At 40.4% G+C, this 72,089-nt stretch overlaps 1 protein-coding gene and 1 long non-coding RNA gene across 2 annotated transcripts; both read left to right on the top strand.

Annotated features, from left to right (window-relative positions):
- Nucleotides 1-36,673: 36,673 nt before the first annotated feature.
- Nucleotides 36,674-44,342, top strand: LOC141642726 (bifunctional bis(5'-adenosyl)-triphosphatase/adenylylsulfatase FHIT). The gene is made up of 6 exons (XM_074451620.1): nt 36,674-36,795; nt 38,539-38,703; nt 38,831-38,941; nt 42,620-42,766; nt 43,784-43,882; nt 43,963-44,342. The coding sequence occupies exons 2-6, from the start codon at nt 38,539-38,541 to the stop codon at nt 44,077-44,079; spliced, it is 639 nt and encodes a 212-aa protein (XP_074307721.1). The 5' UTR covers nt 36,674-36,795; the 3' UTR covers nt 44,080-44,342.
- Nucleotides 44,343-51,569: 7,227 nt separating this feature from the next.
- On the top strand, nt 51,570-60,913 carry LOC141642725 (uncharacterized). Its single transcript, XR_012543397.1, has 2 exons — nt 51,570-57,954; nt 60,729-60,913. It is a non-coding gene; the product is annotated as an uncharacterized LOC141642725 (long non-coding RNA).
- The last annotated feature ends 11,176 nt before the right edge of the window (nt 60,914-72,089 follow it).

Here is a 72,089-nt window from a genome sequence, read left to right as displayed (position 1 = left end):
GTCATTATGAACACTTTGGAGATCCGCTTGAAGGAATGGACCAATGAATTCTCGAACATTGAGAAGCACGACATGGGTGCTCATAACCTTGGGTCTCTATTGAGTTTGAAACTCATTAAGGTTGTAAAACCGTTCTTGGATGCTTGCCTTGACTATTGGGACCCAAATTATCATGTTTTCGCGTTCCCAGGTGGTGATATTTGTCCTTTTCCGGAAGAAATTGCTGCTATTGGTGGGTGGGATCCCGAGCACTTACCCGCTATCCCTTCCACTTCACAAGGGTACAAGAGCAAATTCAGAGACTTGCTTGGATTGACTAGACTCGAGGTGGATCGCTTGGTTACCCGAAAGGCGTGAGAATGCTGGACTTTGTAGACCGATTCATCAACAGAGCTGACCCCACAGTCTCTTATGTTGCTAGGAGGAGAGCCTTTGGCTTCTGTTTGCTGCATGTGTATGTCTTTCATGGACACGTTGACGAAGATTTGCGAGGTGATCCCCGTCTTTTGGGTCTTATCGAGCAAATGGAGCTGCGCAGGAGCCCAGCTTGCTTGTGCTTAGGGGAGATCATCTTGGGTTTGGATAATAGGAAATCCAACCGCGATCTGCCATTTCTGGGGAGTCCCGTCATCCTACAGGTAAAAGACACCCCTTTTTTTTTTTTTTTTTTTTTTCGTTTTTTCTTTTTTTCTTTTTTTTTTTCGAAAATTTCTTTCTTTTTTTTTTTTTTTTCGGTTTTGGGTGTCTAATACCTGCTTTTGGTAGGTTTGGCTTATGGAACGGCTCCGACTGCTCGAGCCCCCAGTTCATGCACTTTCCTATCACTCCCGTATGATTGCGATGAGGACGCGGTTATACATGGTGGACTTCACTCGGGTCTGTGACTATTGGAAGAACAAGCTGAAGAATGATGATGGCCCGTTGATTAGGTGGGTCGTACCGTGGTGGCACCTCAAGTCTGTCACTGGAGTGTCTTCTTTGGATCCTACTAGGTCCGTGCGTATTCCGGGATTGGAGTTCATGGTATGCATCTTTCCGGAAAGATTGATGAGGCAAGTCGGGTGAAGGCGGACCATCCCGAGGCTTGATACCGTTCGCAGATCGCTTTGTAGCGCTTACCACCGAGAGCCGAAGAGAGTGGGCTATCAAATGGGCCCAAAGGAACATGTGGTTCTTGAGCTTCTCCGCCAATGCTTTGTGGGTGTCGGATTCCTATCTGAGGTGGAGAAAGGCTGCAACTTCGGAAGAACGCGAGAGACTGAGGAAACGCGAGCCTGTTGACTACAAGGTGCGCGAGGGAGAGAAAGAGAAGGAGAAGCATCTGACAGAAGGAGAAGAAGAAGCTGGATTTCAGGTCATTCATCCTTCGAAGAAATCAAAGACTACTCCTGTTGCGGAAATGGTGGTCGGCAAGAATGGAAGAGTCAGGCCTCGAGAAAGACCGTTGGTGATTAGGTCTGAAGTAGTGCAAGAGCGCCCGGCCCGAGGTCGTGACAAGAAGTATGACAAGAATGACAAGGGCAAAGGGAAGATGGAAGAATAGCCCGAGTCTTTATTTGTTATTTGAGTATTATTATTATTGTTGTAATAAAAAAAGGAGGGATTTTTAGAATCCTAGCCTATTCTTATTTTTATTATGTATCGTATTATTATTATTAGAAAATGAATGGAATAAAAAAGGTTAAATGGTTATGAAACCGTTGTGATTTTCTTTTATTATTCTTGTCGAATTTCAAATGCAATGCAAATGTCCTTCTATTTACATTTTAGGTATAATGGGTTGAATCCCGTGAAGGATTGCCTACGTATTCACTTAAAAAAGCGAAATCAAACCCTTGCGCGTAGTTCGAGTAAATGTAAAAGAATAATTGTTCGAAGCAAGAGCTTGTAATGAACATAGAAAATAAGCATGAGCTTTTGCTTGTTCTCAAGGTGCGAATTTAGTTTATCTGACGATATGAGGATGACAATCTTGTCAAAATGCAAGAGCATAGTGACACTTAGCTTATTTCAGCTTGGCCAGGGGCCGTTTATTTAGTGCCACAAGAGCGACACATGGGTTTACGCGAGGCGCGTTTTTGTCCTATTCTAGGCATAATATCGTTTCAGTTGGTCAAGGTTTGTGGGGTTTGAGAACTCATTCCCGTCTAGGTCTGTGACTCTAACCGCACCCCCTGGGAGTATGGATTTGACTAGATATGGTCCGGCCCAATTAGGTTTGAATTTTCCCCTTGGGTCGACAGGTAAAAGAGCTCTAACCGATTTGAGTACTAAGTCTCCTTCTTTGATGTTTCTTGGCCTAACTCTTTTGTTGAAAGCTCGTTTGATACGTGCTTGATATGTTTGGACATTGTGTAAGGCGCGTAGCCTACGTTCATCCAGGAGGATGAGTTCTTCATATCTATCCCTCTTCCAATCGGCTTCAGGGATTTGGCTTTCGAGTAGAATACGCAAGGATGGTATTTCTAGCTCGACCGGTTGTACGGCCTCCATGCCGTAGGTCAAATAGAAAGGAGTAGCCCCAGTGGGCGTCCTAACTGATGTACGATATCCCCATAAAGCAAAGGGTATCTTGCTTGGCCAATCTCTATAGTTGTCAGTCATTTTCTTGAGAATTGTGACAACGTTCTTGTTTGCCGCCTCTACCGCGCCGTTAGTCTGTGGTCTGTAGGGCGAAGAGTGGTGATGCTTAATCTTATATTTGGCTAGCAATTGCTCGGTTTCGGCTTGGAAGTGTGACCCGTTATCACTGATGATCTCATGTGGGCAACCATATCGACAAATGATGTTGTTTTGTATGAATTTTGCCACATTTTTAGCCGTAAGAGCAGTGTAGGAAGCCGCTTCTACCCATTTGGTGAAATAGTCAATCGCTACTAGAATGAAACAGTGACCTCCTGTTCCAGTAGGGGTTATCTTCCGATTATGTCAATTCCCCATGCGGAAAATGGCCAAGGAGATGTCATCGTGTATAGCAACGAAGGAGGGACGTGTTGTACATTCCGAAGATTTGGCAGTTGTGGCAATGTCTCACGTATTTGATGCAATCAGATTCCATTGTGGTCCAATAATACCCTAAACGTGTGATTTTCTTTGCCATCATGGGCCCGCTCATGTGAGGACCGCATTCTCCGTCGTGGACTTCTTCCATCACCTTTCGTGCCTGTGAATGATCAAGGCAACGTAGGACTACACCAAGAGGTGTTCTTTTGTATAACTCTCCTTGCATGAGGATGTATTGGGAAGCTAATAGGCGTATAGCACGTTGTCCCCTTTTGTCCATATCTGGTGGATAGGTACCATTGAGCTTGAAATTCAGGATCGCTTGGAACCAGGGTTCCTGCGCGATTTCCTCTTCATTAGTGATTTGGTGGACATAAGCCGGTTCCGATCGTCGTTCGATGCACAAAGGCATTTCCACCATGTGATCTGGTATACTTATCAAAGATGCAAGTTTCGCAAGAGCGTCTGCAAATTGATTTTCCTCTCGAGGCAGGTGTAAGTAGGTTACGTGATCGAAGAATTGAGCCACTTGGTCTATCCTAGCTTGATAGGGTGCGAGGCTTTCGCTTCGGATTTTCCAGGATCCTGTAACTTGATTGATGATCAGTGATGAATCCCCATGTACTCGGAGGTTTTTGATGCCTAAGCTTACTGCCGCTTGAAGTCCAATGAGACAAGCTTCATACTCTGCAGCGTTGTTTGTCACCTCGAAGTCGAGTTTGACAGCAATCGGTGTATGCTCACCTTCAGGAGAAATGAGCAACACTCCTATTCCGAATCCTCTTAAATTTGATGCTCCATCAAAGTATAGATCCCAAGATTCCACGTCTGTTTGAAGTATGTCTTCGTCGGGAAATGACCAAGTATCTATGGTTTGTGCGTCGTTGATAGGATTCTCTGCGAAGAATTCGGCGACGGCGCGACCTTTTATGACTTTCAGTGGGACATATTTGAGGTCGAATTCTGAGAGCATCAGAGTCCATCTTGCTAGACGTCCGTTGAGGACGGGTTTCTCGAAGAGGTATTTGACTGGATCCATTTTGGAATATATCTTGATGGAGTAGCTAAGCATGTAGTGACGTAGCTTCTTCGTCGCCCACACAAGAGCGAGGCATGTCTTTTCGAGTTGCGAGTATTTGCACTCATATTCCAAGAACTTCTTACTTAGATAGTAAATAGCTCTTTCTTCACTTCCTACAGTTTGAGCCAGCATAGCGCCCATGGCAGTTTCAGTTACTGTGAGATATAAACCAAGAGGTTGATCTCGTTGTGGCGGCATGAGCACTGGTGGTTTAGCCAATATTTCTTTGATTCGGTCAAACGCCTTTTGACAATCATCATCCCACATGGTGTGGTATGTTTTCTTGAGTTTCTTGAAGATAGGCTCGCAAATCATGGTAAGTTTCGATATGAATCGACTTATATATTGTACCTTTCCCGGGAATCCTCGACTTCTTTTTTGTTTGAGGTTGTGGCATTTCGATCGAGCTTTGATTTTCGAGGGATCTATTTCTATACCGCGTTGGCTGACGACATATCCCAGGAGTTTTCCGGATGTTACCCCAAATGTGCATTTCTGAGGATTGAGTCTCATGTTGTACTTTCGTAGCCTTGCGAAGAACTTGCGAAGGTTTGCAATATGTCCTTCTCTTTCTTTGGATTTGACGATCATGTCATCTACATATACCTCAACTTCTTTGTGCATCATGTCATGTAGGAGTGTAGTTGCGGTGCGTTGGTATGTAGCTCCAGCGTTGATCAATCCGAATGGCATTACTGTTGATACGTGCATTTTATATAGTCTTTTTAGCCTATTTTATGCACGTATTTCTATGCTTTTATCGTGGTTTACGCTACGAAATGCCCCGAATATGCTACTTTGGGTTATTTTGTCTTATTTGCAGGAATGAACCAGAAAGTAGTGAAATCAAGTCATTTACCGTCCATTTTGCATGCATTTGGAGAAAGAGTAGATTTGGAGCAGGAAATATTGCTGTCTTGGGATGCGTGAAGGTGTTTCGGGCACTAAAAGGACAAGTCAAAGTCAAACTAGCGTGGATACAAGCTGCTGAAGTCAAGTTTCACTTGATCGAGTGATTTATTACTCGATCGAGTGGTTTTAGGTTGTATAATAAGTCGATCGAGGGGTTAGATTACTCGATCGACCAGTTCTTTTTGTGCATTTACTCGATCGAGGACACTATTAGTCGATCGAGCAGGTTTTGGAGTTAACTTCACTCGATCGAGTGATTCATGTGGTCGATCGAGTGGACTATGCCACGGGTTGGGCTTTTTAGTCTAAATTCCGTCATTAGGTTTAACCTTTACTCCTAATTTCTTATAAATAGGAGTAAGGGTTGTCTTTTGGAATCATCCAATAATCCGGGGATCACATTGCTTTTCTCCCTTTTCTCTATACACTGTTACTCTTATTCTTCTTCATTTCCGGATCCTTTAATTTCAGTAATTCTTCTTCCCTTATTCACTTTTAATGTTTATTTCTTCTTTTATTATTGTTCTTGTTTATTTTATTATGCATAGCTAAATCCCCTAGTATGTTAGGATTAGGGAAGCCGTGGTAGCAATGCTTTAACTGTATTAAATAGATTAGCCTTGCGATAGGAATTGTATTAGGCAATTTAATTGTTATCCGGTCAAATGAATGCATGCAGGAGACCATAATTCTAGTTAACCCCGACCTAGATCGAAAGATTGGAAGGGAAGGCTTGCTTAATTACAATAGGGTATTGCAGTGAGGGCGAAAGTTAAGCTGTTTACGCTCTAGGGCGGTTTAAGGACCGAAAGGTGACGACCATAGCTCTTCTTATCAATAGTCTAATCGCCTTAGTATTCTCGATAATATAAGATCTGATAGCTGCCACGGTGGACCGACTCTTAGCATACTACCCTTCTTCTTCTGTTAATTTCTCTTTTTTATTTCTCTTGCTTTAGTCGTTAGTTTAGTCAACACAATCAATTCAAAACCCCTAGCATTGTGACATTAGACAGATAGATAGACAAATAGATAGTACACCGCCTCCCTGTGGAGATCGACCCTACTTGCCGCTGACTTCTGTTAGCAGTAATCTAGGTATTTTATTTTTGGTGTAGAAACGACAGTATCAAATTTTGGCGCCGTTGCCGGGGAGGCAATCTATTATTTATTTGTTTAATTTTATCTGTTTTTAGCCTCAGGGGATTTTTCCTTGAGGCCGTTTTTAATCTTTTGTTTAGTCTTTGTTTTGATAGGCCTTACAGGTACTACCTAGACAGTTCTAGGCGAAAGACAGTCAAAGGGAAGGCTTGAGTACCTTTGACCCATCACCGATGTCCCATTATATGGAACAATAGGTGATCCGCTACGGGAGATGTGGTTCTCACGAGCACAATGCACTGTAGTTGTGCCGCCACATCCGCCCTATCAATGGCCACCGCAACAAGATTCCCCGGATATACAAGAAGAAGACATTGCGGAGCTGAAATCCTTGATGGAGGCACTTGCATTCCAAGTGCAAGAATATGTCTCGCGATTTGATGAGCTCGAGTCTCCAGTTGCTCAATTAGCGGTGAGATGGAGAGAGAAGAGATCGCGGAGTCGACATATTTAATGAGAATGCTTGTGTCACAAATGCAAGAGAGTGATAGGGATATGGATACTCGAATCCTTGCGCTGAAGTCACAAATAGCTCAGTTAACAGCTGAGATGCAAGAAGAAGAGGTTTATCTTGCTGAGAGCGGTTTTTCTCCTAAGGAAACCGTGTTGCCCAATGATGAGGATGACTTCTATGACTCGGACGACGAGTTCCTATCATATTTCACTACCCCACGCGAAGATTTCACACATCGGGAGGAATCACTCGATCGAGTGACAATTATTGGTCGATCGAGTGATTTTCCAGAAGACAGTCCTCGATCGAGTAATATCCCTTCTCGATCGAGTGACATGCAGGAGGATAGTTCTCGATCGAGTGATGTTTGTACTCGATCGAGTGAAATGCGGGAAGAAATTGGTCGATCGAGTAATAATTGATCGATCGATCGATTTGGCCATTGGGAGCTGTAATTCGTCATTTGGGCTTGATTTAGATGACGACTTTGACGATGATAACGGTTATGGTGAATCCCCCTTATTCAAAGCCGAGTTAGATGCACTTGAGGCTGAGATTTACGGGACGAATTCCACTGAGGATGACAAGGAGGTAGCTGAGTCGGTAGTCACTCCTAGCACGGAAGAGGTAATGAATTCTTTTATCTATGATTCCGTCATTGAGAGTGATCAACTTGAGGTATTGAACGATAATTTATTTATTGTTTGTTTTAATAGTAAATTGCCTCAGTTGACTTTTGCTGCGCATCCCAATGCTTTACCCCTTCCCAGTAGGTCGTACAATTTAACGATTTTTCACCGTCCTTATCATTGTAAATTCGTTAATCTGAAATGGAGCCCTACTTATTTGACAATTTTTCCCTCGCTCCTATATTTTGTGGATAAATTTAGGAGCGCCCATAGGAAATTTGTTAGACTTAAATGTTTACATATCTTTATTTCCTACTTTGCTATTCCACTATGGTGCTACTTATCTTTGTTGTGTAGCACATGCGACTATTTGACAAATTTTTGCGCGCGTTGAGCTGTTTTGATCGTGATTAATTATAGAGGCTCGAAGAAAAAGAAGGTCGAGCTGGGACCTGACTGAAGCTAGCGCTACCCGGGAGGCAACCCGGAGATTTTTTTTTTTTTTTTATTCAATTTCAGTTGTAATAAATGGTTTTATACCATAGACTATCTCAGTAAGCTTGTTTTTGTTAGTTTGCGGGCTGTTTTTCATTGCATTTTGCAGGAATACGCTGAGGATCACTCGATCGAGTACTTGTTGTACTCGATCGAGCACTTTAGCTGAGAGATCTTCTCGATCGAGCAGACCATCCTCTCGATCGACCACCTGCAGAAACAAAACCACTCGATCGACCACATCACCATTCGATCGAGGAGTTTTTGAATGCCCATTTCACTCGATCGACCACTGTTGGACGTATATCGAGTGTATTTGACTTGGATTAGCTTCCTGAGACGGTTTTCCGGGCCCTTAGCAACCTCCCATTTCATGGTCGGTTTGGGGAGGTCCCCTTATTCGCACTATCTTGTAAGTTTTCCGCATTTACTCTTTTCCTCCTTTAGTTTGCATTTCCTTTCCATGTTTGGGTACAATGGGGGCATTGTACGGTTTGGTTTGGGGAGGTTATGCATCCATATCCGTGTCTGCATTTTGTTTTTATTTGCATTTCAGTTATCACGTTTAATTTTCTGTTTGCATTGTTTTTATTTCAAAAAATTCAAATTCCATAAAAAATTAAAAAAATTGTTAAAATTCAAAAAATATCACGTCTATTTCAGCATATAGGTTGAGTCGGAACGGTAGATTTCAATGATGAAATTGCCCTATAATTGTCTTTTTGCTTAAGCCTTGCATTAAACTGTTATCTTTTAGCTTTGTCTTTTGCATAATCTACGAGTTAATGTTAAAATTTAGCTGAACATATAGACTTGACCTGAAATTTTGGCAACCTACTTACATATTCTAAGGATTAGAGCCTTATAAACTGGTGTCATTTGTGACCAGTTTCATGTAGGATTGTGAGTAGTTACTCCTTGCATAACATGTTCATCAATTTGCACGTATATGAAATTCAATTGCTTTTTGCCTGCATACATTCGGGTTAGTGGTTGGTGTCACATGCAGGGAGGTGCTTACATTTCCCTTTCTTTCATTTTTACCCATAAACTCCACATTAGCCAAATTTGCCAGTTGACCCTTAGCTACATCCAAATTTAGCCTGCCTTGGCAAGCTAGTTTAGATTGTTTTGCGGTATATTTTCTATTGTATCAAATATTGGCGCATAATCTATTGATTCGGAGTTGGTATTTTATGAAGAGAAGGAGTTGATGAAAAAAAACGTGAAAAAGAAAAGAAAAAAAAGAATTGAAAATGAAAAAAAAAAAGGAATTCAGAAAAGAAGAGAAGAAACCGAAAGAAGAAAAATAGAGAAAGAAAGGAAAAATTTGAAAATAGAAAAAGAAAAAAAAAAAGATGCTGTTTGGTTGACGGTTTCTGCTCCTATGTTCTATCTTACATTATTTGAGGAGTGAGTTCAGTCTGGTTTGGTGAGTTTTATGCCAAATGAAGGGCATGTGCTTATTCCATAATTGAGTTGAGAATTGGATGCTGTCATATGGTTCTGTTTAGGTACTAGCTTGGCCGCCTATACCTCCACATTCCCATAAATGTTTTGCCTTTTCTTACCCATTGCCTCACTTTACCATATTTCTGTAAGCACTCGGCTGTGACAGGACCTTGTTGGTTGGAATGTATGCACGGTAGTTAGAATTGTCTATCATATTAGTTGCATGCATGTTTATGTGGGTCGTAGTTTAGGTGAGCGACTATTTTTCTTTCTCTCTTATACATATATATGCTTACCCTTTGCTTCATGAGAGAAGAGTGACCCGTGAGAGTCCGATTTTAAAGGTCTTGCAAGGTCGACGGTTCAGCTTTATTTATAAACATCTTATAACTCGTTTGCATTTGACTGTTAGCTATAAGTGTCAGTTTGCTTGTATTAAATTGGCTTAAGTGGGCATTTGTAGCTGGCTCTGAGTTATTTTTCCGTTCCATTAGCGTATAGTTTTGAGTTTACTCGGGGACGAGTAAAGGTTTGGTTTGGGGAGATTTGATACGTGCATTTTATATAGTCTTTTTAGCCTATTTTATGCACGTATTTCTATGCTTTTATCGTGGTTTACGCTACGAAATGCCCCGAATATGCTACTTTGGGTTATTTTGTCTTATTTGCAGGAATGAACCAGAAAGTAGTGAAATCAAGTCATTTACCGTCCATTTTGCATGCATTTGGAGAAAGAGTAGATTTGGAGCAGGAAATATTGCTGTCTTGGGATGCGTGAAGGTGTTTCGGGCACTAAAAGGACAAGTCAAAGTCAAACTAGCGTGGATACAAGTCTTTGAAGTCAAGTTTCACTTGATCGAGTGATTTATTACTCGATCGAGTGGTTTTAGGTTGTATAATAAGTCGATCGAGGGGTTAGATTACTCGATCGACCAGTTCTTTTTGTGCATTTACTCGATCGAGGACACTATTAGTCGATCGAGCAGGTTTTGGAGTTAACTTCACTCGATCGAGTGATTCATGTGGTCGATCGAGTGGACTATGCCACGGGTTGGGCTTTTTAGTCTAAATTCCGTCATTAGGTTTAACCTTTACTCCTAATTTCTTATAAATAGGAGTAAGGGTTGTCTTTTGGAATCATCCAATAATCCGGGGATCACATTGCTTTTCTCCCTTTTCTCTATACACTGTTACTCTTATTCTTCTTCATTTCCGGATCCTTTAATTTCAGTAATTCTTCTTCCCTTATTCACTTTTAATGTTTATTTCTTCTTTTATTATTGTTCTTGTTTATTTTATTATGCATAGCTAAATCCCCTAGTATGTTAGGATTAGGGAAGCCGTGGTAGCAATGCTTTAACTGTATTAAATAGATTAGCCTTGCGATAGGAATTGTATTAGGCAATTTAATTGTTATCCGGTCAAATGAATGCATGCAGGAGACCATAATTCTAGTTAACCCCGACCTAGATCGAAAGATTGGAAGGGAAGGCTTGCTTAATTACAATAGGGTATTGCAGTGAGGGCGAAAGTTAAGCTGTTTACGCTCTAGGGCGGTTTAAGGACCGAAAGGTGACGACCATAGCTCTTCTTATCAATAGTCTAATCGCCTTAGTATTCTCGATAATATAAGATCTGATAGCTGCCACGGTGGACCGACTCTTAGCATACTACCCTTCTTCTTCTGTTAATTTCTCTTTTTTATTTCTCTTGCTTTAGTCGTTAGTTTAGTCAACACAATCAATTCAAAACCCCTAGCATTGTGACATTAGACAGATAGATAGACAAATAGATAGTACACCGCCTCCCTGTGGAGATCGACCCTACTTGCCGCTGACTTCTGTTAGCAGTAATCTAGGTATTTTATTTTTGGTGTAGAAACGACCGCATCAACTGTATAGCAATATGTTCCCCATTGGGTGACGAAAGCGATCTTGTGCATATCTTCCATGGCCATCTTGATTTGGTTATAACCCGCATATCCATCCATGAAGGATAGTAATGCGTGGTGCGCAAAGATTGTCCACCAATATGTCAATGTGAGGTAGAGGGAAGTCATCTTTTGGACTTGCTTTGTTTAGGTCCCTGAAGTCAACACAAACACGGATTCTCCCATCCTTTTTGGGCACAGGTACTATGTTGGCTACCCAGTCAGAGTACTCGGAAACTTTAATGAACCCGGCTTTGAATTGCTTATCAACTTCTTCCTTAATCTTTAGAGCCCATTCTGTCCTCATTCGTCGAAGCTTCTGTTTCACAGGTTTGAAACCCGGTTTAATAGGAATCCTATGTTCGGCGATATCCCTGTCGATCCCTGGCATGTCTTTGTAGGACCAAGCGAAAACGTCTTTGAATTCATTTAGGAGGTCTATGAAATCGGCCCTTTCGGTAGAGCTCAAGGTAGTCCATATCCTAAGTTCTTTGGGTTCTAATTCGGTTCCTACGTTGATTGGTTCGGTGTCCTCTATTACTGGTCCCCCTTCCCCTTCCTGTAACATTTCTTTGGCTACGTAGGGAGGTATTTCGGTCAAGTCTGGGTCTTGGTCATCCTCAGTATCATCATAAACAGAATTGCACTCGAAAGAACACAGAGAGTAAGCAAAACCTGATTTATTCATATTAAGATTTGAGTAAAGTTGAAACAAAGAAGCCAACTGATCCGTGGTCAGTGGCGGCAAAGGAACAGTAATTGGGGCATTCCCCGAACTACCATGACTACTCGAGGCTAAGCTAGGAGAAACGAAGGGAGTGGGGATGACAACAGGAGTAGACTCTCTAATGACTTCTCTAGACTCCGACTCTGACTCCGACTCCGACTCCGACTCGAATTCGTCGTCTTCTGGTTCTCCTTTGAACATCTCTCCTTCTCCAGTAGTGAACTTGAAGAGTCTTCCTTGGTTGTTGGTCCATTTGATAGATTTTCTCCATCCTTTCTGCTGCTTTGTGTCGGTTTCTGTGATTAACGCGGTGGGGTTGAAGCGATCGTCTTGAAGTATCATAGTAATGATCTCATCCTGCGCGGCCCTAATGAATCGGTCCTCTCCAAACAAGAGGCTAACAGCTTGTTCGTCAAAGCAAGGTGCTTGACGGGTTTTGACGGTAGGAACCGTTTCGGGAGGAATGAAGTAGCAATCGTGAAAGATCTCGATTCCGGCTAACTTCCTCTCAAGATAATGCCAAGGTTCGGGAAATCCATGGAAGAGTTCTGAACTTCCTTCTTGAACGAAGTACCCATTTAGAGTGGGGAGATATGGTCTCATTTGGACTCCCACGTACTTGCGATTTTGGACTTGAGCGAGCATTCGAGAACTTCTTCAGCTGTGGGTTTGTATCCTAGTCCAAGTGGTATCCTTGTCGAGTTGCCTTTCTTGTATGGTGCGAAGGTGTTCTTCCGGATTGGGTTCAAAGGCATTCCAGGGAAGTATCCCTGGGACTTGAGTATGTGGTTGACCACCAAGTTGGAGTAGGGATTATAGTATAAGGGTGCCAACTCACTTTCTATGACGCTCACACTTTGGAAGCCCCCAAGTTCGTATATGGGATCTGCAAGGACTTGGTTGTTTGATTGCTTCTCAATTATCGCCTTGATGGGTGACGAAGTGATCGTCACAACTTTGCCATTTAGTGGGATCTTGATCTTTTGATGGAGGGTGGATGTTACCGCTTTGGAAGCGTGAATCCAAGGCCTTCCCAAAAGTATATTGAATGAAGCTTCGATATCCACTATTTGGAAGTTAACTTTTCGCTCGATTGGTCCCGTAGCTATGGTTAGGCTAGCAAGTCCAACCACTTTTCGCCGTGTACCGTCATATGCACGTACACCTTGATTGGTGGGAGTCCAATCCGACTCCTTCATGCCTAGTTTGTATGCCGTTTTGAGGGGTATGACGTTGACCGCGGAGCCATCATCTACCAAAGTCATTGGCACGTTCTTCTTTAGACAGATGACAGTGATGTATAGAGCAAGGTTGTGACTAGCGCCAAAAGGCGGCAAGTCTTCGTCTGAGAAAGTAATAGGATTACTTAGCCTCGATGGTTCTTGGAAGACCAAGTTGACTACATCTTCAGGAGTGGAGTTATGTGCTACATTCAATTTGGCCAAAGCTTGCAGTAAAGCTTGGCGATGCGGAAATGAGCTTGCCACTAGTTGCCAGACTGAAAGATCAGCCTTGGTTTTCTGTAATTGCTTGAGCAAATGATCAGTGGGGTCGTCTTCGTTATCATTTGGTGTGATGACGTTGGTTGGACTGTTTTGAGTAGTGCTTTGATATGGACGACCCGAACGAGTTAGGTGATCCACATCTTGGTCTTCGCCATTTTGGACTATTTCCTTGACTAAGGAGTTTTCAATGAGGTATTCGTCTTCATCGTCATCGGCCCAAACCCCATTGACTGTAGCTAGTTCTTTCATTCTCATGATATCACTTTCTAGTTGTATGATTTGATCGACTAGTCCATCGACCACGGCGACTACTTCTTGCATAGTGGCATTTTGAGAGAAGATCAATGGTACACGTTCTTTAGGTGTTGCATTGGGATCGCGTAAGGTCGTTACCATGCTTTCTAATTCCCACACTTGTCTATCTACACTCCTTGCCCATGCGATGAAGTCGGAAAGGGTAGGGGAGATGGTAGAGTAGAGCCTTTCTTTCTCAATTGCATGAATTTCATTTTCGGTGGGAGAAATGAGATGTGAACAATCTAAGGTAGATTCGTCACTTGTAATCACTAGAACTCCAAGAGGATTCTGAGTGTTGTTGGGCTTACCTCCTGGTGGAATTGGAAGTCGACCATCTTCGATCATATCTTGAAGCACGTGTTTTAACTTGTAGCATTTTTCTGTGTCGTGCCCTTTGCCCCTGTGGTATTCACAGTAGGAGTTTTCATCCCAGAATTTGGACTTCTTTTCGGGTTCGGGAGTAGGTCCAATGGGTTGGAGTTTACCTTGCTTCATTAGCCTTTTTAGAGCGTTGGAGTATGTATCCCCAAGGTTTGTGAACTTCCTTGGTGGGCTAGTTTTCTTGGATGGCTCGAGAAGGTTAACTTCGTCGGTCTTGCTAGTAGAGCCGTAGGAACGACTTGTGGACCCTTGATATGCTCGACCTACCGTTTTGGACAAGAGCCCTTTGCGGATGTCATCTTCAATTCGTGTCCCTAGTACGGTTAAGTCCTTGAAAGTCTTGATGTTTTGATATCTCAAATGGTTGGCATATATGGGCTTGAGATTATCCACGAACTTTTCCACAAGAGTGGCCTCATCCGGGCGTTCAACTAGTTGAGTACTAGTCTTCCTCCACCTACTTAGGAAGTCGGTGAATCCTTCTTTGTCATTTTGGGTAAGAACCTCTAGGGTACGCATGTTGACTTGGATCTCGGCATTATCCGCGTATTGTTTCGAGAATTCGATCGCGGCGTCTTCCCAAGTAGCGACCTTTTTGTGATCCAAAGTGTAGAACCATTGCTTCGGAATGGTGTCAAGAGATGAAGGAAAGATCCTTAAGAACATCTCGGGTTTGATGCCTTTGATAGACATGTAGTCCTTGAAGGCGCGGATGTGGTTCAAAGGGTTCTCATGTCCTTTAAACTTAGGGATATCCGTCATGCTAAAGTTAGTAGGCAATTTGGAGTTGACGGCTTTATACTTGCGATTGTTTTCCCTATAGATGTCATCCCCCTTAAGGTACATCAATTGTTCCTCTAGGTATTGGAGCCTTTTCTCAGCTGCGGTTGTCCCTAGGACGGGATTCTCATCTTTAGACTCGTCATCAGAAAATTGTAGTACTTCACCTTTAAGGGGAGGCAACCTTCCCTCTACATCAAAGATACGGCCTTCGATAAGCTCAAGGCGGTCATAGGTTTGTTCTTGAGTGATTTGCATTTGGGCTATCGCGGCTAGGATTCGATCACTACTTTCTTGAATTTGCTGGAGGTTTGTTTCATCACTTGACCCAGGCATCTTGGAAACTGGATAAGAGATTGGCGACGAATCAAAACACGATCGACCATTCTATCACACTTGCTAAAAGAAGAAAAGTTTTGACTTGTGAAGTGGGTGTGTGCCACTTGTGTTGAGTGAGTTTTGAAGAAAGACAAGGTCTTTGAAAATGTGTGTCCTAGCCAACTGTAGTGTAGTTGCAGGAGTGGACTCGAAGTGAGGTTTTGAAATGGGCTTGTGGCCTGAATTTTGACTTTGACAGAGTTTTGACCGGATTTTGCGCTAATTGAAGGCCTACTTTTTTTTTTCGAAAATTTTGTTTGAAGATGAGTTTTGATTTTTTTTTTTTTTTGAAAATTCGTCATGGTTTTGTTTAGAAGTGGTGATCACGTAAGGTATACACATTTATACAAGCATTATAACGGGATGCTGAGTGCATTTAAAAGGGTTTTGGTTTAAAGGGTGGGTTGCCATACCGAACCATCAAACCCGAAGTCTGTGGAGAGGCTCGTGCCAAACAAGAGTAAGGCCGATTCCTAGTCCATTTCCTCAAGTAGTGAAGGCCCTTGATACAAACAAGAGTAAGCATCATGGTATGGATGACGTCAATCGCTATCCATCCTTAGGCCCAAATAAGAATTAGGACCGTTTAGATGGGACGATTGGTCGAATGGGTTGGGTTGGGCCTAGGAAGGCCGAATTAAACGGTCTAGGAAGACCGAGTTATGAAAACCGACAATTGTCTTGTACAAACTTATCCCTAACCTTGTTCAAGTTTCACCCTAGCTACACGTAAGTGTATTATCCCCAGCGGAGTCGCCAAACTGTGGACAGCGGGCCGCCCACGGGGGCGCTTGGTGAGAAACGAGGGACAAGCGTTTGCATTTTGTATGGAGTCGCCACCAATTTTTATGGGAAATTGGAACCGTTCGAATACCTCGTGTCATGTCAAGACACAAAGTAGTGACATGAACACTAAGCAATCGTTACCCTTAGCATTCTATGTCTAGAATGACTCTCGTGGATGCCAATGAACACGGGTGCTCACGGAGATCTGGAGTAAGGGGTGAGGGTACGTATTAGGAAGCTCTTTTGATCGAACACCTAATCCCGCCCGCCTCGATAGCGGCCTCTACTAATGATTAGGGAAGTTATTCGTACTTGATATATCGTCGGCTATATGCATGCAATGCAACATCCATAGATTAATCCTAGCATGTGAGAATTAAACTAAGTCGGTGAACAATTAGTTAGGCATACAATTGGGTCGAAGTTGGATTTAATGTTGATTTACATGTGAAAGCATACAAACAATAAAAGAAATACAATAACGAAAATTACAATAATGGAAATTACAATAATTACAACGGATTAGATGATTTATGTCGAAAACACCTTTAAAACGGATAATTTGAGAAAAGAAAGAAAAGAAAGAAATACGAACAGAAATCAGGGTGATAATACGAATATTAGTTAATTAATTACGTAGGTTAATTAAACTAGGTCAAGGCAGAAAGGAGTTCAGAGACAGAACTCAACCTGGAACAGGCGCAGCAGGACTGCGCCCTCTGGAAGAGGCGCAGCAGATGCTGCGTCTGTTCCAAGGGTGAGTTCTGGCTGTGAAGCCGGAACTGCAAATCGTTAATGTCGATTGGTGATTTTAATGGTTGATTAAGATATTTGACTCGGATGGAAGTGGTTTAATGGATTATTTACATATGAATGGGTCATAAAAACAGTAAAATACGGATGAGACGGAATCAAACGGATTAATTACATGAAGGGACGATGTTAATGAATGATTAATTAGTGACATCGGTGAATAGAACAAACTAAACATGATGAATTAATGACGAATTAACAATGAATATGGATGCAAAATATATCAAAGATAAATTCCAGAAACTCAATATGAATGAATTGAATCTCCAAAAACTCGGATTGAATATTAATGACGAAAACCCGCAAATATTGATTACTTGAGATTTAAGCCGGATTTATGATAATTAAAACATGTGAATTAATGATGATGAATATAATACATGTGAATTATTATGCTATCATGCGAACGAATTATTAAAGACGAAATACATACAGAAACAAACAGACAAACACGAATTACAGAGGACGGAGGAAGAAGAAAAGAAGCAGGAACTGCGGCAGCCTCACGAAGAGGCGCAGCAGGAACTGCGCTCCTTCGAAGAGGCGCAGCGATTCTTTGCGTCTTTTCTCGACGTCTCTCTTCATCGGAAATCCGCAAAAACAGGTTTTTCAAGACGGTTTTAGAAATCGATTTTAAAAGATGTTTTCGACATAAACCTTACAACGATGAATAAATAAAATACAATAAATAAAGAGAATTATACACCCTCAGACTTACATGTTGACGGAACGAGATGAACTAAGTATCGACTAGTGAATGCTCGACGCGAATGCAATGAAAGAGTGCCCTCGTAAGAGGAAAACGATTGATTAATTTAGATTGATTGAGTGTAGTTGGTCAAATTGGTCGGTCATGCAACGGAGAGGCTGGTACCCGGAAAGATCCGAGCTTACGTGGTCGGAAGTCCAAGCACGTAGGCGCCAATTAGTAAGAACGAAGTCTAGAATGCAAAGGGAGAAGAGAAGGGCGGACACTCGCGTGAGAAATATGAGGAACGAAGGCTCCTATTTATACTAATCACACGGAGGAATAGGGTTTCGGAGACTCTTTGGAAGTGAATCTCGGAAAGATATAAAAAAGATACGTAAATCATGCAAAGAAGGGCCTGGGAAGAGGCGCAGCAGCCACTGCGTCCCTTGGAAGAGGCGCAGCACCTGCTGCGTCTATTCCCAGGAGGTTTCCTCCTGCTGAAGAAAGATTTCCGCGTTTGAGTTATGGTAGGACGGAAATAATCCGATTATCTTTTGAATATTACGGGATATTATTTGCCAAAAGATAAAATTTGTGAAATATGGAATAGAAATATCCGGAACATTCCAGAACATTCTGACTCGGGATTTAACAATTATCAGAAAATGGAGACGATTTTCGACCCGGACTCCGAATGTACTCTAATTACTGCCAAAACGACCGTATCCGGACGTAGATGACAACTAAGAGGTTGAAATTAATGTTTGAGCAAACACTTGACGATAAACTTACGAACTGTCACAAATCGTTCCGCGAATCAAACATGCGGCCCAATCATCACCGGGTGGTTTGCGAGGGGTGCAGAAACGAGTTGTCTACAATATGAGACTTATTTAATATTTATAAATGGTAGCTCAAATTTTTTTAATCTGATGTGAATATTATTGGTGATTTAATCATACACATTTGATACGGCATAGTAAATCAAAGTTAAAACTATTTCATGCCATCGTTGAAGTTGTTTATTTCTACTATTGTCATTGTAGAAATTTTTCTCTGCCAAATGTTAAGTAAATGTTAATCTTTACTTCTTTTTCCTTTTATGACATGTTACTTTTTCCTGAAATATTTTTTTTAAAAATAAAAATAAGTTTTGTCCTAAGGTTTTTGTAAGACAATTACGGGTTTGGTTATAATTAACAACTCATGTAAATCTTTTAAATATTCTGTTCCGGGTGTAATTCCAGAGCAAGTATTGTTACCACCCGTGGCTTGTAGAATGATGTCTCGAGTTGGATTCCTCACGTCTCTATCGTTCCTCTCGGCCTCTCCTGCAACAATGAACGAACTGAGGGCTTGGCTTTGTGCCAAGCGTACTCACTCCGACGCTCAAGTCAGTGAACTTAACAAGATAAGTTGTTAGTACTCGGCTAAGGATATATTATAGAGAGATAAGGAAGATATTACCAGATGAATAGTGATTCTTAGGTTAATTTGTGGATCCTTTCCTCAATGAGGGTTGAGGAGTATTTATAGACTTTCACCTTTTGTCACGTAGTGGCCAAGTGGCCAAGTGGCTAGCAGATGGAAAGACCGTTCTACCCTCGACCGCTGGACCCATGGCAGGCCGGCCGAGGGTCTTGGATATGAGTACGCGGATATGTGTCCCGGCTGATCAGTTGCCAGGCCGAGACCCAGGTGACAGGCCGATGGGTTGCATCGGCTAAGCTGTCTGAGTCGTTGACTTGCTGTGGATATCCTTGACCTTGCTCAATATGTTGACTTGGTCAGCGGTGCAGAATATGCCCCATCAATTTGCCCCCAGCGTAGTCTATGCCGTGGTATGGGCTCCGATGTATGCTGAGCGTATATTCTGCGAGTAATTTTTGAAACTTTTCTGTATCGGCTTCTTCTATCTCGGCCTGGTTCTTATCAGGCCGTACCATATATATCCCCCCTCCGCATGGATGTGTAAAGGGCATCCGATGTGGAAAAAGAAGTGACGCTGGCCGAGACCAGGGTTGGGAGTGTCGGTGGGAATATGTTAAGGTGCCGGATGACTACCCGCTGCCCCGCTTCTTTCAGCACCAAGTTAATTTGCGGTGTGAAACTAAAGCGGAGCACGACAGATGGGTCACCCGGAAGAAGCTCAAGATGGATGCCGGCAAGGTCCTTCTTAAGGAGGATGAGAAGCTGGCGATGAGGCTCTTCGAGGCGGACAAGAGTGGGGTGCCGAAAAGATGGATTCCCCCAACGCAGATCATCCTCCAGGATGAGCCGCTCTGTCACGTCGGCCTCATACCGGCCCTAGCACAGGGTGAGTGGGGTCGGTGCAAGGCCTATCGCCGCTCTCAATGTTCCTGTTTCTCGAGTTTCGGTTTATTTCTTCTATTTAATTCTTGCTTTGTTTCCTTCGCAGACCACTTCGGACCGGACCTGTCTGAGAATATTCTCCGGAGAATGGGGCTGCACAAAGATAAAACCGTTGCTAACTTGCACCCCAAGGCTCTTGCCCATGATCGCAGGACGTCGCCGAATGATCTCATGGATCAGCGGCTGAGGAGCTTGAATGTGGTGGAGGCCCAGGCGAAGGTTGTTAGTAACATGCCGCGCCATACGCGAAAAACAAAGTCTTCGGCGGCGATGGCGTCGACATCAGTTCCACCTCCTACTCCCCCTGTTCAGAAGGCAACGGTGGAGATCGTTGATATCACCAATGGGGAGGACTCTGACGAGGAGGGGCCTCCCCTTGTCCGTAAGAGGAAGGGGACAGCCTCTACCGCTGTCGCTGCTTCTGCCGCTGGCGAGGAAATGCGTCCTTCGGCCAAGAAGGCCAAGCATGGTACTGATCTACTCTGTGGCTCAGATTTGGCCGGCTCATTAGCGCTGCGATGACGGGTTTTTCGGCATGTCCGTATGTTGATCGATGCTTTTGTTAAATTTTGAGATCAGCCGCTGTCGGCCGTCGCTCTTAATGAGCAGCAAGTGGGGGAGAGACCCGCGCAGGCTGGTGATCGTAACGTCACCGTTGACTCTTCATCCCAGAAGGCTTCCCCCTCCCGACTGCAGGCTGGTGATCGAAACGTCACCGCCGACTCTTCATCCCAGAAGGTTTCCCCTTCCCGGCTGCAGGCTGGTGATCGAAACGTCACCACTGACCCTTCATCCCAGAAGGCTTCCCCCTCCCGACTGCTTGCAGCGGAAGGCGCGAGGTTGGTCGAGGAGCTGGCGAGATGGAGCGAGCTGGCCGGTGCTCGTATTATAGAGCAGGAGAAGGCCGTGGCTCAGTCCGCTTTTGAGCTCGATGCCACTAGGAAGGTGGCCACGAAGGCGGCCGGATCTCCTCAATGAGCAGAGGCTTAGGGTAGATCTTTGCCGAGAAAGCGCTCTTGGGCCGAGAGGAAGCTCGGGGAGGACGCCGAAAAGGAGGTCTTTCTTTGAGAGAGCCAAGGCCGAGGCCGCTGCGGCCGAAGTTGCAAAGTTGCTGGATAAGTGCGACCTTGTTCAGAGGCATGCCGACCTTTATCTCCAGCAGATGAATGAATTCAGGGGCAGATTTCAGATCCAGGGGAAGGTGATTCGGAGCAAGGAGGCCATTATTAGACAAAAAGAGGACGACATCGAGATGCTCCAAACCGAAATGCTCCCTAACATGTGCACCGAGTTCCGGGATCTGGCCGAAGAAGCTGCCAGGGAAGTGATTGAGGAGCTCTTCCCTCTTCCTGGTTCCTTTCCGTGGGCCAAATTTGACGAGCTGTTTGACGATAAGCTCGAAGCCAAGGAGAAGGCCGTGGAGGGGAAGGCCAAGGAGGCGGTGAGGGTGAAGATAGAAAAAGAGGCGGCCGCGGAGAGTGCAGCCCTCGCTGAGAAGACTAAGGCGGCCAAGGAGGAAGTCGTAAGGGCAAGGGCAGCTGATGCAGCCGAGGCTCAGGCTGAGGCTGCTGAAGCTGAGGCTGCTAAGAACGCCGCTGGGCTGCCCATCGAAGAAGATGCTGCTACTGCTGCTGATGGCGAGCAGCAACAGGCATAGGGAGACGGGCGGTCGTCACCGGAGCTCACCGGCGTCTCGACGACTTTTCACTGTTCGGAAGCCAATTATTAAGCCTTCCCTCCCTGCCACTTTTGGCGCTTCATGTGATACCTGTAATCTTTTGTTTTTCTTTTCCTTGTATTTTGTACAACTTTTGTAGGTTGTGTTTTGGCTTGTCCTTATGGGGACGGCCGTCATCCGTATTCTCCTCACTTGTAACTTATCATTTTTAATAAGAGTTCGTTTCTTTTGTCTTTGGCTTGGCCGAGGTCTTTACCTCACTTTGAGTTTCCTTGCACTAATAGTTGAGCATATCAACTGTACTTAGTGTCTTCGTCTGAGTTTCCTTTTTGTTTTCGCCTCGGTCTGGCCGAGGCAGTCTAGAGTGCGCATCCCACTTGTGTTTAAACGCTTTTAAGGCGTTTTGACCGTCTCTGCGAGTATCGACTTCGCTTGCCGTAACTGCCGCGGCATCTGCTTCCTGAGGGTGATTGCCGCTCTTGTCGGTTATGACAGTGTGAGACGGCGTCTGTTTCTTGATAACGTGTTACGTGGCGTCTACCACTTGGAGTGACTGCCGAAGCGTCTACTACTTGGGGTGACTGCGACGGCGCTATATTTCTTGATGGAGACTGCCGCTCTTGTCGGTGTGACAAGTATGAGTGGCGTCTTATTTCTTGATGACGGCCGTGGCGTCTACCACTTGAGTGATCTGCGACGGCGTCCACCTCTTGGGGTGGCGCCGTGGCGTCTACTACTGGGTGATTTGTGTGACGGCTTTTGCTCCTTTGCGAGAGCGCCGCTCTTGTCGGTGTGACAGTATGAGCTGGCATCTATTCCTTGATAACGTGTTACGTGGCGTCTACCACTTGGAGTGACTGCCGAAGCGTCTACTACTTGGGGTGACTGCGACGGCGCTATATTTCTTGATGGAGACTGCCGCTCTTGTCGGTGTGACAGTATGAGCTGGCGTCTTATTTCTTGATAACGTGTTACGTGGCGTCTACCACTTGGAGTGACTGCCGAAGCGTCTACTACTTGGGGTGACTGCGACGGCGCTATATTTCTTGATGGAGACTGCCGCTCTTGTCGGTGTGATGTATGGTGGCATCTATTCCTTGATAACGTGTTACGTGGCGTCTACCACTTGGAGTGACTGCCGAAGCGTCTACTACTTGGGGTGACTGCGACGACGCTATATTTCTTGATGGAGACTGCCGCTCTTGTCGGTGTGACAGTATGAGCTGGCATCTATTTCTTGATAATGACTTATGGGAAAAAATGGACACTTAGATGGAAGACTTGGGACGATTTCTCATTAGGTGTAAACATGCGGTGGGGTGCCCACAGCTATCTTGGACACCTCCGCCGCTATACAAAGTTTTCCCGAGATTACCAACGTCCTAATGGCTCATCAAAGGCACACCTTCCCAGTCAGCCGCTAGTTGCATCCATGAGGTCGCCCTCGTGTTGCAAGGATGGACTTTTTCCTTTCTCTGACTGCCTTGCCACTTTAAGGGACTGCATGTTGCATCCTCTGGCAGCTATCTGGACGTTGACCACCTCGTCCTTTTCGTCTTTGGAGACGAGCTTATGCGCTTCCCCCCGGTCCGAGACGTACATCAGTGTCAGGGCCCGGATGGACATCACTGCGTCGGCCTCGCTCAGAGTGACTCGGCCTATGAGAACGTTTTAGGCGGACGAGCCGTCAATGACCACGAACTCGGCTAGGACATTCTTAGCCGCATTCCCTTCGCCGATCATCATAGGCGATCGATTGACCCAGTGGTACGGCCGGCCCCAGAGAAGCCTGTACGGTGGATTGGTGCGGGGGCTTAGGTCCTTGACTTTCGGGCATCGAGGCCGAGGAAGCACTCCGAACATTATGTTTGTGTAGGCGCTGTGTCAATCGGGCACCTCTTGACCAGTGGTTGGATATGTCCAAATTGACTACAAGCGGGTCGTGTGAGGAGCGATGACTCCTTCGTAGTCCTTCCCGCCAATAGTCATATCGGGGATGTTGGAAGCGGGGGGGATGTTGTGTTGGGCACAAAATTGATGGCCCGATATAGCTCGTTCAGTGCCGTTTGTGCCCATGAGCGGACCCTCCGTTCTCGTTGCCCCGATGACAACATGGATCACTCCTATCCGTTCGAAGACGGATTTCTTATCTGAACTGGCCGGGCGTCGGTCTTATGGCCTTTGGCAACGTATTTGCCGAGGCTCCCCTTCCGGATCAGTTCTTCAATGGCATTCTTCGAGATGCGCGAGTTGTCGATAAGGTGACCGGTGTGGCCGTGGTACTCACAAGATCGCTCGTGTCACCGTCTCCCTTCGGCTTGGGGGCCTTTCCCACTTCCCGGCCCTCGTGCTTGCTCGGGCGAAGACCTCGGCGGCCGATACGACGAGGTGGGTTTTATCATTATACCGCCTCGGCGTACGATCCCGAACTCCACCCGGCGCCCGTCGAGTCCTGTTTCTGGCAGATTTATCGACCGTGACTGTTATTGTCACGGCGTCCTTCACTGCACCGTGACCGATCATTGTCGCGGCGTCCTTCGTCCGGGTTGTCCTCCCGGCGGCTCTTCTTTTCTGAGGGCTTGGGCTCGCTAGGGCCTACCCAGGTTTTGTGGTAGTCTTCCACTTTAATGGCTTGATCAGCCAATTGTCTGGCGGCGTCAAAGGTCGGCCGCCACATTTGATGAGCTCGTTTTTAGGTCCCCCTTGGGAGGCCTTTCATCGCGAAGGTCGCAGTTCATTGTTCGGCTCACGAACTTGCGAACCTTGGCGTCGAACCTCTTCACATAACTCCGGAGAGACTCGCCTCCCTCTGTCGATAGTCGGGAGGTCCGATGTCTCCACAGCCCTCCTCTTGTTGCAGGAATACTGGGCTAGGAATGCGTCCTTTAGGTCGGCGTAACAGTATACCGACCCGTCGGGTAGCCCCTTGTACCAACTCTGTGCCATCCCTGTTGGAATATGTGTCCTCCGACAATAATGCGATCACAACTGTTGATCATGATGATCACATGGTTAAGTCTCATTAAAAATGAATACAATTGGGAAGTAATTTTTTTTATTCTTGTCAATCGGTCAACATATATCGGTAATGATTGGCTTACTAGAGTTTGACATTCTTCGTCGTGTGACGGTGGTGATCAGTTGACCCCCTAGGTCATACCTAAAGGGCGACACTCTTAATTGATTATTTAATTAATCGTATAATGTTACGAGTTAATTAAATTACTTGAAAATTGACGGACGATTTTGGAAGTATAATTTACGTATCAAATTGAAATGTGATTAAATGAGATACGGTCTGAGTAATCAAATTGTATAATTACTCGGATGAAATAAATTGTTTAATGTAACAATTAAATTTGAATGAATTATTATAAATACAATCCGTTGTGATTTATAAATGGAGAAATGTTTTTGGTACAAGTAATTATGAGATTACTAAGTCGATTTTGTATGTGACGTATTTTTATTAATACGTTGATTTTTAATATGTTAAAAATACATAACAATTTATGTCACATATGACATGTGACATATTGACAATTGACAAAAATAATATGGATTCCATATTATCATTTGTACCGAAATTATGGGGGTTATTAGGTTAATATTGTGTTGATTAATTTATTGAGAAAACACAATGATTACCTATATCCTAGCCATGCAACTCTAATTTTCTTGTGAAGATAAAAATGTTCATGCATTGGCTCCCCTAAAAAGTCCCCCTTCCACCCGGTTTTTTATGTGAAAAACCATCATTGGTTTTTCATATAATTTTACCTATTATTACACTAAATTAGTTTAGTGATATTCATTCTTATTCCATCATCAAATAAGAGATTTTTAGTGAGATAAAAAGCTCTCTTCTCCTCCCTCTCTAAACCGAAAATATTCAAAGTGTTAACAATATTTTTGGTTCAATTTTCTCATAGATTAATATTATACTAGTATTGTAATATTAATTAGATTAAGTGAAAGCCTTGGGTATTAAGCTTAGGGAGAGATCTTGCTCTTAGATCTTTGTTCTTCCATTGGAATAAGCTCAAGAACAAAAGAGAAAGGTGATCTCTTTTGTGCCCAAATATCCGAAATTAATTATGTAAGGACATGATTTCTCCTCTATTCTTTTTATTGTTTGCATGCATAAGATCCGTTTTAATTTATGACAAATTTATTAGACATATATGAGTATGTTAACATGTATAAAGATCTACATTTCCTTCAATCGGTATCATGAGCCACGGTTGTTTGCATGCAAATTGGTTAAAAGTTTTTCCGAGTTATATGAATAACAAAATAAAACTTGTAAAATTTGTGTTATTATGATATATCACGAAATAATTACATGCATGTTAATATTTCTGGTCCTAAAGTGTTTTAGGATTTTTTGGTTAATTTTTCGGATTTTTATTGTTCATATTTAATAATAATGACATTTAAATGTGATTTTATGAGTAAAAATGTCATTTTTGGTCGAAAATTAGCTATACTTCGAATTTTAAGTTGGTTTTTGGATATGTTGTTACATATATTATTTTGAGATAACCTGTAAATTTTCATAATTTTTGCACTTGTTATGCTCGAAAAATGAATTTTTCATTATTAAATTCGGATTTAAGAGTAAAATAGGTTAATATGAGTTAAATTTCGAATCTGGTCATAGAAAATTTATATGTTGTCACATGCAATTTTACAAGATGTGTGTAAAATAATTGGCTATAAAGAAGTCTTTTAGCATGATTTATGAATTTTTGAAGAAAAATGACATAAATAGTGACTTTATTAGTGAAAATTAATAAAATATAATCTATGACTTAGGAAAAACGTCTAATGTTGCATTTTATTATATTTTTCAGATCTAAAATTGAAAAGTTAATGAAAATAATTTTTCCATGTTTTTATGATTATTTTATTAAATATCGATAAACCGCAACATTGTTTTTCCGGAAAATTTTCGAAATTTTTAACCTAAGATTTTGAACATTATGAGTGTCATGGATTTTTCCAGAATGTTCATGAATTTTAAATTTCAAATTTTGAATTTATTTGAAATTTTGTGATTTATTTGAAGTTAAATAGCTTATTTTTGTAATTTTGGTCCATTTATGAACAAATTTGTAAATAAAAGTTAATTATGGTCAAATTATTAGTGAAAACTATATTTTGAGTCCTAAGTGGTTAGGGTAATTAACTAGTGCATAAATATGAGTTTATGCATATTTGTGATTATAAAATGTTGAAATCACGCAAATCCGTAAAAACCGAGTAATATACGATATTGGCAATTTAAAGGCGATTTAGCATAAAATTGAGCATGTTCATACATATTATAATGCTGCATTTTTCTTTATGATTGTCATAATTTTAATTTATGTAATTTTGAATTATGTAATTTTACTTAGTATGGCCTTAGATTTTAATTGGTATTTCCCGAAATGTATGGGAATATCGATTCGGTTGTAATTTTTATTGTGATCTCGTATCACCGTTTTGTAATTTAATAGATTTATTTTATTTTAGTTACAAATGTATAATAGGAAATTATGTAATTTATTATGTAATTTTATTCATTCCGGAGTTTCCAAAAGACGGATTTCTTCAAGAATGGCGATACATAAAGACGGTGTTACCTCGAGATGTGTGCCACAACCGAAGTTCAAGGGACCAATGGAGTTGGTTTCCGAATATGTAATAGATTAATAGTTTTTCTATTTTAGGAAAGGCCATACTAGGATTTATTTATCTTTATGCTTGCATTTTATTTTATGTTACATGCATCGCTAAATCGCCATAACTAAAACATGCATCTTCTTTTATCGAGTTTATCGACCGTGTCAATTAGAATTATCGTAGTTCACCGCTTTAGTTCACTTAAAACGTGATAGATAATAAATTGACATGACCTCTCGCTAAAACAATTAATTGAGATATAGCCTTACCAAATAGTAGAAACCATGAAAACCTATTTCGCGAGGGAGTGCACTCGGCCCTACCGGGGTACAAACCTTGTTACGTAGGGGAAGTGGGTGATGAATGTTAAATCCACCGAATTCATGTTGATAAGGGATGTATCGGCCCTACCGTGCCCAAGTTGATATGGATTTGGATCATGGACACATTTATTCGAAATTTGGATTGAACTCAACAAAAGTTTTTGATAAGGGATGTATCGGCCCTACCGTGCCCTTGTCGAATGTGTTTTGGGCTAAAGATAAATGTTAATGTAATATTATCGACCAAGAGTTCTAAAAGTAGAATCGATTAAACGTTAATCCACCGAGTTATATTGATAAAGGATGAATCGGCCCTACCGTGCCTAAGTCGATATGAATTTGGGTCTTGGAATCATTTATTCTAGTTGGGTAGAGGTCACTAGAAAAATGCATATAACTTGTTTAAATCATACATTTTTACGAGTATAATTAAAACGACAATTGTTTTACTCCTTATGTTTTGTTTTGTAGACCACTTCTTATTCATAACAAATGGCAACACCAACTCCTAATGCTACACCACTCGCTACTTCATCATGGCTCCGATCCTTTATGGATCGATGTAAACTTGAAAAGAATGGGTCAAATTTCTCCGAGTGGGATGCCCAACTCAAATTAGCCGCCGAAGGTGACGACAAGCTTCGTTACCTTACCGAGGCCTCTCCACCCGAGCCCACCACTAGGTCCACCGCGGCCACTAGGGAAGCCTATGAGGCTTACCAAAAGGAGTCCGCCGCAATGAAAAATGTATTAATATTTGCGATGGAGGCGGAGCTCCAAAGGAGAGCCTTCAAAATGGGCAATGCTAATGAAATTTACTCCAAACTTGTGACCATGTTTTCACAAACTCCGCGGATCGTCCAATATGAGGCGGCCGCGGCATTCTTTGATCTCGACTTCAAAGAGGGCCAAAAGGTTAGCCCTCTGTGCTCAAACTTATGGAGCTTGTCGAGACCTTGAAGATTCAAAAGGTTGAAATCCCCAAAGAACTCATCGTAGATAGGATTCTACACTCCTTATCCAAAGTCAAGGCATATGTGCAATTCCGGGTGAATTTCAACATGCAAGACAAGGATGTGTCTCTTGAGGAGTTGCACAAGTTACTTGTGCAAGCCGAGAGGGACATGGGGTTAAATGTGAACCCTCCCAAGGATGTGCTTAACATAAGCACAAAGAGTAAGGGGAAGTTCAAGAAGAATGGGAGAAAGGGCAAGAAGCAAGCTCCCACATTCACCAAAGCTAAGTCTTGTGAAGCTAGCACCTCCAAAGTCAAGAAGGGTCCTCTTGACAAATGCCATTATTGTAATGGCATGGGACATTGGAAGAGGAATTGTTCCAAATACCTTGGTGATATCAAAGCTGGAAAGATCACTCCAGTAGGTAAATGACTAACCTTCTTTTATGTTTCTAAATTCAACTATGGTATTATGATGCAAAGTTGTGATAATGTATCTTCCCTTTTTATTGTAAATAGGGCCGCCACCAAGCAAAGACAAAGGAAAAGAAAAGCAAGCATAAGAAACCATGAAGAAGCTAAGGATAGCTTTTATGGAGCTTTGTTTTTCGTTGTCTTATTTCAAGTTATGTTTTGAATTTTAGAACTTTAAGTTTCCGTGTTCGACATGGAAAGGTATTTTGGATAATGGTTTGTATTTTGGATGATAGTGACTTGGTTTGCAACCCAAGTCACCCGTTTTATCATTTATCCTTTATGTTCTAAAATTTCATCTTTAAATGCTTGCGTTTTGAAACATAAGATCATTCACTAAAAGTGATCTAATAGACAATTATAATGACGGGTTTCATTATATGTCCACATGCTTAAGGCTTGTGTATGATCATTTATTAAGTGACTTTGAGTCTATGAACTCTCTTAAAAGTATGTCAACCACCAAGTACACATATGAGATCAATAACAATTAGTCAACCTATGAGGTAGTTCTCCTTATACTTCAACATCATTATTTGTGTCTCATATGCTATCTTTGAATGCTTAGTGTATTCATTCTAAAGATAGAGTGGGAGAAAAATGAGGACACAACACACAAGGCAAGATATAATTGTGTACTTGTGTATATAAAGATCTACACAAGAGAGAATGAGTTGAATAAAGGTATATCTACTTACATAGTATACCAAATAGATGAGATCTATAGTCTCAAGTTAGTTTTAAATGACTTGAGAGACCAAGTGGAATAATCATAAGAGTTTATTCTCAAGATAACTACACGAGGAGACCAAAAGAAGTTTTGGAAGAATAATGACTAATGTAAAGTCTTAACAAGCTTTTGACTAAGGTTATGAATCATTTGACCAATAGTTTCAATCATGAGTTTTACTTAAGAGCCTAAATGAATCAAAGTAACATACTAGTTATGATCGAGTTGCAAAGATTGATATTCCGATATCTTCAATAGCCAACGTTTTAACCGCAAATGTCATTGTTTAACCTCCCTATGAAATGGTTAAACCTCCTTCCGAAAGGGTATTCCGAAGGACCTATTCTAAATATTATTTGTATTTGAATAATGACATTGCTACACATCATTATGACATGAGTGTGTTAGAGATTTAAAATCTCTTTCCGTAAGGTTGAGATGAGACCACTTCAAAATAGGCATTTTTGAAAGGATATGATGGGAACATATATGGTTTTATCCTAGTAACTTGGCAAAGCAATTTATATTTACATTCTTGACAAATTTCGATTAAGAAGTCATCTCGAAATATGTCGAATTGAGTGGGAGTTAGGAAATTCTCATGTGAAGACATAGAATTTAGTGGGAGCTATCATCCTTGAATGTATAAAACTCATTACTCATTAAAGAATGACGAGCTAATATCTTCTTTCATAAAGAAGCTTTTGAGTTTTCAATTCTGGATGAAAATGGACAATGATGAATCCAATTACATCATGGGATGTTGGATTAGTATTAAGAGATACACATCACATCAACATACGCGTAGGTTATTCGTATGAATGAAAATGGGATTACCATCAGTAGTCATGGTAGTTCATTGAACCTATGAACGGTTGATCTCATGATTATTAGTAACTAATGTTTCCGCCATTAGAATAATCATGTACATGTCCAATTATGAATCATATGCATAAGAGCATGATGATTGACTTGGTGAGCCATAATGGAAACGTCATGAATTCTCGAGTAGAATCCGATGAGCGATTTGATGATTGACGGATGTTCTATTGTGTGTCAAGAGTTTGCACATATTGTAGAAAATCCGAGCACATATGAGGATTTATGAGAATCCCAAATCTTTCAAGCCCACAAAGAGAAATGAGAAGTTTTGGAAAGATACTTGGTTAAATAAGAGGTTATTCAAAACAATCTTTCCTAATAAAGCTAGCACTTGTGAGAAGTACTAAGCTAATAATCTTGTCAATTGTTACAAGATCCTACAAAACATATACCTAGTGCATTGTGTGTGGATGGAATACTTGATCAAGACAAGTTGTATTATTCATCACAAATTCGTTCATTATGAGATGATCGATAAGAAAGTTCTTTCAAGTTAAAGAACCAAAACCAAGGTCAAGAACCTTAATGTGTACTTGGTAAGATTCATGCTATGAGAACATGAATGTGAAGGAAATTGCAAGTGCAAGAAGTTTGAACACATGGACACATGGGATGTTAAACTTCCATTGCAATCAATAAGTGTTTACACTTATGATAAACATCACAAGGTTGTAATATGATATTGACTACCCAAGTGTGATGTCGACATTTGTCGTATGAGTTATAATTAACTCACTTGGTACATTGTTATATCCAAACGGGTTGTAGAGACAATTGAACCCCGTTAAAGTGAACATGGATTAACATTGTTTTGCCCATAGTTACTTATATGAGGTGACGTCTCGAAGTGACTAGAGTGTGAGGCGATTGATGGCAAGTTCAAGTGCCCATACAGTCATGTGAGATGACTAGTCGATCACATAGGCAGATTGTTAGGAACATTTTGTCGGGCCTTATGACCGCTTATAGAGTTCTGGCAAATTTATATAGCCTGGTCGTGGCAAGAGCTGCTATAGTATTCAAATGAGTCGATTCTTTTGACTAAAGACTATTCGCCTAAGATGGCACGTTTCGCATTAACTTTGATTTGTGTTACTACGACCTTCGTAAATGGGGTCAAATGGGCATATTTTGGGTTATGATGGCTGTGGCTAGTCGAAGGGAATGAGTGCGATAGGAATTGTCCACCCCTAGTCGGGGTTATAACAATATCTCGGGGCCACTCGAGGAGTAATGAATCGAAATGCGTGGCCACGCTCGGAAGGTATCCGGTGTGGATAAATCCGGTCAATCGTTATTCTCCGGATCGAGGAAACCACTCTCGATATGATCACTTGCAAGTACGACCGAAAGACACCTTGCATTGAGTGGGAGATAGTAATAGGACAAGAGAATTGGTGACGCACACTTGTCGAGGACAAGTGGGAGATTGTTGGAATATGTGTCCTCCGACAATAATGCGATCACAAATGTTGATCATGATGATCACATGTTTAAGTCTCATTAAAATGAATACAATTGGGAAGTAATTTTGTTCTTGTCAATGGTCAACATATATCGGTAATGATTGGCTTACTAGAGTTTGACATTCGTCGTGTGTGACGGTGGTGATCAGTTGACCCCTAGGTCATACCTAAAGGGCGACACTCTTAATTGATTATTTAATTAATCGTATAATGTTACGAGTTAATTAAATTACTTGAAAATTGACGGACGATTTTGGAAGTATAATTTACGTATCAAATTGAAATGTGATTAAATGAGATACGGTCTGAGTAATCAAATTGTATAATTACTCGGATGAAATAAATTGTTTAATGTAACAATTAAATTTGAATGAATTATTATAAATACAATCCGTTGTGATTTATAAATGGAGAAATGTTTTTGGTACAAGTAATTATGAGATTACTAAGTCGATTTTGTATGTGACGTATTTTTATTAATACGTTGATTTTTAATATGTTAAAAATACATAACAATTTATGTCACATATGACATGTGACATATTGACAATTGACAAAAATAATATGGATTCCATATTATCATTTGTACCGAAATTATGGGGGTTATTAGGTTAATATTGTGTTGATTAATTTATTGAGAAAACACAATGATTACCTATATCCTAGCCATGCAACTCTAATTTTCTTGTGAAGATAAAAATGTTCATGCATTGGCTCCCCTAAAAAGTCCCCCTTCCACCCGGTTTTTTATGTGAAAAACCATCATTGGTTTTTCATATAATTTTACCTATTATTACACTAAATTAGTTTAGTGATATTCATTCTTATTCCATCATCAAATAAGAGATTTTTAGTGAGATAAAAAGCTCTCTTCTCCTCCCTCTCTAAACCGAAAATATTCAAAGTGTTAACAATATTTTTGGTTCAATTTTCTCATAGATTAATATTATACTAGTATTGTAATATTAATTAGATTAAGTGAAAGCCTTGGGTATTAAGCTTAGGGAGAGATCTTGCTCTTAGATCTTTGTTCTTCCATTGGAATAAGCTCAAGAACAAAAGAGAAAGGTGATCTCTTTTGTGCCCAAATATCCGAAATTAATTATGTAAGGACATGATTTCTCCTCTATTCTTTTTATTGTTTGCATGCATAAGATCCGTTTTAATTTATGACAAATTTATTAGACATATATGAGTATGTTAACATGTATAAAGATCTACATTTCCTTCAATCCCATGTAGTGTCGTTGGGAAGATTCGGCACCAGACCTCATCAGGTTGCTCCCATACCGACATGTGAGACTCGTAAGCCTCGACGTGGTCAGTCGGGTCACCTTCCCCTTTGTATGCTATAGGTGGTAACTTCAGCTTAGTCGGCACCGGAGTATCTAGGACGTAGGCGCTGAGGGGTTGCCTGACCACATGTCGGACGACACGCGGCGATCGGCTCCTCACATTCCTAGTCCGGCTTCTCTCCTCGTAGCGAGAAGGACTTCTCCTCCGACTCTGGCGAGTCGGGCTTCTTCTCCAACTCTGACGAGTTGGGCTTCTCTCGCTCCTCCGGGGTGTGCCTCGTTCGCGCCGCGGCGACGCAGTCTTCTCACGAGTGCGAGAAGGACTTAGGTTCACCACGACCACTTTGGGCTCCCCCGATGTCTTGACAGGGTCAGCTTCTCCTAATGCTCCGTTTAAGTTTCTGGGGGTCATATTTTGGGCCCTGGTCTCCTGGACGGTTTCCGTCGCTCTTGTCGGCGTGACAGTGTGAGAGCGTACTCCCATTAGGTCCAGGAGCATCTTCGTTTTGCTACGTCAACCACATGTCCCATGATGGTGACTGGTCGCGGCGGCGGAGTGTCCGGTATTATTGGCATCCCGTACTCCGGTTGAATCACTTGACCGGCGGAGGGTTGCACAACTCCAGATTTGTGGACGGTATCATCTTGGTAGAATTCGGTTTCGTCGGTCACGAATGCCTCTTGTTTTTTCGACATCTTCTTGGCTTTTGGGGTGGGTTTTTGTGTGTATTTTGTTTGGGAATGAATGTGACTAGCTTCTAGTATCTTTTCCCACAGACGGCGCCAATTGTTCCGGGTGTAATTCCAGAGCAAGTATTGTTACCACCCGTGGCTTGTAGAATGATGTCTCGAGTTGGATTCCTCACGTCTCTATCGTTCCTCTCGGCCTCTCCTGCAACAATGAACGAACTGAGGGCTTGGCTTTGTGCCAAGCGTACTCACTCCGACGCTCAAGTAAGTGAACTTAACAAGATAAGTTGTTAGTACTCGGCTAAGGATATATTATAGAGAGATAAGGAAGATATTACCAGATGAATAGTGATTCTTAGGTTAATTTGTGGATCCTTTCCTCAATGAGGGTTGAGGAGTATTTATAGACTTTCACCTTTTGTCACATAGTGGCCAAGTGGCTAGCAGGTGGAAAGACCGTTCTACCCTCGGCCGCTGGACCCATGGCAGGCCGGCCGAGGGTCTTGGATATGAGTACGCGGATATGTGTCCCGGCTGATCAGTTGCCAGGCCGAGACCCAGGTGACAGGCCGATGGGTTGCATCGGCTAAGCTGTCTGAGTCGTTGACTTGCTGTGGATATCCTTGACCTTGCTCAATATGTTGACTTGGTCAGCGGTGCAGAATATGCCCCATCATATTCAAAAAAGTTTTTAAATAAAATTATCTTTGTTACTACACGAGTTTTTCTAAGTACTTAAAATCGAACAAATTAGATTTTTGACAATATTTTTATTTGTAAGAAATTAGGATCCTTTTTTTTCTCACAAAGATTAATTGTATGTTTATAAAATATACAATTTTAACACTTTTATACGTTTATTATATGAATTTTTTTTTTTCTTTATAAATGTTTCTAAAATAAATATTCTTTATAAAGTTATTTTTCTATTATTATTTTAGTAAAGAATAGTCGATAAATTATTAGATCCACTCCTATTTTATTATTTTTCTCATAAATTATTAGATTTACCTCTATTAGGATTACTTTCTCATAAATTATTAGATCTACTTTGATCTACTTTGATTAGGATAATTTTATCACAAATTATTAATAGGAAAAATCTAGATCTACACTTATTAGGAATTCTAAGAAAGTTGGACTCTCTAATATCGCTCGAAAAGTTCCTGCTTTATATATATGTATTGATGATTTAATTATGGGGGCTGATTTATATCGACGACGTTTTAGTAAATATCGACGACGTTTTTCATAAAAAAGACGATGACTGCCCTTTTGACTTTCTCTCTCTAAAAAAATTTCTCTCAAACTCAACTAAATTAAAAACAAAAAACAACAACAACAACAACAATTAACAATATGTCAGCCTAATTAGTTCATGACATTAATTTTGTAAATAACATATTGTTAATTGTTTGCGTAAATCTGAAATTTATACCCCAAGGTTGAACCATGGACCAAACTTTGAGATCTAACGTTCAGCCATGGACCAAACGTTGGAAATCAACGTTTGCCGTGGTCCAAACGTGGAAAACCAACGTTGGCCGTGGTCCAAACGTTGGAATCCCACGTTTGGCCACGGAGATTTTTTTTTTTTTTTTTTTTTAAAAAAAAAAAAAAAAAATTTTAAAAAAAAAAAAAAAATTCTCCGTGGCCAAACGTGGGATTCCAACGTTTGGACCACGGCCAACGTTGGTTTTCCACGTTTGGACCACGGCCAACGTTAGTTTCCCATGTTTGGACCATGGCAAACGTTGGTTTTCAACATTTGGTCCGTGGTCGATTGTTGAATCTTAACATTTAATCCATGAACTAGTTCATTTTTTTTAAAAAAAAAACCGTGTTTAATACGTTTATTTGGCGATTTTATAAATTTATTTAAGTTTTCTAGTCGATGTGCGTTAATTTCTAACATCTTTTAATTGGTTTAATGCAATGAGAGATCGAAATGTAGTTGATTTTTAGTAGAATTTGAGAGAAAATTGTTTAGAGAGAGAAAATAGTGTAATTATGCAAAGGGCATTATCGTCTTTTGGAATGAAAACGTCGACGATATTTACTAAAACGTCGACGATATTTACAAATCCGGTTAATTATTTAGCAATTATTAATTTATTTTGTTAAAATTATTAGGGTTTATTAATTACTGAAACTAATTATCAATTGATATGAGTGGTGACTAATGGATTATTCTGTATAATTCTTCACATATGAATGTTGACTTGTTTATTAATTGTTTAACAAACCATCTACTGAGCCACTGGAGTCATCGAAATTGATAAAAATGCATACTGACTTGAATATATCATATGGTAATGGTCAAACATCGTTATTCTGAGTTCAAAAAATCAAGGGACTGTCAGCATATAATTGTTGCTACTCGTATTGATACGGCAATTTTGTGTTACGCGGGAGTTGTCGGGGACGGAGGAGCGTGCGGAAGAGGGGATTGCGGGAAGGAGTTGCAAGTGTAAAGGGGAGGAGAAAGGAGACACCGCGTCCGGCAGAGCACGGGTCACCAGAGTATGGTTGGGCGGAGGGAGGTAAAGGGAGTTGCAAAAATTAATTTGAGTATTGAAAAAATAACAAGGGTATAATTGTAAAAGACGTATGTGAAAGAGTAAAATTCGTATGTGAAAAAGCACAAAAAAAAAAAAGGGTGTCCGTGTTTGTATATGTTATTGCCCGGGCATAGAGAAAGAAGATATCAGCGGAAGTGCGAGGTTTAGGGAAATAAGGAAGGAGGCATCAACATTTCAACACCCTACTGTATTCTCTTCAGAGGTGATCTCTCTTTTCTATACCATACTTCTCCTCTCTTTCTTCTCATTTTTATTTAAATTTGATTTCATGTACCACTTGTTCATCTCCGATTCAATATTAATTTTGTGCATTTTTATTGCTTCCAACTTGGTTTGTTTCATGTTAATTTTAAGATTAAATTTCTATGTGGGTGCTTCACAAGACCTAATTTATTCATACAACATTTCCATTTCCATTTTCTTTTTATATGATCAAATTTCCATGTCATGCTTCATTTTCGCCATTTGCATACTATATTCCGGTTTCGTAATCGACCACTGTCATTTTCACGGTAAAACAGGCTGTCTACTAACTAAACTTTATGCATATCAATCTACATTTTTTTTTGAGGTTTTTGGTGTTTCTTAGGTTTTATATCAAATCCGGGAAGACTCATTGGTTAAAGGATTTGTTGGGCTTCTAGCTGTACGTATTTCAGTAAGGACTGAAACTATATGATTTCAGATTGTAAGCCTATGGTTAATCAAGAGAAATATTTTTCAGAATGTTTTGCCTCTCTAAATAAACAATAATCATATCATGGGAAATTAGAACGTGGCGGCGTTAACAGTGAGATGATATGTTCGTAAATGAGTGGAAAGGGAAACATTAAGCTCATCATTATTTCCTATACCCACATTAGCCAATATCTTATGCCTTATGATGGTTAATTGCCGATTTCAGATTCCTGAATTCCCATCCCTGTAATTTGTCCCTGAGTAGACCTTGGCTCGTAATTTTTTTTTTTTTCCCCTTAGGAGGAATCAACTTTTCATTTCGATCTTTGTGACACAGACATATGTCCATGAAATTGTGTCCACTCAGTTGGACATTTGGATATGGAACAATACTCTCTGTTGGGTATGAATTGCTGCTTTGTTGTTACTTCATTATTGTGTCCTTTATTGGCATGCTTCCCTGTTCAGTTTCTCGTTGATGGATGTAGGATGGTGCCTAGTTTAAGTTTCAATCGGTTTATGCTCTATTTTTTTTTTTGAAAGAAAAGAACAATTCATTAATAGAACGCCATACGGCACTTACTAAGGATAGGTATAATCGAAAACAAATCTAATGGAAACCAAAGAAAAATAATTTTCTTATAAACTAGGGATCTCAAAACAGCATCTGACAATTCGGCTCGTCTTATTATCGCTATCTTCATGTAGCTTTTGAGGGGATCCTTCGTTTGATTTATGAGAGAAAATTTACCTAATCACTTGTACCTTTTGAAAGAACACGCTACAAACCATCAACGAAGACTATATTACTGATGAGACTAAACCCACAAATAAATAGAAAAACCCCGAAATAAGGGACAGAAAAACGATTCTCACCAAAAGGGAGACTTTTATTGAATAGTTGATAGATCTGCATACTATTAATTGAAATATGAAATTTTGGGGCTTACCATCGATTGGTAATCAATGGAAGCCCCACGGATAACTGACGGAGGCTAGGGTTTTAGAGAGGCTTATGCTCTACTTTTAATTATCTTTTACTTTGTACTAGTTAGGGTGCAAATAAGTGATGCCATATTTGTCTAATCTAGTGCAACTGAAGCATGACCTCATTTCATTTCCCCTAAGCTAACAAGGCCCTATTTGGCCTATTAGATAGGCTTTCGTTAAACGCCTTACTGTGCAGCATGCTATGTTGATAATATCCTTAGATTTCGGTTGCCGTCTTAAATCATCATATGAGTAATACAAGTTTGACTTAGGGAAGATGCTTTTAAGGCATGTGGAGCTTAGAGTTTTGGCGCAAACTATGAATCCTGTTACCAGGAGAAACAGTGTCCAGATCAGAAGGTGGTTCCCATTCACTAACATGCTTTTTTCATCATCAAGAAAGATCCAAACTTTCTCCACCACGACTACTAGATCCTGCAAGGCGGGTCCCAGAAATTTTCCTTTTTGTTTGAGTATTAACCGCATTTGATATCCTCTTTTAACTTACGCTACTAGTGGGATACGTCATAGCCATTCCATGACCAATAATTATGACATCCAACATGCAGATGGAATCAGAGGTTTATACATTTGGGCCTTACAAAATTGATATGAAGGAAGTATTTTACTCTACCAATCTCTCGTATGCCATGGTGAACTTGCGCCCCCTTCTTCCTGGTAAACTTTCTCAGCCCCCTAATGTTGATTTTTTTTGTATCTTAATACAATACAGTGCCAACTATTTGTCTTCTATACAACAATTTTTTTATAAGTAGTTCTTTGGAGTTCCCTTTAGCATCATGTTGAGCCAATCTGCCAGGTAATTTTAAGGGCTTCTCAATAATGTTTATACAACGAATTCTTTGTAATGTTTGTAACCGAGGGCCTTTTGTTATCTTGTGCCCCTCTATTGATTTGATAATATTCTATTTTCTACATAAAATTTGATTGAGGGAAATCCGGAAATGTAGATCATCGTTATCTCTTAGAAAACTAACATGAATACAAATCAGAAGACCACATACCGTGTCTTTTACGCAATTAGCCTTCAGTTTAAGTCTTCTATTCAATATGGCAGTTAGCAACTAACTTTGTGATGATGATACTGGCGCTCCTATATAAAAAAATTGGGCCTTGTGGAGTCGTAGAGGCAGAGTTTTATACAGGCTCAAGTGCTCAACCAGACAGCATACCTCGGACTCTCGGAGTATGAACCTAACATGGGAGTAGATAAGGGGTATTTGACTAATTGTATTTCATCCATTTGTTACTCCCTTCAGTCCACTTGAGTTAGAAGAAAATGGTGATTATTATTGTGATAAAGGGAATGATAATTAATAATTTAGATTTTAGAGGCAATAAACGATACTCAATTGCTCACTATGTTTTCTTACCAAATTTAGAAAGGGAACAATTAATCTTGGATAATTTAGAGGAAAAGGGGACAATAAAATTGGAAGGAGGAAGTACTATTTTGCTTAATGCCTTTCCGGGAAAAGAATTATTGGTACGTTAAAGATAGTTTCATATGTGGCGTCTACATGACTACATGTAAGCACAGCTGAAAAGCCTAGACTATTTTTCAAAACTTTTTCCTGGTTGGAAGAGAGGGGTGGAGGTGTATGATAAGGGGATGATGAGGTGTAAATCTGTAAACTCCCATCAGTTATGTAACATTAGAGGATCAAGAAGTGTTAATGCTTTCAATGCAATTGACCAATACACTGGCAAAGCTTGTCAAGGAACGTGCACATGAAGATATGATACTCGGGCATATGTCTAAAAGGAGGTGTTATGTCAAGGAGTGTACACTGACTTGAAACACACTGTGAAAGTGAAGTGTTGAAGTGCCATAGACCTGGAGCGATCATGTATATATTTGTTATACTTTTAGTTTAAGTATCACTTAAAGAATGAGGTGATTCGGGAAAAGGTAAAAGTGGCGCCAATAGAGGACAAGATGATGGAAAATCGACTAAGATGGTTTGACCATGTGAGAAGGAGACCTATGGACGCACCGGTTAGGAGGCTGGAGACTTGGAGAACAGAAAAGGTCCCTAGAGGTAGAGGGAAACCGAGACAGACATGGTTGACAGTGATAGAGCACGATATGAGCTTTCTGGGGCTTGAGGAGAGTATGGTGACGGAGAGGGCACAATGGAGGGAAAGGATACATGTGGATTTTTAGTATTTGATGTTTTTTGACATATTTATTTAGTGTTTTTATTTAATTTTTTCTTTTAAAAAAAAATTATTTGTTCTTCTCTCCTTTATTACACCTTTTTTTACCAACCACTTTCTTATATATTTTACTTGATTTACTTTTAAGGCATTCCAAATCCCTAATTCTATTTCGGTTTTCAAAATCGTTTTAATCTCTTCTCTCGATTTAAGTTTTAAGTTTTTATAAAAGAAATCCGGAATTCGATTTTAAAACCTGTAAGTTTACTTTGACTTTGTATTACATTTTCGCTCTCCCTTTTGTGTTTCACTTTTCCATTTTCTATTCGCATTTTGAGGTGTGCGTTCAACCAAGGACGGTTCTAAAAGATGATTCATGTCAGCCGACCCCAATTCATTTTGGGATTAAGGCTCTGATGTTGTTGTTGTTGTATCACTTATGTCTCTGCATCTTAATATGAAAGCACTCGGGTCAATCAATCCTTCTGAAGGCTTTATTTCAAATTAGCGCCTTAAAGTTCCATTGTAGAAAAGAAATTGCAGTCTGTCAGAAAACTTGCCGCGAGGTTGAAAGTGAGGTTTAAATAATGACTCTTGGTAGAGTGTAGTTGCATACAATTCCAATACATGTTCCAAGTTTGGGTGCTTTTGTCTTTGCGTAGCTTTTAATTGCAAATAGCTTAATTTCTAAACTACCAGTTGATATAGGAATGTATCTTTTCTTACAACTTTTAACTTTCTATGTGGTATTGTGATCCAAGGTGTTTTTGATATTCTTGACTGCTGTTACTTTATAAACTATTCATTTTGGTACATTGTATATTCGAGAGGAACATAGTTGATTCTCTTGAACTAGCCGATTTGGCGATTTCATTCTTGATTTCCGAAACGAACCAGGCACAGAAAGTTAATGCTTAGTAAAGCATGGATATCTAGTTAGGCTTTCCCACGTCGGTTTAAGAAAGGGTTCTTATTGTATAGTAATTTTGCCAGTCCACAATCACAAGTGTTGTCGCATTGGGCTGTTCAGAGTAGTAAATCTGTCGCATTATGTAATGCTTCTTACTTCTTGGCATTTACTAAAGCATCTTTCTGTTTATTTGTCACTCTCTAGAGTGCAGCTTCTAAAATATCTCTCCAATTTTTTTTTTTTTTTTTGCAGGTCATATCCTTTGATATAGAATAGCAACGAGCCCTCTAATCTATCTTTGTTTAAATAATTTCTGAACCACGCGCAGTTACTGATCAATGCTGCTTTTTTGAGGAGTTACTGATAAATGCTGCTTGACACAATTTAAACTGCAAACTAGAGTTTGAGATTTAGGGCAAACAGAAATGGGATTTCTAAACTTAGGATGGAGGAAGTACTCTCTCCAATTCGCGACATTCTTTACATTTTGGTTTGGCATAATCATGTTATAAACAAGAGGCAACTGTATAGGTAAACATCTTTTGAGTCTATTGTTATATCTGAATATCCAGCTGGTAAATCACATTCCATAATTAACAGAATCGTAGAAGAGAAACTATCTTCCCTCACATTTTTTTAGGCCATAGCTTGATTTTTGCTTGCTTTGTCAGGGTAGATTACATTACTACTTGACCACCTAGGTTTTTGCCCATGTAAACCTAGTTTGTGCTGTGTGCTACTATGCTTGTACGGGTTGGCTATTAGATATCTGTAGGTGTTTGTGTAAATTTGACTATATTTTTTAGTTGGACTCTCCCTTCGAGTATTAAAGCAAATTGTACTGAATTTTGTTGCTTGGGCGTTGTGTCAATACTAGATGCCAAGCTCCTCTATGTGTAAATTCTACCTGCAGAGTAAGGCATCATTTGGACAGTATAGTAGGTGGGAAGGCGAGGGAGGGAGGGTAACTGGAGCAACAGTGTTTTCTTGTCAAATGTTTCTTCGTTGAACTCGTTTTGATTTGGCTTGTAGGATAAAACATAGATCCCTCCATTTTCCTCCTATCCAATTTTCTATCCAAACAAGGGAAGTCAATCCTCTCCCTTTCCCCCTTTATTGTTTTATCCATACAAGGTGCAAGTGTTAAGACCATGGCAATTCAAATGTATATACTCCATATCAATTGGTGGGACTTTTGGTTATTCCAAGTCAGCAAGGGATCAGCGGCTGAATTTTCTATTTGCTTGGTCTCCTTAATACTTTTGTACATGTTCTTGTCTGCCCAAGGCGTGAAGTGAAACGCTTTGCCGATCTCACTGTTGATGAAACTTCTGATCTATGGCTCACTGCACAAAAAGTTGGTAGCCAACTTGAGAACTACCATAAAGCATCATCCTTAACTCTTGCAATTCAAGTAAGTTATTTGTTACTTTTTGCCCGTCTCTTAGTCTTGTGTGTCTTTGTTTTTCTAGATGGTTCATAGTGCTTTTCTCTATATTTCTCTTAACATCTATAAATCGCTTTGTAAGTCCATCTTTTGAGGTTGCCTTGTTTCGGTGAGGAGTCTACGATTGAATACTGAGCCTCTAGGCTTGGAGGTTGAGCCCTTGCAACCGAAGTCTCCAGAGGCCAGAGCCCACCCATTTTGCGTGCTCTTGGTATTAAATGTTAGCCAATATGCAAGAGTTTCACTTTTGAGCTTATTGTGCTGATAGTTTCCTGCATGTGAAGTTTCTTTCAAAGACACTGATCTTTGTCTGTTACGGCCAATGTTTGCCTGACCACAAGTAGTTTTAACCGATGTGCGACAGCTGTGACCAATACGGTGATTACGGTGAAACAGCTGATACTATATCCATACGACTGATGAAAAACAGGTCCCGATTAATTGTACTACCCCGACTCTTCGACACGTGTCGGAGTATCTATTTTGTGCGAATTTTTCAATTTTTTGGTCTGAAGTGAAGTGTCGAAGTGTCATGTAGTGTCGGACTCGATAGGTGCCGGACACGCGACACGGCAGCTAAGTGAACTGTCGGAGTACCTGAGAATCACTCACTTCCAGAATGGCCAGCTATTTATGTCATTGTCTTCACCACCGCGTTATTTAATGTTATGCTAACACGATCCAGAATTGGTATGTGATTGCAACTAGTGCCTTTGTGGCTTTATTTGATACCAATATACCATTCTTGTACCAGTGTCTGGTATGCCCATATCATTTAACTTCCTTTTCACATGAAAAATACAATCTAGGATTCTAGATGGTAGTGCTAAGGTGCTTAATCTTACATTTGATGGAAAAGGACTGGGAAATAGTTCAGATCTGGAATGGACCCAACTTTGGTTACACAGAAATACAGAATTCCATGAATGACCGCTGTTTCTTGACAAGCCGAACTGATTTTGCAATTGGGTTGTTTAATTGTAGGACGGCCCTCAGGCAGGGCAGACGGTACCCCATGTTCACATACATATCTTACCTAGAAAAGGTGGCGACTTTGAGAAGAACGATGAAATATATGATGCGGTAGGTTTAGTCAACTTTCTATACTAATTTTATGTCACTTGTTGCTTAATTCTCCATTAATGGCCTTTTTGTTGATCCAGATTGACGTGAAGGAGAAGGAATTAGCTCAGAAGTTGGACCTGGACAAAGATCGCAAGGATCGAACCCTTGATGAGATGAGTAAAGAAGCAGAGACATATAGGGCACTTTTCACTTGATTACTCGAGCTTCTGGTGCTGCCTTTTCTTCTACTTTAACGTTATTTCACATTTTATCGCCTATTGCAGACTTGATATAGTAGTTGGTTTTACTGGATGATGGATAATCTACATTGCCATTCTGAATTCTGATTCCCTTAACCAGCAGCCAGCAGGGGCCAATTTGTCGAAATTGGGGATTATATTTATCCCCAATTTTATGACATTTTTAGCTTTGCATATTGACAATGGATTAATTTATGGTATATTTTTTTTTCCTATTATCTTTGATTTCTTTGACCCCAAATAAGTTTGGAATTAACGGTCTAGCTTTTTCCCCCTTTTTTTGACAACGATGAACTTTTATAAATAAAAAACTAGCACATAGGATACATTAAAGTACAAAGAAAGGGGCATTAAAACTACTTGATACCCAAGTAACAGAAACAGTACAAGTAGTTCCAACCGAAGAGACAAGGCGACTTGTCTTGAACGGTGGATGGTAATGCACGTCAAACTCGATTAAGTGGACATCCTTCCGCTTCATCCTCATAACGGTAGTATTATTGCGGGTGTACCTGCAAAGTTGAAACGTTGACAGCAACCAAACACCTTTTCTTCGAAGCGGCAAAAGCACGACCCTTTCGACCTTTAGTATGGCAATGATCCACAATGGGTCTCCAAATTTAAACCAGACCGATGAGATCTTAGTAGCATAGGGAGAGTCTGAATGAAGGCATGTCTTCTTATTAACCTCTTCGATAGGTTTAAAAAAGTTCTCCGGTGTCGTGGTGGAACTTCTGTTGTCCTATAAATTTCTTCATGGGGAGTTCTCGCTTGGATGGTTTTAGAGGTGAAGGTAGACCCTCATGAAAGAGACATGGACCTTGGGTTGTAAAATCCCAAATTTTTGCCCTAATCTTTGCCATGATCTTGAGATGATAGATGGAGTATATTATGAGATCGCTTCTTATTGGTGAAATGGAACCGAGGAGATGTTGAGTTAGTTGAGGAGGATGAATTGCAGACCTCTGTATCATTCGAGGAGGTCTCGTTAGGCGCACTGTGTAACACTCCCATACTCCAAGTGCCTTACCAGGACCACTTAAGGCATGAAAGTGCTACCATCTCGGTTACCCGAGGCAATGATAATCAAATAGACAATAACGAAACGTACTTTAATAATAATAAAGTTTAAAGCGATACAACCAAATCCGAAACCGATAAAAGAAAATACAAAGGTTCTCAAATGTTGAGGAGGAGGTCTCGTTAGGCGCACTGCTACTCTCGGAATCCATATGATCATCTGGTGAGCTAATGGGAACACAATCAGCAAAAGAAGCCGAATACAACAAGAGCTTCTTTCCTTTCCTTTCAATGTCAGAACACAACGTCGAGGATGCACAACGTACAATCTCGGCCATCTTCTTCACCATACCAGACGTTTGAGAGAAGAAACAACCTCTTGACTTTGGAGAGAAGAAACAAACCATTTTCCCGCTCAAACATAATTTGCATCCAAGGAGTCAACGACAACACGCTTACCATTCTTGTTAATTGCTAGAAACTGCCTAACGTCCTCCGGCTCTTGAATAATATTTTTAATATGAGGTTCAATCAAACTTACCTCCTCCAAAGTAGTACACGCCTCCAAAAACCTATTCATTTTTTTTAAGGGCTACAGCTTTACGAAAAAAAAGCTTTAGCATTGCGAGGAAAGAAAAGTAAAACCATAGAGCAGTAGGTCAAAGTTGCCTCATAAGCTAGAAGCTTATTAGCACACGCGGCTAAATTTAAACACAGAGAAACGGCCAGCGATAAGGTTGAGTTTAAATCAAGCTCGATTTTGACTTTGACAGATGAACTCAGTAAACGACATGCCTTATCATAACAATCACCCGCCTAATCAAACTGATGTTGTCGAAACAGGTTATTACCGAAATCTTTAAGGGCTTGAATTTGAGAAAAAGTTGAATAATCTAAGTGGGTAAGAACCTTCACAAATTCAACTTCCTCGTCCGACAACTTCTCACTACCATAAATAAAAAGGAAGTATTCAAGAAAGTCGGCACCAGAAATGGAAGAAATGGTTGGAAAGGACGTCATAGCTTAACAACTAATGTAAACTCGAAACAAACAAACCAGAAAACTTAAACCAAACCAGGTGAATAGAAGGCAAAAAAGAAGAAAAAAATGCCAAATAAAGAGGAAATACTACTACAACCATCCACCCACACAACACCAACCCAACCAAGCCACCTCCGCCAAACACTCGACCAAGGATAAACATAGTGAAAAGACACCACCTCAAACCACAGCACCGACAAACTCTGAGAAACTAAGCTGCCTCACATAAGAAGAAAAAAACAAGGAAGACTCGCTGCTTACAAAATAAAATGAGTGGCTACAGGCAAGCCCCCGGGAGACAAAGTCTTAACCACCTAAAAGACAAGCAACCGAGCACAATACTCAAATCCCTTCAAGACAACAGGCGCTTGGACAAGGTACCAATTACCAAACGAAAAGGATAAAGCGAATTGACAGACGATATATAGTGACATACGACAAATCGCAAATTTTGAATAACCAGAAATTGTTTAGATCAAAATCAATAACTCAAAAAGTATTTCAGCTTAGTCCAATTTTTTTTTTTTTTTTTCTGAAACCCAGAAATCAATTCAACTGAAATCAAAACCTATAAATTAATTCAGCAGAAACTCAAAAACCCAGAAATAATAGCTGAAAACAAAAAAAAAAACCGGAAAATCAAATAAAGCAGGCATAAAGAGTAAAATTGAGGGTGGAACAAGTTAATCCAAGCATAACCCTTGAAAGGAACCAGACACAATTAAAGCTTACTCAAACCCTTCAAATAAAACCATAAATGTCGGTAAGGTCTGTTGTTGAGAAACTCGTTTTATGGAAGTTTAGGGTTTGCTATATATTAAGATGCTAACGTTAATCTACGTAATTCTTATGTTCTTCCTAAGTTTCAAAATTCTCTTCACATATATTGAAAAGTGGGAAGAACGTGATGAAATTGAAGTTGGTATTTAAGAAAAAAAATAAAAATAAAATATGCTTAAACCATTTTTTCTTCCCCAAATCTATAAATCGGAGGTTTTTTATTTGACAAAAATAATCCAATCTTTGTTAATGTATTCTCAAAATAGCCAACCTTAATGTTTCAACAATAATTAGTTGTTGGACCACGTGCCAAGGTGCGCGGTCCCCCAATTTGTAGATTTTGTTTGTGGCTAATTTACAGTGAAGCGATGTATCTCACATAAAATTAGCTAGGACAACCACTACGTACAAATCACTCTTGCACAAATCTTAATTTCAATGACGGTGAAGAATAGTAGTTTACATTAGCCTACTTGTTAACCTACGCCAATGCAAGGGTTTGAGCCACGGTTGTAGATGCGTAATCTAATAAACAACGTCTCAACAATAAATGATATAATTCTCAAACTTAAACACATGAATTCTCAACGATACTTATATATCAAGAAGATTCCAATAACACAACATCAACTAGAGGCCTCACAAGAGTACTTGTGGATGCTAAATTACAAACTAAAGGATAAATGGCTGATTACCTCCATGATCGGATGGGCTCGCCATGCTACTTCTACTGCTAATGCTAATCTACGCTACGCCTAAGAGACTAATCTAAAAATAGACTAAGCTGTAGTTGTTGTTTGCTTGAATGAAATGCCTCCTTATATATAGGCATCACCTGATTCCTTGGAAACTACTCCTTAGTGGGAGGCAGTTGATAAACTGTCGAGTCTTCTTGAAGCTTCACATGGGCGCTTATCATGCCCCTTAGCCCATCGTTCCTCCACTTGGACTTCTTGGACTCCGTTTGTCTTCAACTTGGATCAACACCATTTAGACCCAATAACTTCATGCCTTAGTTTTCAGGCCCACATATCCTTAAAATAATAAATTAAGTACCTTAACTAAATTAGGCGCCAACAACCCCCCCCCCCCCCTCCCCCAGCGTCCGAAGATTTTAATCAAAATAAAAACTTTGGACGCTGAAAACCTCTCAGGCTATGCGCCTTACCTTAGGCTTATTATGCCAAAAATCCCAGTGCTTTATCCACTAATACCATGCTCTACAAACTCCAGAGCAAACCATCAGATTCTTCCATCCCAGTTAAGGAAAAATCTGCAGAATCATCATAGATTCATTAGACCCTAACATGAATAAAGGATTTGACCCTTCATCATTCTAGCAAAGCCTTGGACTATCCCGTCAAACAGATCTCTTACACGCTTTTTTTGAAGGATTTGCCATAGTTTTTTTTATCGGTTAATACTGAGAGAGACAAAGAAAGATGAATCTCTCACTCAGAAAGTATCATATTTATAATACTCTGAAAAACGCAACCGTTTATAACGTTTGAAATGTGAACAACTGCTCCACCTCTTCACATCCCGTTTTTCTCGATTCCTTCGAGTAATTCGTTTTCCGAAAAACCTTTGGAACAATAAATAATTCTCAATTATTACATTAAATGAAGGAATTTATTTCATAGACGCATTTATTCCGCCCGGGTTATATTAATTAATTCCCAAAAATGTCCCTCAGCGCTAGGGTTTTATAGTTCTTGGCTTTCTGAAGTTGACCAATCTTCTGAAATCTATTGCCGCACTTCATTATCATCTTCATCAGAACTATCAATTATATATAATTGGAGACGATTCACTATCTCCTGCTGAGCCTTATCTCGGAACTCTTCGTGCAAGAGTGTTCTCTCTTCAAAATTTGAGAAATACAGACAAGTGCAATTCACGATTATCTCTACTCCATTCCTCATGATTCTCTTCTTCAATGCCTGGGTAGGGTGGTTCGTAAGTTAAACTCGACTCATATGCCAAATCAACCTATGGTCTGTCAGGATCAAAAGCAAATAGCCATGCCCAACACCGGCAGTTTTGATTACCGCCCATTTTGATTGAAGTGGAAGCCTTCTAAAGACCCCTTTCATGAACTTCCTTTGCCCTAAAACCTCATCCAAGCCAGGTTCATGCATTGGTTCTCTCAACTCGGCACGAAGCGAAACCATGAGAAACGGTAGCTTTTCTTTCATAAAGTCTGGCAAATTCGGCCTTATCCGCGACCTTAATTCCATCATGATATTGACATTGTGTTTCAATGTCAACCCTCATTGACACAAACCTCGTCTTTTATGAAAAGAGGGAGACATTTTAGGATTTCCCACAAACTTTTATATTTTAAATAGGAAATATGGCGAAAAGGAATGTCCCTTTTAAATATAAAAAGAAAATAAGAAACGTCTTGTTTCCATAAATTAACTATGAGAAGGTAAATAATTATAACCCTTTCACAATTTTAAAGAATAATCATTACCCATAGGCGGCGATTTACATGTCCAGTTTGCCACGTTCACCAATAGGTCAAATCAATTCCCCAACTGTCTCGCCATAGTCGAAGAGACACGCAATTGGGCAAATGGAAACAATAATTTCCACATATTATTTCCAAATTTTGCCTTCTTATACAAAAGATTTTTTAGACATGCAGCGCTGATCCAAATTATTTTCTTATTTGTTTAGCGCTTGATCATTTCATTCACCATTCTCAACCCTTTATTGATTCAAGAGTATTGATTCAAGAGTATCCTGTGAACTTTAATCAGATTTGTTTGGAAGAAGACTACTAGAATTATATCTGAGTATAAAACCTCCATTTTAAAGAACGCGAAGCGATCAATGAAACTGATAACTTATTATTATCATTTCCTAATATTTCATCATTTACATAATGCAACGACTTATAACTGCTGCATAAAACATAAAATAAAATGTGACAAAATATACTTTGTCACATAAAATCTACAAAACACAACGAGAATACGTTCTCATTATTTTCCTCCAAAAAGGAAAAGATAATTAACAGTTGTTCTAAACAACTTTAAGGCGATGCTGCCTCCTGATCACCTAGGTCAAACTGAATGACATGCAAACCCACCAAAGCCTCAAGATAACCTTCTTTATCCTCTTTATCACTATAATCGGTATCTCCATCATCCAGGAAATCCGCAGGATTGACATTATTTGAGTCATAGTTTGGTGGAGGGGCCATCAGAGGGAGGAGCAATAACTTTTTCCCCTTCTGAAATTTTCATGGAATGGGAATGTGATCCCTGTAAATAGTCACCCATAAACCCTCTAGGGTTTGCACCAACCCCTATCTAAGGGTTTCTAAATGAGCAAGCGCAAACCTCCCTGGCCTACAAGAATTCTTGTTTCCGGACACTATCAACCTCATAGCCCATGCTCTGCATACCATGATCATATTCCCCTTTGTCCGAGGGTCAACTAATCCAATTATTGCCAGCAACAAACCAACATTGTCACAAAGCGGATGCACCGGTTTCCCACTCGTTCCTCCTGCTGCTCTTTTAGACAGTTAACGGTAAAAAGAAGACTCCTTAAGAGTCACAAGACGCCCAATAGCAAAGACTCTCTGGTCATGGTAAAAATGATCTACCGCTTCCTTGGTCTAAAAACCGACTAGCGCCAATAAAGGGCTAGTTCGGGTCAAGAAACAATCGTTGGCATACCATAGGATTTGCGCCATTTGAAAAGAAAAACTTTTTCTTTTTCAGAAAAAGAGTTCTAAAGGAAACTTTTAGTATAAAAAACAATTTCTTTATTTTGGGGTTGTTTGGTTGCCTTTTAAATTCATGGGAAATGAAAAATAATGGGAAGTAGCTAAATGAAGTCTTGTTTGGTTGCCCAATTCATGGCAAATGGAACTTCCTATGGAACTCCAATTCCTACATGTTGTAGGAAGTCACTTACCTACCCCCCCGGTAAGTGGAAATTCTCACATGAATTGAAGTTCCCACATCCAACCAAACAGCATTTATACAATTCACAGGATTTTCAAGTTCATATGAATTTGATCTTCCCAGGAATTCTATCTTCCAATGGTGAACCAAACGACTCTTAAGAGTCTAATATTCCGTTTTGAAAGAATTACTTGGGATAATTCACTAAATGAGAAAAATAACCACCTTTAAATAGGCAAGATTAAGAAAACACCTCGCTTCACCCTAATTATTGTTAGGCACGATTCGTATAAACTTTTCACACGTGTCCTTCACCGCACCGCTTAAAAAACACGGTAATCCAAGAGACATCTCTTCGTAATACGCATTAGGTTTTCTTGGATTCTCTTATTAAACACCCTTTACTTTATAGTAAAAACGTCTTCTAGAATTTCTTATTCCACAAGAAAATTCTCAAAACACTTTTTCAAAACTTTCTTATTATTATAAAAACTAGTATAGATCTCATACGAATGCGCTGTTATTTAGATAGGAATATTAAAGAAAATAACAATTATTCAACTGATATTTAACTCAATTTGAAATTTAATTGTAAAATTTATTGTTATTAATGTTTTACATTAATTAGTGGAAAAGAGAAGGTTGGGTATAATACAGTTGTAGATATAATATAATGAAAGCCCAATTACAGATATGATATAATAAAAGCCCAATTACAGTTATGATATAATGAAAGCTCAATTATAGCCAAATTCATTTAGGCGGGAAAATTTGGGAGATCTCTTATTATTTTAGTGTAAGGGGGATTCTCAAAAATTATCGTGGCATCTTCTTCGTCTGCCGCCGTAATTGGACCAATTTGTTACAACTCTTTGCAAGGAAAAGTTCTCCTTGTAATCTATTTGATTTCAAATACACATAATGCAATTTACCACCCCAAGGGTTAGTCCTCGATCTCAAACCTAATGATGGGGAATTTCCTGACGCCACCTTAGGCCCCTTAATCCAACCACTCCGGTATGTCGGCGGCGATAAAACTCTTACTCGAAGTCCACCAAAGCCTGACCTCTCACTATCCAGATACTTCTGATACCCGTCCACTTGTCTTCTACCCAGACCCTTCAAATTAGATTTCAAATACACATAATGCAATTTACCACCCCAAGGGTTAGTCCTCGATCTCAAACCTAATGATGGGGAATTTCCTGACGCCACCTTAGGCCCCTTAATCCAACCACTCCGGTATGTCGGCGGCGATAAAACTCTTACTCGAAGTCCACCAAAGCCTGACCTCTCACTATCCAGATACTTCTGATACCCGTCCACTTGTCTTCTACCCAGACCCTTCAAATTAATTGGGTTGGAGTCTTCAACCCAATCAGAGGATGGTGTAATGGCAAAGAAAAAAAAACTCTGGAATCAGCGCTAGGTATAAACGCCAATCCATGTTCCATGATAAATGGATAGAAAATTGAATCGACCCATTCATCCGTCTAGTGCATTATAACATTCTTCCCTTTGATAGTACCATATGTTCGGTACTCCTGTCATTATGGGATCCAGTGCTAAACTATTTCTTTCTACGGCATGGCACCATGACCATTACTTTGGCTGACATTAGTTACCTGATTAGTATATCACCAATTAGCCCTGCCAGAAATTTCATTTCTTTGGACAAGACTGACCTCTCAGATGAAGGCAAGCGTCTCTGCAAAGGAGCGTTTGAGTTATGGGATCAACGCATTGCTGCGCCCAAGAAAGGTTTCTCGGAAATCATGAAAAAAATTCAAAAATAACTCGTAGTTGAGTTCGAGGATGTCATATTTCTTGCTTATGTATTCTTCAGGCTCTTGATGTCCAAGAGCGATGGACGCGTTAGTGGATTCATTCCACTTGCAGCTGAAAGTCAATCATGCACCGGGCCAATCTCCGGCGCCTTTGGTGTTAGGCTCAATCTACATAATGCTTCGATGCTACCACCAGGCCGCTCTTAAATTCCATAAGGATGACAAGGAACCAGGCCTTGCCTTACCCCAGTTTATAGTGGTGTAAGTGGTCCCCTATGGCGGATAACTCTCTATTTTCCTTACCATAGCGCTATTGACTCCAAACTAATCTGGAAAGTCACTGTCAGCCTCAAACGCTATAGTCTTACTGAATTTTTCATCGACTCTACCGATGTAAACTTGTCTAAATCCGTAGACGACATTGTTGACTCTTTTCTTTGTCAAAGGAATTCCCTTTTTTCTGTTACCCAATGTTATGTGCAAGAGCATCGCCTATCTGATTCTCCAACTTCTTTGTTTAAGTTGTACCTGCCTCCATGGATGAATACCATGGAATTCCCGGTTCCTGAAGAACCTACTCAGGAAATTTGGGACAACTTTATGTGTCCTAGGGACTTGTCGTATTCCCCATTCCTAACTACTGATTTTGGTGCGGAAGTGTATAACCCTCAACTTGTCGCACGCCAATTTGGCCTTGTTCAGTCTTTTGCAATTCCATTCTTGTGGTTAATAAATAGTTTATGGCATTATAGAGTAAAATTGAACGTTGCAGACGTTCAAAAACTCTTTTACAGTGCTATTCCAGTGTTATTCCAGTATCTGTGACACAAAGCTAGCGCTATCGACATGGTGCGGCCACAGCCTCACACATCCAATTGTGGTCTTCCTCACTATGGTGTTCAGCCGATAGCTTGATCCAAGCTACTCACATGCTCAAAAAAAAGCATCAAAGGTAATCTTAATCCCTTGTAACGATGTCTTTATGGTCAATTCTATCGCTCTTCTCGATAGATGTCCTTATACAATTTCATTCTTGCAGTCAAAACTCCAGGATTAAAGGTTTTGAACTTATGCACTCATCATGACAGTCCTTAACTTTGCCTCTCCAAGACACCCAGCGCCCACTATTCAGGAGCTTATCATTACCTTGGACCCCCAGGGAAGTTCAACATCCCCTCATCTGCCTTCGCTCCTAGGATGAAAGTGACCCCTACCAACGTCGAAGCAGAGGAAGAAGAACCCTTCCAACTAGAAAACTCAGATGAAACCATTGAGGAGAAACCTCTTATCAGGAAACGAGGTGGTCCCTCCACTTTAATGAAAAGCCCTAAAAAGCAAAAATTTATCAATCTTGCGCCTGATAGTTCCCAGGCCCCAACCACTCAAGTATTAGAGATCGTTGATCAGGGTCGAATAACCCCTTCTTCGTTGACCATTTTAAACAAAGAAAAGGCACCTTAGCCTTCTGCTCCAGTCACTTCAACAGATCAAATGACACATATCCCCCACTTTTAAGAGGGTAATTTAGTTCAAGAAAATTACCTTGAATCCGTGGATAAATTCATACTGACCCTCAAGAACAGAGTTTTAATGCTGCTTCAAGGGCGTCATCTCACATCCGACGATCACAAGTTCAAGTAAAGCACTTCAAAGGGGCCTTGTAGCAACCATGATTGTAGGTGATGTTGTAGTCCAAAATCAAGAACTAGCTGTTCAAGTTATACCTGAACAATCACCATCAGATTCTCAAAACTTCCAAGTCATTCTTCGTTCCTTAGAAGAAGACTCTTTCAGAAAGAATGAAATGGTTCAAACACCATCTCCTCCCAAGAGAATCCCTCCTTCTTTGGCGCTGTCATGGCTTAAACAATCACTAATGGCTGGAAAATGATAAGTTCGCCCTCAGCATTCCCCATCATTGCCAAGTTGGAATATCTTGCGTTATTACCATCCAACAGAGAATTACTCCAACAACTCCATGAACTACTCCATGAACTCTGCCAAGTGTCAGAAAGCTCTTCTCCCTTCCACGGCCAAGTTCAAAGTTATGGTAACCATTACCAGGTGCAACTTGCTCCAGATATCTTTCATTGGTATGAAATGAGTGACTTGGTCAGTCGATCCACAATCACCCAAATCATGTTGTTACCATACTGAGGCTTTGGTAGTCCCACAATGAAATCCATCGAGATAGATTCTCATTTCCACTCTGCTACCTAAAGTGACTGAACCTTACCCTGCGGTCTTCGTTGCTTACCTTTGACCCTCTGACAAGTCAAGCATCTAGCTACAAAATCTGCGACATCTTTCTTCATCCCGGGCCACCAAAAGGTCTTTTTCAAGTCTTTGTATAACTTGTCACCATCCGGATGCACTGAATAAGGAGTGCAATGAGCCTCAATCATGACCGTTTTCCTCGTCTCTACATCGTCAGGAACACACCATCAACCATCGTAACGAACACTTCTATCTGCATGCAATGAAAATCGTGACATATTGCTATTGCCTATATTTTCTCTCCATTCTTTAATTTTAGGATCAAGCAATTGAAGCTGTCTTAAGTTATCGTAAAACTCTGGTTCCACTGTCAGATCCCCGATGATATCCCCTTTGCGAATCATATGTATGCCCATCTTCGTCACTTCATCTTTCAGTTGTACTAAAGACAAGGCATTGGATAAGGAATGCACACTCTTCCTGCTCAATGCGTCAGCTACAACATTAGCCTTTCCCTCATGGTAGATTATCTTCATATCATAGTCCCCTATCAGCTCCATCCATCTTCTATAACGCATATTCATCTCCTTTTATGTGAAAATATATTTCAAACTTTTGTGGTCTGAAAACACCTTAAAAGTCGCCCCGTAGAGTTAGTGTCTCCAAATATTTACAGCAAACACAACGGCTTCCAACTCTAAGTCATGAGTATGGTAGTTCTCTTCATAAGATTTCAGTTGCCTCGATGCATAAGCGATGACCTTCCCATTCTGCAGTAAAACACAACCCAGCCCATTCTTTGAAGCGTCGGTATAAACCTCAAAGTTTTCACTTCCCTCAGGTAGGGCTAAGACAGGAGCTGTAGGTAAACGTTCTTTTAAAGTTTGGAACGCTACTTCACAACTCTCATCCAGCGAAATCGATTCTCTTTCCTCATCAAAGCTTTCATTGGCCTAACAATGGTAGAAAAGTCTTTTACAAACCTGCTGCAATAACCAGCCATGCCTAAGAAACTCCGAATTTCAGATACATTTTTGGTGCTTCCCAGTTTGACATTGTTGATCCACAGACACTTCATCCTTTGAAATCACATGGCCTAGAAAAGCTACCTTCTCCAACCAGAACTCGCACTTGGATAACTTGGCATACAACTGATTATCGCGTAGTTTCTGCAATACCATTCTTAGATGCTTAGCATTGTCCTCTTAACTCTTAGAATATACTAGAATGTCGTCAATGAAGACCACCACAAACTGGTCCAAGAAAGGACTAAAGATCTTATTCATCAAATCCATAAATGCCGCCGGTGCGTTCGTCAACCCAAAAGGCATCACCACATATTCATAGTGACCATACCGCGATCTAAAAGCTGTCTTGGGAACATCCTCCTCTCGGATTCTCAACTGATGGTACCCCGACCTTAAATTGAACTTGGAAAACACCTCAGCTCTGCTTAACTTATCGAATAAGTCATCAATTCGCGGCAACGGGTATCTGTTCTTTACCGTGACATGGTTCAACTCCCTGTAGTCGACGCATAACCTCATACTACCATCCTTATTCTTTACAAACAACAATGGTGCTCCCCACGGTGATACACTAGGCCGAATATACCCTTTCTATAACAAATCGTTCAGCTGTTTCTTCAACTCTTCCAATTCTTTCGGTGTCATCCGGTACGGAGCCTTAGATATAGGTCTCGTTCCCGTCTTCACCTCCACACTAAAATCAACATCCCTTTTTGGCGGTAACCCTGGAATCTCATCTGGAAAAACATCCACGAACTCATCCACAACCGGTATCTCCGTTGCTATAGCTCCTCCAATCGACTATCCCGAATGTGACAAAGAAACATAGGACACCCCTTTCTCAGGTAAGATTTCAAGGTTATAGCTGCAATAGCCTTGAACTTTGGCTTGACCACAAACCCCCGGTAGGATACTCTAGTTCCTTTAGGACCCCTCAAAGTCCCCTTTTTCTGATGGCAGTCTACACTAACTTTTTACTTACCCAACCAGTCCATCCCGACGATGACCTCAAACCCACCCATAGAAAACTCAAACAAATTACCCGGAAGGTTAACTTCCCTACCATGGACACCTCTCTATACAACCTCCCACAAGACACTGACGCCCCCGACGGTATGACAACATTATCTTTTACAGGCTAATATTCCCTCAAGCCCTTTTTACTAAATCATGTCCCCTAGATACAAAAGAATGCGTAGCCCCCGAATCGAATAAAACAAATGTAACACCCGCGAATTTCCCATTTTGACATTTTAAATTTATTAAACCGTTCGATTACTTTATTTCATATTTTTGAATTATTCAATTTAACTAATTTTATGTCAAACACGATTTTTATAAACGTATTATATAAAAGCTCATTTTTATAAAAATACGTATTATTAAATTATATCTTTGAGTCATAATTTATACAAGAATAAATGTATACATATTTTGGTCAGACAATAATAGTGACAGTAATAATATTAGTTCCGTCTCAAGTTAAAATAAACTCGAGACATTATTCCGTCTAGCTATAGACCATCACATTTCACTGTGTACTTACTTTAATTCGGACCAACCAGAATTTGACAACACGCTCACCTACCCCTTACACTCCACCCCTAAATATCTCTTTATTATATATTTATATATTATTATTATATATATATTACGTACAACTATTATTACTTTATTATTATTCTTGTTTTTTTTCATGCGTGACCCCCCACCCCCCTGCAATTCTCCTTCTTCTTTTCGAATAAAACAAAACAACAGCAAACTCCATAATCGCCATTTTCACAAGCTTCATCTCCAGATCCCGTCTTCGTCTCTCAACCAAACTCCATTATTTTTGTACCTTTAGCTTCCTCGTCCCTTCCTCGTTCTTTTAAGGTAAGAAAGCTCCTATTTTGTTGAATTTTCGAAATGGGCATCTTGTTACAAACTCGGTTTTGTGACCCATGTTACTCGTTTTTCCTCCTTTTTAGTTGAAGACTGAAGATAAGGTCGCGTTATGGACGTTTTTACTTGGGAATTCGAAGAGTTAAGGTAATGGTGATAGGTTACTTGACAAAAACGTCGAAATTCTGTTTTTATGTGTCGTTTTATGTGTCTTTGTGTGATAAAGTTCAGTTCTTTATATTCTTCCTCATTCATATGCTCGATTTCATCGTTTCATTTCCGTCTTTAAGCTTGGACTACTGATTGTTCTGTGCGGACGGGTCGTGTTATATGCCCGTCTCAAAATAAACTTGAAATGAACCGTTTTACTTGGTTGGTCGAGCTTGGTTAAGATGATTTTGTAGGAGGGTGTTATTCCTGTAGAATTTCTTTTTATTTCCGTCTCAAATGAGAGCTGTTGGGGGTTGTCGATTTCAGCTTGAAACCGAGACAGGGGGAGTCCGTGAGCCCTGTTTTGGGCGGGTTTTCTGGGCAGGGGTTGATACGAGTTCTTGTCGAGACTTGGAGACGGGTTGTATGCGTTTTAGGACAGCTTCGAGTTGCTTTGTGCAGGTGGTCCGTATAACACTATATTGGGAATGTTTTCGGGTCTGTTTTAGGATGGATAGATGGGTGCTTCTCGGGACTGTTTTGAGTCGTGACGTTGGCGGGTCTGATGGCCTGCTCTATGGCTCGGTTTTGGTGGTGTGTCACACAGTGGTGGTGGCTGACTTGGCTAGTTGAGTGGCTGTTGTTGGGTCGTGTTATGGGCTGCCCAAATTGGTTCTTGGAGTCGTGATTATGGGTGCTTGTAGCGTAGGCTCGGGTTATTTTAAATAATTAATTTCCATCTCGTGTTTTATAAAACGCAATCCGTTAAACATGGTTCATATGCATACCTCCCTCTCATGATTTATATTTATTAAGTCCCGTCATGTAATTATTTAAATTACCGTCTCAAATATGCTCATGTACTCGTCTCATTATTTAGTAATGTGTTAAATTGGGCCGTATGATCACCTTGCCTTCTTCTTTCCTTTGCCTTAAAAATCATTCATCTAGTGAATGGTTGTTGGGCTAGTTGTGTTCTTCATGGTGGGCTCACTTTCCCATATTCTTTGGGCTCACCATATGATATTTGTTGGGCTTGCCTTGTGGTTAATGGGCCACACTCATACTATGGGTGTATTCGGCACCAAATTTGGTATATGTGAGTCGTTTAATTTCCCGTCTCGTGCTTTATATAACGTAATCCGTTAAACATTGTTCTCTATATATATACTTCTCTCACATGATCAAATTGTTGGATTTCACATGATTATATGTTTGTTTTTACATGAGTATTAAGTTGGGTCTAACATATCTTGTTTGTTGGGCTTAATGTGATTTAATTGTTGGACTCCTCATAATTTGTTTATTGGGCTCATAAATGGGTCACTTGGACTTGGTCACATTTTATTCCGTAATTTCATATAACGTAATTTATTTATTATCATTTATTATATTTTATTTAACCGGCATGTTAAATTAGGAAATGGAGTATCTATTAATATGAGACAAGTAGGAGTTATTATTATTTAAATAGTTATTTATAAAGGGTCATATCCTTGATAATGTCTAGTATTGTTCGGTTGTATGAGTCTTGGTTCTACCGGATACTAGGGGTGAGCCTGAGGCCCTCTAGTTGCGGTATGAACGTCGGGAGTGATGTTCCCATCCGTACTTATGGTGATGCAGACCATAAGTATGAATGTGACATTAATCATCCCGGCCCTAAGTCACGGTCCTATCGGATACTAGGGGTGAGCCAGAGGCCCTCTAGTTGCGATATGATTCGTCGGGAGTGATGTTCCCATCCGTACTTATGGTGAGATGCAAGCCATAAGTATGAATGTGACATTAATAATCCCGTTCTATGTGCTTGTTTGGCCCTCTAGTTGCGATATGATTCGTCGGGAGTGATGTTCCCATCCGTACTTATGGTGAGATGCAAGCCATAAGTATGAATGTGACATTAATAATCCCGTTCTATGTGCTTGTTTGTTATGCTTGTTTGTTGTACTTGTTTGTAGTATTTGGCCATGTTTTAAAGGTAACCGCTGAGCCAGATACTTGTTTGTTGTGTCTCGAACATGTTTTAAAGGTAACCTCTGAGTTGGACACTTGTTTGTTGTATTTGGCCATGTTTTAAAGGTAACCGCTGAGCCAGATACTTGTTTGTTGTGTCTCGAACATGTTTTAAAGGTAACCTCTGAGTCGGACACTTGTTTGTTGTATTTGGCCATGTTTTAAAGGTAAACCGCCGAGCGGATACTTGTTTGTTGTACCTCGGACATGTTTTAAAGGTAACCTCCGAGTCGGGTACTTGTTTGTAGTATTTGGACATGTTTTAAAGGTAACCGCTGAGCCAGATACTTTATGTGTTGTGTCTCGGACATGTTTTAAAGGTAACCTCTGAGCCGGACACTTGTTTGTAGTATTTGGACATGTTTTAAAGGTAACCGTTGAGCCAGATACTTTAGAGGTCGTGCCTTGGACATGTTTTAAAGGTAATCGCTGAGCCAAGGTACTTAAGGACTTGTGTTTCGGACATGCTTTAAAGGTAGCCTCTGAGCCGGATGCTTTGCTTATTATGTGATGTTAGTAGTCCCATTTCATGTATTGTATGTTGTTTGGTTTTCAAAGTTGGATGTATCATATGCCTTATCTATGATTGACTACGCATGTTGAATGTTAGTCTCATGTCTGAGTGCTTGCATCAAATAGTTATATTCACGATGTTCTTATATGTTCTTGTTTATCTGTGTTTCGACATTTTGTGGTTGGGAGAACCTTGAGTTACTCCCCCCGACCGTATGCGTTCATGTTTACATGAATGACAGGTTGTGAAGATGCTTACGTGGGGAAGACGTGTGGGCTAGCGAGAACTAAACCCTTGGACCTTAGTTTGTTAGTTTAGAAACCCTTTATATGTTTATTCGCGGGATATCTTTTCCCCGCCTTCTAGACTTGGGTTGTAATAACCTAATTTTGTCTATTATTGTATTTGTTTCATTTCATTTTGGCACCCGCGTGTTAGTGTTTAACTAGTAATCTAAAAGTTTTTAAAAACTCATAAAATTCCGCTTTAATTTATTAGTTATATTCATTGTTGTCAGAATCGCGATTCGATCCAACGATTCTACGATTTTACGATCCAAAAATGCTTGATCGATCCTGGATCCTACGATTCTATTATAGTTGTAGAATCTTACGATCCTATTAATTTGAAAATTTCTAGAGATGAGATCATAATACGATCCTACGATTTTACGATCCTACGATCCGATTCCATAATAAAAAAAATTAATATATATTTTTATATAATGATACCGTAAAACCCAAATTTCGTGTAAGTTGTTCATACAATAATACTAAAATCATTAATTACCAATATTTTATGAATAAATATTAATAAATAACTGTTTTGATTTTCAATTATATGTTTTTACCAAATAAAAAATTATATTTAGTGAGTTTGTAAAATCTTGCGATTCTACGATCCGATTCTACCGATTCGATCCTACCCTCCCCATCGATCCAAAGTAGAATCCCGATCCTGACAACATTGGTTATATTTTCCGCTTTATCGCCGGGTGTCACAACAAAGGTCGGCGTATTATTAACAAGAAAAGTACCAGTGATGACTTGCGCATCCTCCTCAGCTGCCTGTTTGTCCATCATGAACAACTTGCCACTATTCTTTTGAACTCCACCATGCATCGTGCTTGTTGATGCTGTAGATTTGGCAGCCGAATTATGATTAGCATTACCTCTCTGTCGTTGGTAAGCCCCTCCATTGTTGCGGTTGAAGTAACTGTTGTTGTTGTGGCTTTGACCACCCTGATTAGGCCACGCCCTGCCGATTTATTTCTTGCCATGCTCTGACTCGGTTGCCTGAGAATACCTCCCCTGGTGTTGCCTCTGGAAACCCAGTCCTCCATAGCTAGTGGTTGACCACCCGTTTGACCTTCGTTGACCGTGTATTAGGGTGTTTGACCGAGTCGTTTAAGGGTGTTGTTGTGTTGTTGTGAACCGGTTTTAGGGCAAGGTTTTACCCCTCATTTATGACCGACCTTGGGTGGCTTTGGGGGTGGCTCGGGTCGTGGGTAGCTGTGGGTGGCTGGTGATCCTAGTGGTAGTCAGGGGTGGTGGTTAAGGTGGTCGTAGGGGGCGCAAATCAGGGGTAAAGAGGGGGTGGCGAGTGATTAAATGGGTGTTTGGTGGTCGAGTTATTGTTGTGGTTGCGGCTATGGTTGTCGTGTATGGCAGTGGTCGTGTATGGGGACCACCGTGTCTAGGTGGGGCGACGATGATGTGAGTGGTGGTGACCGAAGTAGTGTTGGGTGGTGCGAGTGTGTGGTGTACATAAGTGTTGTGCGGTGGTGTTGCGGGGTTGCGGTTGTTGTTGTTATTGTCGTGGGTTGTTGGTGACGGTAGGAACCGGCCTAGGTGGTGGCTGCCGGGGTAGGGTGGTGGTCCACCGTGGCCAATGTGGTGGGTGGTTGAGCTTTGGCCTTGTATGAGACGGGTTTTGTTTAGTTAGTTTTGTATTTAGTTTAATTAGTTTAGTAATAATAATCAATTAGTAGTCATACGTATTTTAATTATCTTGTTTAGGAGCGATTTTATGTGACGGTTTTGTGAGACGGTTTTATGAGGCGGATCTTGGTGTATCGAGTAGCTTATGGAGATTTGCTAAAAGGTAGGTTTATCCTACTCAGTTTCACTATTATATTTATTTATTAAATGAGTCTTTTGCCATTCATTTGCATTAAGTGAGGTCGTATTTCATGTTGTTGGTTATGGCGACTCGAGGAGTCGGGATATTTGAAGAAGTGGTATTTGTGACGTATTTGTTATGTCATGTGGTATATTGCATATTGTGTATTGTGATGATTGTATATGTTGGAGGTTGTTGTTATTGTTGTTATGAAGACGTAAGACGATTGGGAGACCGTCTTACGCTTGGGTCGCCTCTTGAGTTTGGAGGGACTTATGTGGTTGAGACACGACTTCTGGCAGGGGATCCGGTTGACTTCCAGACCCGGTACGTCTGGGCGTGTCCCGGTACCTATTTGTGGTTGTTGGTATGTCTGGGCGTGTCTCGGTACCAGTGTGGTTGTCGGTATGTCTCGGCGTGTCCCAGTACCGTGGTGGTGGTTGTTTGATAGCGTGTCATTCATATCATAGTCATGTTGCATATTCACACACTTGTGTCGTGTCACACTTTATTTATTGAAATTGGCGTTTGTGTGTGTGTAATTGTCACCTATTTCTGGGGTAGCCTGTGTCGATTGTAATACTCCGTATTTAATAATTATATAATAATAATAATATTTTATTGTATTCATACGAGTTATGTTGATACGGAATAATATAATAACAATAAGATACATGTATTATACTACTCCCACCTATATGGCTATATATACCCCTTATACCTTATCCATTTGCAATCCACCAAAATCCACCATCAAATATTAGAGAGAAAAGAGAGAAAGAGAGAAAGGAAGAGAAAGATCGTCTTTTGCCCTCCGCCTCGAGATCGTAAGGTAAACCGCCTCACACTAGTCATATATTATTTTATTTTACCGCCTTGACCTTGACCTTGACCCACCGTAGTCCGTCGTTGACCACCTGCTTGACCATCGTTGACTGTGAGAAATGGGGGTTTGACCGACCTTATACATGTTCATAGTTGTGGTTGTGCGACGGTCTTAAGACGTATTTTTGAACCACCTATAGGGGATGTCTAGGGTCAACCTTGGGATGGTTGTGTCGAGGGGAGTGAGGAGGTCGTAGTGGTGGTCTTGGGTGGTGGGTAGGGTGGTTGTGGTGGTCAGGATCTGGGGTAGAAAAGAGGGTGTACGGGCGCAGGTTTTAGGGTTGTGGTCGTGTGTGTTGCTGTCGTCATTGGTGTTGTTGGTGGTTGTTGCCGCCATCATTGCTGCCGTTGGACTCGCCGTGGTCGGGGGACACGGTGGGGGTGGTTGACGGTGGCCGGCGTGGCCAGTGGGGGAGACAGGTGTAGTTGTTGCGGGTTGTTATTGTTGTTGTCGTTTGTTGTTGTTATTGGTTGGGGTGGCTGCCGGCCGTGGCCCACCGTGGCTGGTGGCCACGATGGCGGCAATGGATGTGGTGGTTGAGTTTGAGTCGGGTTTTGGGTAGTGTATAAGACGGGTTTAATTTAGTCGTATTTGTATAAATAGAATAGTATATTCATACGTATTTATATACGTATTAGATTGGTATATTTATACGTATTTGTATTATTATCGTATTTTAGGAAATGGGTTTTTTGAGACGGTTTTACGAGACGGGCCTAGCTTGTGTGATGGTTTACTTATACGGATATGCTACGAGGTAGGTTTATCCTACTCAGTTTTCATTGTCGTATTTGTTCATAAAATGAGTCTTTTGTCATTTAATTGCATCGAGTGAGTCGTATTGCATGTTGTTGGTCATGACGACTCGACGAGTTGGGATATTTGAGGAAATGGTATCCATGGCATGTTTGGCATGTCATGGGGTATATTGACTGTCATACATTTCATATTGTGACAAGTGTGATTATATATGTTGGAGGATTTATGGTGTTGTTTTGGAGACGTAAGACGGTTGGGAGACCGTCTTGCGATAAAGTCACCTCTTGGAGCTTCCCACTCCAAGAGGAATGGGCACATTAATGGCTTGAGTTACGAAGGGACTCGTGCGGTTCAGACACGACGTCTAGCAGGGGATCCGGTTGGCTTCCGGACCCGGTACGTCTGGGTGTGTCCCGGTACCTGTTTATGGTTATCGATATGTCTAGGTGTGTCCCGGTACCTGTAATACCCGTCCTTTTAGAGACCCGTTGACCGACGTTGACTGACCTGAGACGCCTATCTAGACCTTCGGAAACCTTACGAGTGAAACCTTGTGACGTTGTGAGTATTTGAGTTCGTGTTACTCGATCTAGCGGAGGCTACTCGATCGAGTAGAGGCCACTCGATCGAATAAGTGGGTTACTCGATGGAGTAACGGGTTTTCAGTGGGGAATTATAAATCGTAAATCGTGAAACCCAAATCATTTCTCTACCTTTCTTCTTAATCTAGATACCGTCATTTCACTCCTCCTTCACCATGGTTCATCTCCTTGAGGCCTTTGAGAGTGGTTACCCCTTAGGGATAGGATGCTTGAGTCGGGTAGCGGTCTTGACACCGAATTGCTTTGCTTAGGTATGTGTCATCATCATCATCGTCTCCCTTGATTTCAGTTATGGTTATGGTAGTAGTAATAGATAGTTATGATGGTTGTTATAGGTGGTTTTGGTGGTTGATTGTTATGTTGTGATCGGACGCGAAATCGCTGCGGTTTGCTAAAGGTAGGTTTTCCTACTCAGTACTGTTGGTTGTCTAGAGTGTCTATTGTTGTTGTATAGTTGGTTTAATGTCAGTGTTGTTGATGTAGATTGGTTGTGGTTGACCATTGTGGCTGTATAATGTGGTTGGTTGTGATTGTTTGTCTGTGGTTCGCGAGGTGCGTCCTCGGCTGAGTGGAGTCACTTGCGGGAGTGGCTTCACGCCCTTGATTCGCCCTCTGTGCAACCTGCCACAGAGGGGATGTGCACATTAAGTAACATGAGTTATCGCTCGGATAGATGAGCGGGGCTTAAGTGGGAACGGCTGCGGTCCCCCACTGGCAAGACTGGACCTCCGGGCAGTCAGAGATGTGTGGTTGGTTAGAGGAGGTGGTGTGTATGTATTGTTGTAATTGTGTTGTGTCTGTTTTTGTACTTGTTACCTCAGTTACTGACCTTGTGTGGTTTTGTTGTGTTGTCTTTTTGTGTTGTGTCTGCCGTGATCCACTATGGTGAGCAGCAGTCTTAGCAGGTTGGTGTATGGATTATAGCTGGGTGCTTGGAGGGACGAGTCTATCACGAGCCATGGCAGAGATAGTTTCACCTAGTTAGAAGTTATTAGGAGTTGTATCTTTTGTTTGGTTTAAATCACTTGTAATATAATATAATCGTTCTATTATCGACATTTGATTATTACTGTCCTCAGGCAACCGAGATGGTAACGCCCTTATCTGTTAGGGAAGGTCTTGTTAAGGCTCATTGGTAGATGGGGGTGTTACAGTACCAGTGTGGTTGTCGGTATGTCTGGGCGTCTCCCAGTACCGTGGAGGAGGTTGCTTGACAGTGGTTCACTCATGTTATAGTCATGTTGTATGTTCACACACTCTAGTCGTGTCACACTTTATTTATTTAAATGAAACTGACGTTTGTTGTGTTTGTGTAATTGTCACCTATCTCTGGGGTGGCCTGTGTCGATCCATATGATATCCTTTGGTCATATGGGGAGCAGGTTAAGTACAGGTTGTTTGGATAGTACGCGGGAGACGAGACGAGCTTGATGAGTCACGAGACGAGTCTAGTTGAATAGAAGAGTACAGTTGTCATGAGTTGTACTTTATTCCTCTGTTTATTTTTATGTAAATCATTAAACATTACATTAATAAAATGTTTTTTTATTGAAGTTATTTATTCATTTGTTTACATTTATGTAATCACTAAACTTGTTATTTATTTAATGAAGTTTCTTAATTGTAATTCCGATTTCACTGCCTCGGGAAACCGAGATGACAACATTTTCTAATCACCTTGGCCGGGTAAGAAGGGGGTGTTACAACTACTCTCATCTACCCTTCATCTATGTATTATACAATTATATGAATTACGGATTACACCACTACAAAAATGCTTATAATATAAGTTTGCTAATATAAATCCAAGAATATCACTAATGGTAACAATTTTTCATCATGCATGTACGGTTAAATTTAATAATTTCTAAATTATTTGGGTTTTAGAACTAAAAACACTGGGTCAAATACTTGTGAGCATGATTGATAGATATACCCGGAGACGGTAAATGTTGGATGATGTTAGCGACACAAGGGGTGGATGTTGTATGGTGTTCACAATATAAGGTAAATTAAGTTTTAAAGAAGGCATATGATTATATGATGGCAAAATTATGAAAGATAAAAAAAATCATAATCTATGACCCACGTTAGCAATAACATACTCCATCTTTAATTGTATTGTAATGTAGTCTGTGATTCTTGATTATTTTTGTAGATATTTAGTTCAGCTTACGATGATATGATCTCTTAAGTTTAATTGTTAAGCCATGTTCTTTTCGGTGAAAATAGTTGAATTGAACTGAACTGAACTTAATGAAGCTGAATTGAGAAAAGATGAGCTGGATAAAACTGAACTAAAATCAGTTGGAATTAAGCCCAAAAGAACATGTCTTTATTATTTGTCAATTTAATGAAATTATTCCAATTACCATTTAGTTTGAGGGAAGTTGTTAACTAATAGAATAATATACCAAATCATAGAGTAGGAAATAGATAACAATTCTCTAAGATAAGAGTAGAACTTAATCTCTATCTTTTTTTAGCCAACTGAAAGCTTTATAATTAGGATATAATATGATATTAGTTATCTTTTAATTTATACACATAATTTATTCAACAAAAGCAATAGCCAATAAAATCGTTCCAAAGCAATAGCTAATGAATTTCATGCAAACTCGGATTTTAATTTAAATATGTATGTTGCACGAACGTCATGAAAAATACAAATTATTTAGTATCTACATAAGACATGAGTCGGGCAGCCCCAGACATGAAATCTATCCGTACATAATTGAAGGAAAAGAAAAAAACGTTTATCATAAGTTGACGATTAACTACTGCAAGAATTTGATCAACAATAGAATAGGTTATATAATTTATCCGTACATAATTGATTTGTTATTATATTATTACTGTATATTTAAGCAAAAATCATTTCTCTAATATTTAAACAGTGTCTATTTTACAAGATATAATGTCATTACAATTTTGACATGAATCATATGTGTAAGAAATCTGCACCTATCACGATCCTAGGTGTCGGCCGCCAAACATTATGCAAAATGGTCTACCCAAATTGGAGAGTAACAGTTCTCACACAGTTTGACCAAAATATAGGTATATATTCATTATAATTAAAATGCTTTTAAAGCAGCAATCTCGATCAAGATGAATATTCAATACTCCACTGAACCGAAGAAGTTATTTGGGTGGGTTAACCCCTTGAAGAGGTCTATTGATAGGCTTAAAATCTGACTAGTGCTTAAAGGGTTTGAAAGTACTGCTCATATCAACAAAGTGCCTTTCTTTTCGGGTTATCAATGCAAAAGAACTCCATAGTTAAGCGTGCTTGGCTGAGAGTAGTCTTAGGATGGGTGACCTCCTGGGAAGGTTCCCGGGATGCGCATGAGTAAAGATAAAATGCGTTGGAAAAGACATGTGTTGATCTGTGGGCTATGTACACAGCCTGGCGAGCTACCGTGACTGGCCGCTCCCGACCCTAGGTTTGGGCCAGGGTGTTACAAGTGGTATCAGAGCAACCCTGCGACCGTCTGGTGAGCATGTGGTCTAGAGTACCCGGGTCACCAACCTAGCGGGGAGGATTAAGGTTTGGCTCATTGCGGTCGATCTTTGCCAGCGCAACGAGGACATTGTGTTCTTCAAGTGGGGTTGTGTAATACTCCACTGAACCGAAGACGTTATTTGGGTGGGGTAACCCCTTGAAGAGGTCTATTGATAGGCTTAAAATCTGACTAGTGCTTAAAGGGTTTAAAAGTACTGCTCATATCAACAAAGTGCACTTTCTTTTCGGGTTATCCACGCAAAAAAACTCCACAGTTAAGCGTGCTTGACTGAGAGTAGTCTTAGGATGGGTGAACTCCTGGGAAGGTTCCCGGGATGCGCATGAGTGAGGATAAAATGCGCTGGAAAGGACCTGTGTTGATCTGTGGGCCATGTACACAGCCTGGCGAGCTACCTTGAGTGACCGCTCCCGACCCTAGGTTTGGGCCAGGGTGTTACAAGATATTACCCGGCCAACAACCGGGCATGAAATCTAGTTAATAATAATAATAATAATAATAATAATAATAATAATAATAATAATAATAATAATAATAATAATAATAATAATAATAATAATAATAATAATAATAATAATAATAATAATAATAATAATAATAACAATAATAATAATAATAATAATAATAATAATAATAAGAAGAAGAAGAAGAAGAAGAAGAAGAAGAAGAAGAAGAAGAAGAAGAAGAAGAAGAAGAATAGTAATATTATTAATAATAATAATTATACTAATTTGACTTATTAGCTAGGTAGCCACCACGAACCATAAATCACCATCAATCCTAATTAGGTGCAAGAATGAAGCACCGATTTTCTATATTTTTGTTCAAAGCCTAGCTCGTGTATCATCGTAATTTTAGTGATTAGGTAGCCAACACAAACCACCATCAATAATTATTTAAATAATTAAATAAATAAAAATCAACAAACCTTAATTTTATCTTTAACAAACAATTAAAATTTGATTGATTAATTAAACTCAACAAATAATATTAATAATTAATAAACAATTAAATTACTTTATAGGTATCCATCTTTTAAGTCATTTGAGCAATTAGATTAAGTTTTAGGAAAAATGTTGATTTAAGAGTTCATTTGTCCGATTTTGGTTGAAAAGGGTACAAAATTGAACATTTATGAAAAAGTGTATGTAAAAGAGTGTAGATACCTCGTTTCTGCACCTCCCGCAAACCACCCGGTGATGATTGGGCCGCATGTTTGATACTCGGAACGATTTGTGACAGTTCGTAAGATTATCGTCAAGTGATTGCTCAAATATTAAATGTCTACCTCTTAGTTGTCATCTACGCGCCGATACGGTCGTTTTGACAGTAATTAGAGTACATTCGGAGTCCGGGTCAAAAACCGTCTCCATTTTCTGATAACTGTTAAATCCCGAGTCAGAATGTTCTGGAATGTTCCGGATATTTCTATTCCATATTTCATAAATTTTATCTTTTGGCAAATAATATCCCGTAATATTCATATAAGATATTAAGGATATTCGAATTATTTCCGTCCTACCATAACTCAAACGCGGAAATCTTTCTTCCGCAGGAGGAAACCTCCTGGGAATAGACGCAGCAGGCGCTGCGCCTCTTCCAAGAGACGCAGTGGTTGCTGCGCCTCTTCCCAGGCCCTTCTCTGCATGTTTTACGTATCTTTTTCATATCTTTCCGAGATTCACTTCCAAAGAGTCTCCGAAACCCTAATTCCTTCACGTGATTAGTATAAATAGGAGCCTTCGTCCCTCATATTTCTCACGCGAGTGTCCGCCCTTCTCTTCTCCCTTTGCATTCTAGACTTTGTTCTTACTTATTGGCGCCTACGTGCTTGAACTTTCGACCACGTAAGCTCGGATCTTTCCGGGTACCAGCCTCTCCGTTGCATGACCGACCAATTTGACCAACTACACCAATAATCAACTTAATTAATCAATCGTTACCTCTTACGAGGGCACTCTCTTTGCATTCGCGTCGAGCATTCACTAATCGATATCTTAGTTCTTCTCGTTTCGTCAACATGTAAGTCTGAGGGTGTAATCTCTCCTTATTTATTTATTGTATTTTACTTTTCGTATCATCAATTGTAAGGTTTATGTCGAAAATACCGTTAAAATCGATTTCTAAAACCCCTTGTTAAAACCTGTTTTGCGGATTTCCAGTAAATAACCGTCGAGAAAGGACGCAGCAACTGCTGCGCCTCTTCGAAGGAGCGCAGTTCCTGCTTCGCCTCTTCGTGAGGCTGCCGCAGTTCCTGCTTCCTTTCTTCTTCGTTTGTCCTCTGTAATTTGTATTCAAAATCTTTCTTTTGCTTGTTCGTCTGTTAATCCTTCGTCTTAATGTCATAATAATTCACATGTATTATAATCACCATCATTAGCATGTTTAATTCATCATAAATCCGACCTTAAATCCCAAGTAATCTCATATTTGCGGGTTTTCGTCGTTTAATTCAATTCCGGTTTGTAGAGATTCAATTTGTTCATATTGGGTTTCTGGAATTCGTCCTTGATATAGTTTAATCTGTTTATTCACATGTTCGTCGCATATTCGTTGTATATCCGTCATATTTAGCCTAATTGACTTATTTCAATAGAGGACTCATTAATATTCTCATCATTATTTCATGTAAATAATCCGTTTCCGATTCATCCCATCCATGTTTATCGCTTTTATGACCATCATTCACATGTAATTAACCTATTAATCACTTCCATCCGAGTAAATATTTCAATCCATCATTAAATTCATCAATTCAAATTAACGATTTGCGATTCGGCTTCAGGCCCAGAACTCACCCTGGGAAATGCACGCAAAGAATCGTTGCGCCTCTTCCAGAGGGCGATCCGCGCGCTGTTCAGATGAGTTCTGTCCCTGAACTCCGTTTCTGCCTTGACATAGTTTAATTAGTTTACGTATTAACTAACTATTAACCGTATTATCGCCTTCTGTTTTGTTCGTTAATTTATTTAATTTCTTTCTTTTATTCCTTTTTCTCAAATCATCCGTTTTAAAGGTATTTTCGACATAAATCGCCTATTCCAATGTAATTGATGTAATTTCCATTATTGTAACTTATAATTATTGTATTTATCCTATTTCTTGTATGTTCTCACATGTAAATCAACATTAAATCCTGCTTCGACCCAATTGTATGCTAATTACGTGTCAACCGACTTAGTATTAATTCTCACATGCTAGGATTAAAACTTGGATGTTGCATTGCATGCATATAACCGACGATATATCAAGTATAGACAACTTCCCTAATCATTAGTAGAGGCCGCTATCGAGGCGGGCAGGATTAGGTGTTCGATCAAAAGAGCTTCCTAATACGTACCCTCACCCCTTACTCCAGATCTCCGTGAGCACCCGTGTTCATTGGCATCCACGAGAGTCATTCTAGACATAGAATGCTAAGGGTAACGATTGCTTAGTGTTCATGTCACTACTTTGTGTCTTGACATGACACGAGGTACTCGAACGGTTCCAATTTCCCATAAAAATTGGTGGCGACTCCATACAAAATGCAAACGCTTGTTTCGACCTTCACCAAGCGCCCCCGTGGGCGGCCCGCTGTCCACGTTTGGCGACTCATTGGGATAATACACTTACGTGTAGCCAAGGGTGAAACTTGAACAAGGTTAGGGAATAGTTTGTACAAGACAATTGTCGGTTTTCATAACTCGGTCTTCCTAGACCGTTTAATT

This window comes from Silene latifolia, chromosome 2 (assembly GCF_048544455.1).
Source record: "Silene latifolia isolate original U9 population chromosome 2, ASM4854445v1, whole genome shotgun sequence".
NCBI classification, from domain to species: Eukaryota; Viridiplantae; Streptophyta; class Magnoliopsida; order Caryophyllales; family Caryophyllaceae; genus Silene; species Silene latifolia.
The sequence above is the reverse complement of the archived record's forward strand: the minus strand, read 5'-3'. Positions and strand labels throughout refer to the sequence as shown.

Bases quoted from the DNA above. Each gene is read 5' to 3' on its own strand.
- LOC141642726 (XM_074451620.1), top strand. From the start codon at position 38,539: ATGCTTTTAAGGCATGTGGAGCTTAGAGTTTTGGCGCAAACTATGAAT. The intron at 38,942-42,619 runs AAACTTTCTCAG...AATACTTTTGTA, and splicing joins TGCGCCCCCTTCTTCCTGGT to CATGTTCTTGTCTGCCCAAG. The intron at 43,883-43,962 runs GTAGGTTTAGTC...TTGTTGATCCAG, and splicing joins ACGATGAAATATATGATGCG to ATTGACGTGAAGGAGAAGGA.